General features: G+C 34.6%; 5 protein-coding genes across 6 annotated transcripts; 1 reads left to right on the top strand and 4 right to left on the bottom strand.

Annotated features, from left to right (window-relative positions):
* Positions 1-23: 23 nt before the first annotated feature.
* LOC104900618 (uncharacterized) lies at positions 24-13,629 on the bottom strand. The gene is made up of 14 exons (XM_010688091.3): positions 13,185-13,629; positions 10,089-10,250; positions 9,648-9,713; positions 9,325-9,468; positions 9,137-9,250; positions 8,750-8,851; positions 8,489-8,674; positions 7,172-7,261; positions 6,964-7,098; positions 5,541-5,663; positions 2,778-2,863; positions 2,081-2,693; positions 1,839-1,916; positions 24-1,526 (listed from the first exon to the last, which is right to left on the bottom strand). Exons 1-14 carry the CDS (start codon positions 13,476-13,478, stop codon positions 483-485), a joined length of 3,237 nt encoding a protein of 1,078 aa, XP_010686393.1. The 5' UTR covers positions 13,479-13,629; the 3' UTR covers positions 24-482.
* Positions 13,630-18,927: 5,298 nt separating this feature from the next.
* LOC104900688 (homeobox-leucine zipper protein ATHB-52) lies at positions 18,928-19,398 on the top strand. The gene has a single exon (XM_010688179.1). It carries the CDS (start codon positions 18,928-18,930, stop codon positions 19,396-19,398), a length of 471 nt encoding a protein of 156 aa, XP_010686481.1.
* A 14,214-nt stretch (positions 19,399-33,612) lies between these two features.
* On the bottom strand, positions 33,613-34,333 carry LOC104900617 (glutaredoxin-C9). The gene has a single exon (XM_010688090.4). The coding sequence runs from the start codon at positions 34,145-34,147 to the stop codon at positions 33,734-33,736; it is 414 nt and encodes a 137-aa protein (XP_010686392.1). The 5' UTR covers positions 34,148-34,333; the 3' UTR covers positions 33,613-33,733.
* Positions 34,334-42,559: 8,226 nt separating this feature from the next.
* LOC104900687 (prohibitin-6, mitochondrial-like) lies at positions 42,560-45,940 on the bottom strand. Its single transcript, XM_019251248.3, has 4 exons — positions 45,824-45,940; positions 44,723-44,893; positions 44,019-44,231; positions 42,560-42,754 (listed from the first exon to the last, which is right to left on the bottom strand). The coding sequence occupies exons 1-4, from the start codon at positions 45,914-45,916 to the stop codon at positions 42,560-42,562; spliced, it is 672 nt and encodes a 223-aa protein (XP_019106793.3). The 5' UTR covers positions 45,917-45,940.
* Positions 45,941-58,107: 12,167 nt separating this feature from the next.
* Positions 58,108-64,038, bottom strand: LOC104900616 (auxin response factor 3). Of its 2 annotated transcripts, none has more exons than XM_010688088.4 (10): positions 62,823-64,038; positions 62,306-62,362; positions 61,898-62,080; positions 61,690-61,774; positions 61,198-61,288; positions 60,950-61,111; positions 60,046-60,165; positions 59,891-59,966; positions 59,309-59,468; positions 58,108-59,219 (listed from the first exon to the last, which is right to left on the bottom strand). In XM_010688088.4, the coding sequence occupies exons 1-10, from the start codon at positions 63,183-63,185 to the stop codon at positions 58,441-58,443; spliced, it is 2,076 nt and encodes a 691-aa protein (XP_010686390.1). In that variant the 5' UTR covers positions 63,186-64,038; the 3' UTR covers positions 58,108-58,440. The 2 variants fall into 2 exon arrangements, with proteins under 2 accessions (XP_010686390.1, XP_010686391.1); XM_010688089.4 differs by having other exon boundaries at positions 61,898-62,077; positions 62,823-64,036.
* Positions 64,039-72,089: the final 8,051 nt, after the last annotated feature.

The raw sequence follows: 72,089 nt of genomic DNA, 5'->3' as shown, positions 1-72,089 counted from the left end.
ACACCAATACAATAAACTCATAATTAAACACGAAAAAATACAGCAATTTCACTATGTAAGAAAGTAATACAAATTTTGGTGCAAAACTACCGAACTGCCCGTAACAGAGAGTAACTAATCTCTCAAACCGTTAGACCTACACTACAAAGAAAACCCATAAAATAATGTCTTGTCAATACTCAGTTATCCAATGAAACTAAACGTCCCTAAGAATATACAATATGGGGACAATTGCCATTCTACCTACAGTAGTTACATCAAAGCAAACAAGGAAACTTCACAAACTCTCATCCAAGAAACATCTTTCTGTCTCTCCAGAAACCAAAATGAAACTGTAGATATCAGAAGTTCTAACAACATAAACATACAGCCCTTGTAGTCAGAGAATTACTAAGTTCCCCTCGACTCAGCTAAGTCAAAAAATAGCAACATAACTACAGCCGAATCTCCTGTCCAAACCTATTGACGTATTACTTGGGTCATCAGGACTTGTTCAGGATGCATTTTTCATACAAAGCAACAAAATCCTTCTTCTTGGCACCAGCCCTAAGCTTGAATACCTCATCACCGAAATTGTTTTCTGTGAGCTCTTGCTTTAGCCTCTGAATTGTAAACTTTCTATAGTCGTCTGTGTCAACTTGTTGACTGCTTTCATCATCACCAGCTGTGAAAACTGAATCATTGTCACCTGCTGAGGCTACTTGCTGTACTGGGCTGATGGTACTTTTTCTTCTTTTGTTTGCCCTCATCTTATCAGCATCCATATCCTCCATAGAATCCGCAGCCACATCATGGTCATCCACCCTGGAGCGCTTTCCATGTGAGGCAGTCTTAAGCTTTGCATCAAGGGCAGACTCATTTAAACGAACTGATGTCAGCTCTTGTTGGACCATATCAAGTTTCGCCTGCGTAGCCTGCAACTGATGAGATAGCGCCTCTGCCCGGCGATTTGCTTCTCCCCTAGCAACACGTTCAGTCTCAAGGAGACTCTCAAGCACTTGAACAGTACTAGCTCTCTGCTCATTGTTAGATTTCATAAGTACTTCAATTTCCTTCTGCCTTTCTTCTACCTGAGCCTCCAGCAATCTCACTTTAGCATTGGCATCATATTCAGATGCACGAAGTGTTTCTAGTTCATTGGCCAAGTCATTTTTCTCCCTCTGCAAGTGGTCAATCTGCCTCTCAGCACGCTCAATATGAGCCAATCTTTCCATTGCTGTCCGCTGGATTTCACTTCTTTCCTTCTGAGCAGCAGCAGCATCTGATCGTGCTTTATCAGCCACCTCAGTGGCTCGTTTAGCTTCTTTTTCAGCTGCTCTACATCTATCTTGCACCTCATCAAACCTCTTGAACTCAGATTCATATTTCTGCTCCACATGAACTTTTTCCTGCTCAAGTATTTGAGCTTCTCTCTCATAAGATTGTGCAGCAGCATTTGCAGCATCCAGCTTCTCATTTAACTCTTTTATGTCACTTCTACAGCCTGATATTTGCAACTCATAGCTAACTATCTTGGATTCAGCAGCCTGAGGGGAAACTCATCAAATAAATGAAATATGCCCAAAAGAATGACCAAACATATTATATGCTTGGATCAAGCCAATAAGTATTAGTCCAGAACGTGGGTAGTAAGGCAGAGGCACATAGCACCCAAAAAGTTTAAGATCAAAATTAGTTATGGAGTTTACCATTAACCCATCTTTGTCGCGGCTTAACTTTTAGTTAACCTCATCTCTATTATATTCAGCAATTTTTTTCCATCAGCTCAAAGTATGAAAACACTTACGATCATTCAAGGTACTATTTTTTTTTTTACTGAAGTATATAAAACAAGGTACCTTCAACTCATAACTCAAAGTTGCCAATCGCTGCTCCGCATGCTCTATTTTTGCTGCCTGGTCCTTTATTTCCTCTTCCTGAAAGTTAGAGAACATTAAAAAGATAATTTAGCGACTTTTTCTGCAAACCTAATAATTCCAAAAGTTGTGCGTAAAATGAAAGCTACATGTTCATCAGAAATATGCTAATATTTTAGAAAAAGATGAGCAGAGGATCTTGGAATAGAAGAATTAGTTAAAACCTTCTTTGCTAGATTACTCGCGAATTCATTTCGAAGGGTATCTTCGCGGGATTGTCTAGTATAATCTGCACGCTCCTGCACCACAGCTGCTTTTTCAAGGGCTGCTTTAGCTTCTCGAACAGCAATATCATACTTCCGTTTCCACTCATCTGCTTCTTCTTGAGCAGATTTAACTTGTTCACGAGCTGCGGCCAATCTTGCTTCTGCAGCACTGCTTTTGGACTTGAGAGCTGCTTTTTCAGCACTCGCTTGTTCTTCTTCAACTTTCTGTTTCGATAATCCATGCTCATATTTCCTTTTCCAATCAGTTGATTCCTGCCTCACAGACTCCAGAGATTTCAACAGGCTGGAAGATCTTTCCTCCAAGGAGCTGCATTTGCTCCGCAAAGACGTTATATGGCTCATATACTCATCAGCAACCTTCTTCTTTTCATTTATAGCATCCTCATAACGCTTTATGTAATCAGCTTTTGACTTCTCATTTGCTTCCAACTGTTTATTGAGTAAATTCATCCGATCTTCAATCGATCTACATTTTAAACTCAATGAACTCTTCTCGGATGTGACTTGGTCAATTCGCTTCCTGACAAGGTCAGCAATTGGACCTTCCAAACTGGAAAAGTTTAATGTTAATATAGCCCAATCAACAATAACATAGTCCCAAGACAAAAGACAAAAGACAAAAAAAAGCACTAACCTTTGCTGTAGAAAATTTGCCAGTTTAGGCCATTTTCCAGGACCAAAAGTTGACTTTTCATAATCCGAACAAAGATCATCAAGGATCTGCATATGAAAATATTCTCCAAATCAGAGTTCCAAATGCAAGCATGCACAAAATAAGTTGAATGCACACTGATTTCAGTTCCTAGACCACAATGTCTCATGAAATCAAATACCAAGAAAATTTAATATGTCGAGGCACAGAAGAAGCAAACGGAAAAAACAGCTCTAACAGATTTCCTTCAGTCTTCACCCGAGTTCTCTTCAAACAATAGGAGTCAGAGAAAGCATAAAAAGGTAATGTTGGAAACCCAGTCAAGTATACCCAGTATAACACCTCAAAGGAAAAGATGTCAGATATCTACAAATTGAATGATCAGTTTTCAAGTGGACAAAATTATTTGGAAATTAATCCAAATGACAATATACTTCCTCCGTTTCAAAATACTCGCTACACTTTCCATTATGGGAAGTTTCACATTACTTGCTACACTTCTTTTTTGGGCAATAAACTTTCTCTATCTCTCTCTTCCCACATGGGTCCCTTTTCTTTTTACTCTCTACCTCTCTCTTCTCCAAAAATTGCCTAGGAGTCCGTGAATTGAGAAGTGTAGCGAGTAAAATGAAACGGGGGAAGTAATTTACACGAAATAAGCACTAGGAAAATTGGATGTCGTGGATTTAAATTTCGGATTGAATTACCAAACTATAGGACTCAGAAAGAGCAGAAAAAGCAATGTTGGAAACCTAGTTTATAATACCAAGTCTAACACCATAAACGAAAAGATAGCCCAGATGTTAGTATAAATTTAATGATCAGTTTACAGGTGGACAAAGTTATTTGGAAAAGGATCCAAATGGCAATATAATTTACTCGAAGTAAGCACTAGGAAAATTGGATGTCAAATTATTGGGTTGGATTCAAACTTCGGAATGAGTTATCAAATTTAACATATTGGGTTTAATAGATATTACAGCAATCTCACAACCTAATCCGATCTTAAAACGAATTGGCATATGAGAGAAGGAGATGATACTCTTTGACGCATAGATTTTTCTTTTTATTTCAATCTCCCTACTATTAAGTATTAACCTAACTAAAACCTACGCTTACTTGAGAAGGGATCCATGAAAGTTTCATCAAAGTCATGTGGGATTGACAGAGAGATTTGATCTACTCTCTCAATTATTTACATGTTATTACATGCAACGTCAGTCAGATTTGGAGAGCAAAAATGAGAACACCAAAGCTTGAACCGCAGTACAAAGCAGAACATAATTAAATAAACTACAGGGAAAGTTTATAACGGATCAGCCGTAGTTACACATTACTTTCTGCATATACATATCTGTTTCAGCTGGGACTCAGATGCATTGCATCATCCTTCAATGGAGAAATTTAAGACTTCTGTTGCTAATTATTTCTACGTTTTGATTTGTTTTCTTCATCATGCTTTCTTCTGTCTCACCATACTTAAGACTAGTAACTCACCACACGGAAAGATCAATAGTGAATCAAGAAGAAAAAAATATTATGTTCAAGTTTAGGAACTGAATTACAAAAATTATATTCCAAAGGTTCTTGACTTTTCATAGCTACTTATTAGGGCACTGTGAAAGTTGAAGGCGACGTTATAAAGAAATTCGTACAAAAATGTTTCTATTCCATTTAAATTAATTTCCAAATTTCATATTCCAATTCCATCCTGTCATAATTGAATTAAGCAACCAATGGATAGTTCTCCTAGTTTACCATCTTCAAAAACTAAAAACATATCTACTGAGTTCAGCCTCCCCTCTAACTTCACCTCTTTCTCCCTTATCTACCCACTATTAATCTACTTGGTTACCTCGATACACTCATTTATTCCCATTTTCAATCCCTCTCAGCCCCCTTTGACATTTCACAACTGGAAGAAAATTCTATTTGGCAGAGGAAATAGATGGACTGGAACCCCACTGAAATAAAAAGCTAAATCACAACTCTTCTAAATGAAAAGTTTAGCCCCATACGAGGTTTGCAGCTTTCTCCAGACCTTAGGATAAGCATAAAAAAAGGGTAATATTTTCGAGTTCCTTCATCATGGTTCTCTCAAGCACCCATCTAAGTGAGATATATACCATTTATAGGAATTTTTGTTTCTTTCATCTTTCACAAAGCCACACCCATCACCTGAACGTTCTAATTTAGTTTCTAGATGCACCTAACAGAAACGACACTTTCCCACACTGAGATATGATTCTAAACTTCAAAACATGAGACCTATATGTGAATATGAAGCTTTGCATACCCTAACAAAGAGTGTAAAAAGAATGATAAGATACCCCAAGAAAACTTATCCTGGATTAGGCCTCTTGAAGCTTATAGGATTTCCGAACAAGGAAATTACATGATATTACAATATCCGAGATTCTAAGTACCTCAAAATTTAAATGAACCATATGCTAGCAAATGCAATCACATAGAACAGATAAAGATGTCACCTGAAGCACTTAGCCCAGCCAATTAAAGCTACAAACAGACATGTACACCTTTAAGGTAGGCTAACGTCTGTTGCCTCTCTCTATTAAACACAAAGAGAAGTAGCCACTAGAATTTTATTTGGTCGATTAACGAAGATGGTAGTAAACAGGATGAGCATAAAGATATACAGAATTAAGACAAAGAATATGTGCCGAATCTATTTCATCACAAACAAACACGAGATAGAGAAAGTAAGAGTTACTAAGACAAATTCACCTTGAGGACTTGCTCTAACTTTGCATCAACAGAATGACAAGCTGCTCGTAATTTCTTTTCCATGTTCTGAATAGTATTTGAGCATTGCATATCTGCCTCCATAAAAACATTTCTTTTGTAATCCTGGATAAACAGAAAAGATTAATTTAGTCTTTAAAACACTCCAGACACAGCCTAAGTGTATTAGCCACAAATCCAAAGACTAGTATGAAATTGATCCGGCCCAAATCCCTCCAGGACATAAGAGATGGTCAGAAGACTTCTTAGCATAGGTTAACAATTGCACTTCAAACCCAAAAATATGAGATTGAACGCCTAGATACAGACCCAAGTCATCCAACCTACTCAAAATAGTGTGAAAGAGAAAAAGACCAACAAAACAGCGTGATGAGCCCACTAAAAGCTAGTACCAAAATTATGCACTTTAGACCAGAAAAATTAGATTGAACCAGCCCAACTGACATCTCCACAAATTGGACCACTACAATTCATTATTTGACACCATACAGCAGAAACCCTTATATAGCATTCTACAGTAGCAATTGCATGATCTATTCACTTTAGGTTGTTGTGCAGTGCTGGCCAAACCAAATCATCTACATGTCCCTTTCACTGATAGTCAGGCTGCCATATTAAGCGGCCTTAAAAAAAATAGGATACACCAAAATTATCAGTTAGTTAGGCTATATGTTCCACAAGCAACAAGGTAATCAACTGCTAGACAATATGTTCGACAGGCGACAAGGTGATCATTTGCCACGACATTCCCGCACATGCTAAGGGACAGTTTACATCTACTGAACACTTGGTGTGTGTTTTGAGCCCCAGCAAAACAATAACTTCCTTTTTCGCTTTGTTTTCCAGCCATCAAGAGACTTGATGGCCCGCCCTCCTCTGTTCTTTATTCTTCTTACAGTCATGGGGCTGGGTTGGCTGGTTTGGGAAATAAAGTTATTCCGATTTCACGTTCGATTTCTTCTAACAGGTATCAAGTCATGCCCTCACAAAAATGATATAGGGGCAAGGCTGAGATGGTACAGAAGAAGTCTGCTTGCCACGGTCAGACTCTATTGTCTAATGCGTCAGCATCACAAAGATAAAAAGGAAGTAAAAGGAAGAGAAGAATGACTACTTCCAAAAGCAGTCTTTTACTGTTAGTAAGGCGAATCTTATAAAAGAATCTATTTTCATTTATCTTTTGAATTACTCATATATATCCAATGAATTTGATTTCGCATTGGAAACTATTCTAGGAGAAGTTCGAATCCGTTTCGTTCGGATATTGATCGGTCTTGGTTTGACATGGTTTACGCGCCAACTGCTGCAGATGCAGGCAGTAAAGAGTGCAGAAAAATACAAACAGCAAAAGCGGTATGAAGTATGAACTATGAAATACTCTATATGCAAGTACTTTATTAAGTACCTCAAAAGCCTTTCTAAAGAAAGTCTGGAGTAGCTTTTCATATTTCTGCCTTACTGAGCCAGCCCCCACAGCGCAAGCATTGAAGATGCCTAAGGCCTTCTGTACAGCCACTTCATGTGCTTCTCGTAGCGCTGCCTAAAACCAAAAGAATTTAAAATGTGAAGAAAAAGCAAATACCAACCAATATTATTTTACGGACTATACTTACTTCATCAGGTGGCTTAGAACGATCAAAGGAAGACATATACTCTTCAGTAGCTGAATCATATGCCCTTCTGCACTCTGATTCTTCAACACTCTACAGAGCAAAAAGTTTATGCTTTAGACAAAGCATTTGGCTAAATGTAATGTAAGACAGATTGTTGAAACAGCTCTCAACAAGCTGCTCCCAGAATTTATTGTAACACAGTGAGAATCAAGTCCTTCAATTCATTCTTATCAGTCAAGTATCAAAGATAATATGAGTTATATAAATCAGTTAATACCTTAAACAGATATAATTGTGAAATTATCCCAATTGATAACATCAGAAATTAAGAAAACCTATATGATAAAAAAAAAGACAAAAATAAGAGAAATAACAAAGCAAAAGAAAAGAAAAAATGCACTACCTCTATAACCAATAGAAGTTGATCACAGGGAGAGGACGAAGACAAACACTTTCTTCTGATTTGTTTTTTTGTTTTGAAAGAACTGATTGGATTTTAAGTCCAATAGGAAACAATTATCTGCATTACTTGTAAGCTAGACCGTCACTTGACCCCAAAGTTTGAAGTCAATAATTTTGATATGATACTCCCACTAACACCAACACGAGGAGGGATATGCTAGAGACAGATACAACTTAGCTATTCGGATCACCTCATCAGGTAAGCAACCCTGATCCCAGAATTTTGAGAAGGGAAAGAAACACAGAATGGAAGGGCCTAATTGCATAGGTAAAAGGAAAACGAGACAAATGAAGAGAATAGACATAACTGGTGCATGGTGGGGAGGTGGAGATGCAGCAGTACATCAAATAAAATGCAATCTACACCAGCACAGGAACAAATCAACACTTGCTTCAGAAAAAATACCTTAGATTAACCCTACATCTGAAAATTGAAGCATCAAATGATAGACAGGAACGAAAAAAGTTTAGGGATTTTAGTCAACAGACAAAATTCCTATCATCACGAGAGTGCTGGGCAAACTTCAATTTTGGCCTATTATGCAATTTGAGAACCCCTGCTAAATCTTCAATTAAAGGTCAATTTAACGGAACTTCTTGAAATCAATAGAGGGCTTTATCTAAAGGAAAGCTATACAGAGCTATCTACAGCAGTAGCATATTGGAATCAGCATAGGTATGGACACTCGAAGAAGCTCTGAACAAATAAGACCAATCAACAAAGCCGATGATTTACTCATACAGTTACAAGTGCTCATATCAAAGGTGATAATAACAAAAAAAATATAACATCAAGTAGCAAGATTCCAAATAATAACAGCACGAATGTATTGAACATGTTAACTGAATGCTGACCTGCCAAGAAGACGTGATGGTAGGGACAGCCCCATGATTCAATGCATCCAAAAATGATTGTGTGATACCCGCAAGCATAGGTCCATTCATTGTGGTAGCCCCAACTTGCTTTGGCCTAGTTCTCTCAAACACGAACCTGGTCAATGCATCCAAACCAGATCTAAACTCTGGTCTCAATTTGTCCAACTGCATGTGAAGAATATAATTTCAGTAGGATATTACAACAAAAAAAAAGAAACATAATAAGGAAAATATACTAACTGCGATTTGGTCCAGACGCTGGAGTTGACTTTCATTGTTGAGTGGCCGCACAAGGGTGAAGCATTCTCTATCTGGAAATAGAGCTCGAATTGACTCCCGAATCTAATCATCAAAATTTTATCCATCAGAAGTTGTAACTGTTTGTGTGATAAATTAACAGTTTCTGCACTCTCCACTCTGCAGAAATGATTTATCCACACATCGCACAAAACACAGCTTCCAAAGTAGCAATTATAAGCATTTTTTTCCTTTCAAAGTCCTTGTACACAATAAAACACAGCATACAACATCTGAATATTGGGAATCCTAACTAATAGCCGGAAAAAAAGAATCCCCAGACATGAGATATATTTCAGATATATATTCAAATTTCTGGCCAGATGATACCTCATTCTTGGCAGCAACATCTTTTGCACCTCCTTGAACTGGTCTCAAAGCAAGCTCCAGATAATCTCGGGGAGTTATTTTCCTGTTATCTTCCGTCAAGTCCAGGTAGAAGTCCTGTAGAGCACTGATTTGATAAGATCACTCCAGAAAACTATACAAAATTGGTCAGATGCTACTGAAGAAATTACCCTCAAAAGCCAAACGAAGATTGGTGAGAATTGTCCTAGCTCAGAAGCTGACGTCTTGCTGCCAGAAGCTCTCACTCGAATATGCTTGGTCATTTCCGTCACAAGAGAGAGACGATCAAGTGCGGCCTCATCAATTCCGCCCATCTGAATGAGATGATGGAAGAATTATATATACCATATCTCAATCTCAACTTATAGAATATTTGCATTTAGCAATGTATTAAACACCAGTACATCACAAACCTATAAGAGATCAAGATACGCAATAAATAAACTACACTCCACAAGGGATTTATTCAGAAGAAACAATGTAATGTTCTAACCTGGTTATAGATGAACATGCTGGACAGCATGACAGCCAAGGAAAAGATCTGGGTGCTGTATGTTCCCTGAAAAAGACTTCGATTACAACAGAAGATATGATATAAAACGGTTCAAGGCAAGACCTGAAGCAAATTACAAAATGAACAATGATACAGAACACTTGTTTTTGTGCAACGCACACAGTAACTAAAGCTCATTAGTTTAGAGCAATCATACTCATGATCCAGGTTTGAATCCTGAGTCTCGCTCCTCTTGTGCTATCAGAGGACAGAGATACAGAGAGAAATTAATTGGTTCATAAGAAGGTTGGATAACCTTCTCTTCTAATTCTCTCCCCCTTCCCCCGATCACGATCCAAAATTAGATTGTGAATAAGTCCCTTCACAATGAATAAGTTCACACAAAGATAACTTTGAACCTCAGGAAGTAGGGAAACTTACCGTCTGATCATAGGCATCAATCCCCTCACTGTCCAAGAGAATAAGGTTATACTCAGTTCCATCTAAAGCAGTCCTCTTTAGCGGAACGCTCCACAGCCAAAGCCCTTTAGTGCACGGCTTATGAGTAGATGCAACTTGAAATCCACTGCTCCTGCCTAGAAGCTAAGCAGCGTGTGGAAGACATAAAAACAATCAATTAAATAATGCTTTTAAATCTAAAATCAATGAGAGATAGGATGAAAGAAATGTAGTTTGTGTTACAATGATCCTATCTAGCAACTAGCAACATAAGAGCTGAAAATCCTATTTAAAAGAGACATGAACAAAGCAGGCAAAGTGTTGTAGAATTGGCATCCAGTACTTTAAATTCAGACACATAGCAATATAGCACAAGAAGGTGCCTATTTATATGGATATACTTAATTGCATAAATCACTGGACTTTGTCATCTCAATGTCTCAACGCCAAAAGAAATTGACAGACTACAAAGATTAGCTATGAATAGCTTACAGCTCAGTCACAATTAGCATAGTGCAGTTATGGAGGGAATATACACTTGAACAGGAAAAATCACATTGCATTACAAAGTTGTCAAACGCCCATAAGCGAGACTAGTCAGTGATCAACATGTCATATGCTCCTATGAGTGACTTCTTGGTAAGTAGTACTATTCCACACTATGATCGACTCAAGGTACTCAAATACAATCACTAATTGGCAAGTCTTTTCCATCCAACATTACCACATCTTCACTCAAGTCTTTTCCATCCAACGTTACCACATCTTCACTTGTCTCCCACTCGTTACTAAAATTACAATCCATGTATTTGACTTTGTTCCAACTTAGCTTGAACCTTGAGATCCAAATGTCTGCCTTCATCGTTCCAATTTTTCATAAAATCTTCTTTCTTCAACCACCAATATAATATCATCCACAAACAACATACAGTACGCTATCTCATCCTGGATAGGCAAGTTATTACATCTATTACAGCCTCCAAAAGAATTCAATGCCCAAGATCCCTAATGCAGTCCTATCTTCTAGTATTCAGGTTTTTCCCCGAATCTTGTGGAATAGTTCTATAACAAACCAATACCAATCTTTCCTAAGCATCTCCAAACCTCCACAGGAATACCATATAGGCTAGTTGCTTTCTTCAGTTTCACTCTCTTCAATGCCTTCTCTGCCTCTATTTTCTAGAATTATTAACATATACTCTTGATTATAGAACGAGATATAGGGTAAAAATGGAGACACACCTTAGAAATATACTTCACGGTCCAAGAAAAGAGAGATACAAACACCCAATGATGTGAGAAGGCAGTCATAGAATTTATAAGGACGGCAGTCAATAGGGTAACATGAAGATTTCACTTCCCTATTTAATACTAAATTTTAATCTACACAGTTTGATTTTCATGCTTGCCAACCTTAAACTTTGACTATTAATATCTTTAATTGTTTACAATTAAAAATTATAAAAAGTTGATATTTGGAAAATATATGTCAAACTAATCTAACAAGATCTTACATGACTATATATTTCCTTACGATGGTCAAAGTAACTACATGATTATTCACAAATCACAAATGAAGGTCTCAGTGTAATATGTAAATAGTGTCAAAATACAAAGTGTGTAGATTAAACAAAGACACATGTATTAGTTAATAAAGAATTAACTTAAAGGATTCAAAGGGGTGTCAAGCCCATAAAATAAGCTGGGTTGGAAACAATGAAGAGTGAAGCTCAATGACTTACCAGTCTCAGATACCAAAAAAAGTTAATAAAATAGTACACCGATCCTTAATCATATGTAGAACCGTGCACAACCTTATAGAAAAAACTGCACAACCTAATCTACAAAAGCAAGGATGGAAATATGATACTTATGTCGAAGCGTCTGTATCCAACAAAACATCCTCAATAAACGCTTCCAATTGTTAGTCCATCCCAACTAATTACACTCATACTCTCCTTTCAAGTACACCATCAAATATCAATGGAACTATCTTCCACAATCTACACTTCATGTATTCTTTAACCTCCTTTTGCAATCTACCAAAACACCTTTCACTTTACCGGGGTAGACTCGACAAAGAAAAACTTAATTGAACTATTATTTGTGACACTGTTCAAATCACTAAGATAAATTACCATTTTTCTCAAAATCCTACTAGCTCCTAAATTCCCCCAATTGAACTATTCTTAGGGTAAACCACTGTAATATTGTTTCTAGTAGCTACAAGCCTACATTCGCCAAATTCATATCAAACTGTACCATGAAAAGTTAGCATGAGTGTTACATTGTTCAACATGAGCTCATTTCACTTTGGTTTATATTTTCTCTTTCCTCCGAAATTCCCCAACTTTTGGGAGTAAAGAAAAGTGAAAATTTATTAAGGAGTCCTTCCTTTCAAATCCTTCCATTTCCTTTCATTCAAATTTATTTTTTGAGCCAAACATTCGAAACTAACAACTTTCCTTCCACTTCCTTTCAACCAAACAAGTTCCTAATCATTGTTCACTATGGCAATACTTGCCGCCTGTCTCATCCAGAGACAAAAATGTCATACTCAAAAGTCAAAACCCTAATTTCTGCAACTACATATTCTAATACAATCACCCCATAAAAAAAAGCCTATAACAGCAGGAACTGAGCCTCATTGCTTGGAGGGAGAAACTTCTAGCAACTAAACTGTCTCAAATTATAACTCCGATTCCGCCATGGTGCCATTGCATAAAGCAATTAAATGACTATCAAGAATCATTCAGAATGAGAACATAACCTCTCTACAAAGCAAACTTCACATTCCACAACAAACCCTAATTTCAGCAAACAGTAATCATAAAAAACTCGAGCAGCACAAAACCAACCTAAAAGTTACACATAACATCACCACTAATAATTCAACACTAAACACTCAATTCAAAAAAGTTGCTACATTCTCCACTCACTTCAATTCCATTCAATTTAAAACATCCAACAAAATCAGCACACCACTCAAAAACAGTTCAAACCAATCTAAAAACCCCTAATTTCAAAACCCTAACCCTAAAAATGCACACAAAAAAAGCATGAGGAGAGAGAAAACACCTGATTAAGAATAAAACTCTTGCCCTGTCGAGCGCGGCCGCAAACAGAGACAACTCCAATAGGATCTTTAACAAGTTGAAGAGTAGCTAGGGCTTCTGGATCTAACCTAAACTTGCCCTTTTCGTCGCAATACACGAATCTAATTGGTCGCGCAGTTCCCGAGACAGTCGCCGGAGAAGACGACGACGTCGGAGTTGTGAACGCCGGCGAACGCGACGGTGGTGATGGAGTTTCCGGCGAAGAGTTGCCGTTGTCTCGGGTGGTGCTCCCCCCTCGGAAGAGTCTTTGCATCATTTTGGGGGGAAGTGCAAGTGTGTTTTTTGGTTGTGTTGTGAGAAAGGTTTATATTTATTGGGGTTTGTGTGGGGGACTTTTTAGTTTTTGCAACTGCTGGAAATTAGTTGCTTTTGGGGGAGAATTTTGAATTGTTGAGGTGGATGGAGGTGTTAAAGTCTTTTGAGTGTTGGATATACATATAGGCTTATGTGTTTATGGATCTTTTTTTATGTGTTAAGGTTTTGTGGGCTTGGGTGTTTGGGTGTTTGGGTATTAGTGTTTGTTTTAAGGAGAAACTTGAGGCCTTATAAGAGTTGAATATATTTAGTAGCTAAGGTCAATGTAAAGGTGATTATGAGTCAGGTCGGATCGAACATTGGTCAAAAATAGTGGCTTGTTTATGGCCAAAGCTCAAGCTAAAATTTTCGCGCCAACCAAGTGGGATTCAGGTCTTTTTGGGTTCTAAATTGCAGGTCGAAAAAATTTGCTCAAAACCAGCTAATGTTCAACCCGAGCCTATGTTGATCACAAGTAGGTTAATGTAATGCTTCGCGTCCTCAATTTATCATCCTATTAGATATGGGAAAATATATTAAAAGAATATAGTAGAGGAGTATCGGTTGTTCTGATGACGGAGTAAAAGATAAAGATAGTTAGTAGAGTGACTTACATCATATGGATTTAATAGGTGGTGTGGGTAAGTTTCTATTTAAGGTAACAATCAATGGGACAATTATTCAATGAGTGACCAATATAGTATACAAGAATAATTATTTGAGATCAGACGGGATAATATCAATGATAATGTACTAAATTCCAATATTCTTTTTTTAAAAAAAGTATAGAATTCAAGTTTTGCAAATACTTAATTATCCATACGTCTAAACCCAACAAAAAAAGATAGTGGTGGAATTGCAAACGGCAAAATGACTCATTCTTGTAACTTAGAAGACTAGAGTTACAAGATTGGTGCTTGGATGTTCCAGACAGTTCCACTGTCGTGTAAAATCAAAATATTGTTCATGCCAAAAAAGAAACGAACTAAAAACATTGACACTAACCTCGCTAATGCAATTTAATACGTTAAGTTGTTAACACAAATTCGAGCAATTAAGTTAAATTGTTCAGTCATTTGATTTAAATTTCCAACTTAAGTTGTATTATTGTAATAAACAAATTAAAGTTGCCATTTCAAGATAATTTTATGATAAATAACTATCTCAAGTTAATTTTTGTTCTATCATTCTGTCAATAGATGTTTTTTCTCATATATTTTGTTATATGGATAATATGGAAAAAATTAAGATCATACTTAACTCTTACTTTTTAATATTATACTAAAATTCTAAGGTTTTCTATATGCTTGACTTGAATGAGTAAACGCATGTCAATTTCAAGTGAACTAGAGGTGATCATGGGCCGGGCCGCGGCCAAAAAAATTTTGCCCATTGGTCGGGCCGGGTCTAAATTCGGTCCGAATTTTTGTGTCCAAAGCCCGCTATTTCGGGCCTAAATTAGCGGGCTTTTGCGAACCAAAACGGGCCGGGCCAAAATATAGACTAAAAAGTCGTTTTTGGCTTGTCCAAAGCCCGCCTAAAGCCAAAAAAATACGGGTACGGGCCGAAAAATTCTCCCCAAAAGCGGGCCGGGCCAAAATGGTCACCTCTAAAGTGAACACTGAGCGAATCATTCATTAAGCAATTAAGCTTGTATTGATCTATATACATAAATGGATAAAAATATCTCAACACGAATCTACTCATATTATTATATCCCATTTCCACCGTGCTATGATGTCAGATGAAGCTATTTTCGCCAACTCCAAGCTCTATCCAACTTACCTTCCGTACGCCATAGCCTTGCTCTTTAGTCATTTTTCATTATCATAACTACGGAAGTATAGAGATCACTTTTGACTCATGAGTAAAGAAAATATAGTTATTCTTATTCCTTTGTTAAAGTTAGACTAGTATAGTTCCTCTTAATCCTCTATCAATGTTTTGGCCCATGTTTGACGCAAGAGACAGCCAGTTGCCAGTTGGTATGATGATTTGAGATGTTCATGATTTGTTAGAGGATATTGGACCGTAATCATAAATTATTCATTAAATAATATCTTAACGTAAGTATGATTATGGTCTGTTCTCTCCAGCTTATTTTCAGTTTAGTTCAGTTCAATTCAGTTCAGTTCAGTTCAGTTCAGACCAGTTCAGTTCAAACCAGTTCAGTTCAGTTTAGTTCAATTCAGCTCTTGACAATACTTTTACTCTCACATATCACTATTCATTTCAGTTCAGTTCAATTCAGTTCAATTCAGTTCAGTTCAGATCAGTTCAGTCCAGATCAGTTCAGCTGTTTTATGTCGAAGAGAAGAGTAACATGATTCATGCAGTTTAAGGGTGTGTTTTCTTCAACTTATAAAATAAGTTTTAGGTCCAATAAATTCAGTTCAGGTGTAATTAGATTTGATCAGGTTTAACACAACACTCAAAATAAGTTTCAATAAAGATAAATCATGTTTAATAAATTCAATTCAGGTTTTTTCAACTGAACAGAACACACCCTAAGTTGATAATTTATGAAGGCTAAGTAGCTAACCCGAGAATGGTGGACCGTGGACAGGTGAGAAAAGAAGTGAGTTGCATCACAATTTACACATACAGACAAACCAAGATTTTGACAAGATTAGGGATTAGTCATAAAATCGACTTGCGCCCCTCCGAACGATATTGTTTGTAATTTTGTTTTCATGCAAACGTCTCAAATAGTGCTATATGCGTGGGGTTGTTTCCTACAATAGTATAATACAAGATTAATTAATTGTCAAGTTCGACATAGCTCATAGCAGTCGTATTAATTAATTGATTTATTTAGTGAGGTGGAAGAAAATGTTACGAGCCTTCTCTCGAGAACCCACATATATTTAGAAATCTATCTACTATGTCTATGTTCAATTCACCTTATTTTTGCTTATTTCAGATCTAATCAGATCAGAGCAGATCAGAAAAAATAAGTTCAGATCAGAGCAGTTCAGATCATGCTTATATTTTAAAATCATTATATCTTTCATTACATATTAGTAAAAAATATAATAATTGAATATTAATAAAGTACTCATTGAGACGAATCAAACAAGACCCCACATGACTATATTTTTTTCTTATATATTGAGAAAAAACTAAAAGATAAGATTTTGTAATCAGATCAGTTCAGATCAGATCAGATCAGAAAAATAAGTTCAGATCAGAAAAGTTCAGGTGAACTAAACATAGCCTATGTCTATACTAATCTATACTAAAAGGTGTTCCTAACACCTAAGCAAGGAACGATGACATGGAGTGTCTTTGATTTGAGTGTTTTATGTCATGTAATTCACATACATTAAAAAAAGAAAATACATTAGGTAAGATTCGATCTCATGATAACACGCATAAATATATTAATGTATTAACCACTAAACCAAGTGATACTTGATGTTATTACTAGTTTTTCTTTCATTAAAAATAATCTTCTTTTTGTACCAAAATAATATAAGTCTTTATGCACTTATTTTTCTCGTTTTCATTAATAATAATCCTCTTTTCTATCTATTGGAGAGTTTGTTTACCCCATTTTTGGGTTCTTATTGTCTCCTCTAGCAGAAGTTTAGAGTTCGATTTATCAGTCTCCCCTTGTGGGAATTAAAAGTAATTTTTATGGTTTGTTGCTAAGATGAAGGTCATGTTTGGCAAATAGAGTTTATTAGAGTTTGTTGTTAGAGTTTTAACTTTTTGTTCAGCATATTTAACTGTTGATTTGACAACTTTTCTTTATAAATGTGTTTGGTAACAATCAACTGATTGCTAACAGCTTATTGCCATTTGTTTGAGTAAAATGACATTTATAGACATTTTAATACAATGTGTAGTAGTAGTATAGCTTTTTCATTTGAGAGTTTTCATTCCAAAACTCTTTTCTAAAACTCTATTTTACCAAACACCCCTTTTAGAGTTTTTGACTAGTCAAAACTCTAAAAGTGGTTCAAAACTCTCTTGTTACTCCAAAACTCTAACTGCCAAACACCCCCGAAGTTTCTTGATGATTTGTTTTACAAATTTGCAATAAGTATTGGGTTTTTGTACTCATTCTACACGATCCAATAAAGAGATATGTTCTCAAAAGAGTCAAAACTATGTCAGGATGATAGACGCTCTTATAAGGCTGCATGATTCAACGAACAATCAGGGGCTCTGTTATATTGTCATATATGGGTCACTATTATTATAGTTGTATTGTAGAGAAATTTTCTATTTGATCAAGTTAGGTTGTGTTTCTTTCTTTAATGTTGATTGTGGATGTCGTCTAGCTTTTTACTAATAAATTTTTTCTTTCCTTTTTCCAAACAAAAAAATATAAATAATGTCAAAAAATAAAGTTAGTCTTGTATGGACTTGGACCTGGTCTACACCAATATTCATGGGGACCTGGTTTACACTAATGTTAGTGTGAACCAAAACCATCCATGTGATGTAGTGACCTCTTTTTTTCTCATACAGTATAAAGTTACATTAGCCTACCATTAGTAACCGTTTTTTTTTATTATTAAGTCAACATTTTCTTATATTGGTGTATTACTTACACCTTATAATATAGTAACCTTTTCTCTGACATAGTTATCATTTACAATCTATAACTGATCTTCTTTTACATCTATTCAACTAGAGCTAATCAAAAAAAGCCCAGCCCGCGGGCCCAAATTTGAGGCGGGTTTGGGCATAACTTTTTGGCCCGCGGTCGGACCCGATTCGATTTTTTTTTGCTTTGCGACAGGTTTTAGGTAAAATGACTTTCTAGTTTATTTGTTGACTTAGAGAAAAGCTTGCCCTTTTTGGCCTGAAGTAGCGGGCTTTGGGCACAAAATTTTGGCCCGATCCTACCAATGGGTAATTTTTTTAAAGATTGGCCCGACCCGATCCATAATCACCTCTAATTTCTTAATATAGTGATTTTTTTTCGTATAAATCACATGTACAAACATTAAGTCCACACTTAATTTAGTGTAAATTAGGTCTATATAAGTTTTTAACTAAAATGGAGATAATTTTTTTTTTCAAAAGATCACAACTTCAGAATATGAGATAAGCTCTAATATATCTTGTCAAACATCGGCCACCAAGATTTGGGTCCTTTCTTATATTGTCAATAGTGGGCCAAAATCCCACGTGAAAACGTAGACACTGTTCGTTGAAAATGAAACTGCACTAACCCTCAAGAATTGAACAATAGATCAATTAATTAATCAATACATGATTCACAAATCTAAATCTACTACCATAACATGCACTCATACACACACATATCTAACATACCATTCCACATGCTATAAAAATGTATAACCAACTTTATCAAAAGAACTCAGACCACAAATGCTCTACACAACTACACAAGTACACATTATATAAAGCCTAATACATTGGTGGCAAAAAACATGTATTCCCCTAAAACTACACATAACAAAAAACACGAACCACACCCAAAATGCACCAACAAGAGGCTAACCAAGGAACAAGTTCGGCTCTTAGAGGCCAGTTTCAAGCTAGATCGAAAACTCGACATGGACCGGAAGTTCCACTTGGCTCAAGAATTAGGCATTCCGACTCGACAAGTGGCTATATGGTACCAGAACAAGCGGGCTAGGTGGAAGAGCCAAAGCCTAGAAATGGGCTATAAGACCCTTCAACAAAGACTTGAGAGTGCCTTGGTTGAGAATAAAAGGCTTGAGAAGGAAGTCCAACGGCTTAGCAATGAGTTAGAAAATATGAACCAAATGTTGGTGGCTTCAACTTCAACTGCATCACCAAATTCATATGTTTGTAATGAGGAAGATGCGTCAGGTTTGATGATTGGTGATCAGCCTAATAGTTTCTTTCCAAGAGATCTTTATGCTTGTTTAATTTGATTGGTAATGCTCTAAGGGGAGCTCTATATCTATAAGCACAAGCTAATACTTTCTCTGTTATTACAAAATAAATGACACATTTCTTTCTTTTATGTAAGAGTTTTTTGGGAAAAGTGTATCGCCTATTTTGTGATAGAGAAAGTGTATAGTAATAGTATCTATGCTATTACAAGTCATACAAAAACTTTAATTTGTACATTGTTATAAACATGTCTGTTTTTTTTACAAGATCTGGATTGGTTATAATTTTATATCTATATGTAATAAATTAATACATACAATATACTTTGTTAGGAATATAAACAATAGGCCCTATCAAAATAATTCAATTGAAGTATAATATGGTGAAATCAACAAACAAAAATTAAGAAACTCAGCAATGATTTTTTTTACACAAGATTTACCTAAGATTTGGGATAAAACTCACAAAATGAACTAGGTTTTTGAATGTGAGATGATGATATAAGGAGAATATTCAATCTCCCAAACCTCTCTTTAGGGCTTTATAGTCTCTCCCAATGAATCACTTTCTTAATATGTGAATCTATTCAATAACAAATAAAAAAGGCCTTAAACATATACTCTCTCCATCCCTTGATATATTTCTCATATCTCCAGTGCACATTTGCCAGACGTTTATCGTCAATATCTTCAATTACATATTAGTACAAATTATAAAAGTTTATTTTTCAAATGTACATAATTAGACGAATCAAACAAGAACTCACATGATATGTTTTATCTTATATATTAGAAATTGTTTTGAAGATTTTTCTTAACCTAAGATTAGTGCCCAAATTATAAATGGAAAATCTATTAAGAGGGACAGAGGGAGTATATACTAATAGAATAAATAAGGGGAGTAAACAGACTCTCTACATATGAAAAATCCTTCAAAATTAGGGATGGTAATTCCAAATACAACCTTATAACACGAAATTAATCCGACCTGAATTTACTGAAAGAAACATGAACCTGCACGAACACGAATGACACGAAATCAACCGATTAGTTATATTTATTATATTATGCAACTATTCTACTTTTTATATCATTTTTGATACATTTGAGAGCCAACTCGAAACCGACACGAATACGACCCGTTGACAAGAATTGCCAAGCCGTATTCAAAATGCACTTCCCACGGCCACTAACATGTGGAAGAGGCTGGAAATATAAGAGTAAGAATATACTTGCTAGTTGGGCAAAAAGACAAAGGCTTGTTTGGTAAATAGAGGTTTGAGGTAAAGATAGAGGTTTGAGGTAAAGAAAGAGGTTTGAGGTCGTATTAGATGAGTTGACTAGTCAATTCTCTAATTTGGGTGTTTGGTAAAGAGAGGTTTGAAATAACCTTTTGGGATCAAAAAACTCTTTTTGAAAAAGGAGGGGGAAGAGCTTTTTGATATTAGAGGTTTGAGAATTAAAGAAGAAAATTACATTTATGTCCTTAAGTTCTCTAAAATTAGTACCCTTACCTAGGTATCATAAATCTAGATAACATATGAATCCAATGTCCTTATTGATCATTTTACACAATCGATTAACAATCAGTTATCTACCAAACACCTTTTTACAAACAAGTAATACAATACGCTAGTTGAATAAGCTAATACAATCAACTAATAGCTATCCGCTAATTGCCAAACCGGGCCAAAGGCCTTGTTTGGTAAAGAGAGGTTTGGGGCAAAATTAGAGGTTTGAGCTCATATTAGAGGATTTGACTAGTCAATCCCCTAATTTGAGTGTTTGGTAAAAAGAGGTTTAAATCAGCTTGTTGAGCCCAAAAAGCTCTTTTTAAAAAAGTTTGGGGAGGAGCTTTTTGACATTAGAGGTTTGAAAATGAGTGTACCAATTACATTTATATCCTAAAGTTGTTAAAAACTACATTAATAAATAATAAAAGGTACGTACAAAAACAGATTATGCACATGTACTTATTAGTATCATTTTGCATAATAATGTAGCAATTAGTTATCAGTTACTTACTTAACATTTTTATGCAATCAGCTTATACAATCAGCTTATCCAATCAGTTAACAACTATCGATCAACTAATATAATCAGCTAACAGTTAACAACTATCCACTAATTTCCAAACAGGGCCAAAAAAAACTACCAATCATCTTCTTGGACCTTGTAACATTTCAAAGCACACAGTTGATCCTTAACTATGGGAATAAGATCAGAAAATCCAGTTAGCACATACATTAAAGAATCAAGATTCGATCAAGAACTTCTTAAATCTCTTCCAGAAAAAGAGGAAATGAAAGGAACACACTTATGATTGACTTCATATCTATTCTTGGGGGAATATGGTTTCATAAAAACGAGATCATCGTCAAAGAGAGCAAGTACAAATGTGCAATTCTGTCAGAATTATCACAATAATTGAAAATCAAGGAAAAGAGCTCAAAGAATTCAAGAGGATTACGAGGCTGAAAACAAGTTCAGGACAAAGTGCAATGCTTATACTTGGAATTCAAGCACTCAACAACAGACGAGTACAACAATCCTACAAGTAGATGGCGCTTGGAAAGGGAAAACATCAAGAGAATGGAAAACAGCAATTGTTGGGTTAAAGAAGATACGAATCCAGTTCAATTCAAGCGGAAGCATATGTAGTACTAACAAGGAATTTCAACTTCAAGACTGTTAGATTGTGTAAAACCCCGCAAGCCCCCTAGTGTTTCCGTTAAACAATATTAGTCTCCTATGTACGCGATGTGTATGACAACATATTAGTATTAGTATTAATATTCAGAATTGTAAAAAAAATTAATATTAGTGCGAAAAATAAACATGTATTTCATACTTACAATTTATTTGTACAAAATATAGGATCGAAAAAGAAGATAAGAGAAGTTGGTTTATGCTTATCTTTTCTTATCAGGTTTAACTATTTCGCTTGAATAACATCATCTTGACACTTGACTACGACAATTATGAAATCGAAAAATACAAAGATGAGTTATACTCTTTTTTTACGGTAATTTTATGAAAATTTAATCCATGTTCTTTGTAATTGTTGTTGAATCTTTAGGTTAAAGAAATCTTTGTATTTTTGGCTTTACAATTGTTCAAAATTTTCTTTGTTATATTAGTTTCCTCATCATAATAATATTTTAATAGCACTCTTAATTATTTTTATGTTAGTTTTCTCTTTCTATAATTGTAATTCAGGAAATGAATGAGAAATTTTGAATTAGTTTTTTTCATGTTTCAAATTAGGGGTATATAAGTCTTTTTTATAGGAGAATACCATAACTCCCCTCTTGACGACTTATATAATAGAGAAATCAGGGTTGTTCAGAGTGCGATCTGAACCACACCAAACAACAACCAAATCGTATTTTTCCGCTTTCGATTGGTTTGTGGTTTCAAAATTGTGGATTGGGTTTAAATTTTTGAAAACCGCAATCGCACAATAAACCGTAAATTAATATGTTTTTTTAAAAATAAAGTTTATCTATTTTGATTTTTTTAAAACATTGACAAACTAACAGACATACGAGTATACAGATAATACGACTATAGAAGTTATTACAAGTATTAGTTTAGGTCTTTGCACTCATCATTCATTTGCTCCTCTTTGCAATCCCCTTGCCTCCCTCACTTATCTGCTCCTGCTCCTGCTCCTCTTACCTCCACTCATCTGCTCAGTATTTATTATATAGTTTAAGAGAATTATGTATTGGTTTATCAACAATTTTTGTACCAATTTTTTTTTAATTATTAGAATAACAATCATATTGTAGAGGAAAATATGGTCAAACTGTACAGCACCAAACCGGTTAGACTTCTTTAAAAGGTACGGTCTGAGGAGAGGTAGGTCTTACCACAAGTTTACCCCAAGCTTATAAGCTCTCACGAGTTTCGGTGGTCTTAGGAATATTTTGTGACAACCAATATCGTCTTATATTACTGAGCTAACGGATACCGCAATTGAGATCGCGAAAATGCGATTTCTTCTGCTTTTTTACTCTACTTTTTGAAAACAAACATACAAGATAGACCCGGAAGAAGAGATTGTACTAAAGGATACTCGTTTTACCGATCTTTTCAAATGGCTCATCAGATACCAATTGTGAACTAGTGAATTAGGCCACCTTCTTAGGGGACTGTGCTGCATTGCATTTTAATAGGAAGTTAATAATTGACAAAAGAGGGGGACGTACAAGGATAATCAGACTGCTTGATTCGGTTTGTCAAAGGTATGGGCATAGAGAATCCTACTATGGGGAGGGAAGATTTTTCATCTCAATCTCTAGAGAAGGAGCATCATCATATGGGGAAAGGAAAGAGTATGAACGAATTGCTTGTTGAATCACATTCCTCTTTGACCAATGAACCTTACTAATGCAAGACTCCCTCTAGCTAAAGATCTCTTTAGCTTGAAGGTGGTTTTGCGTGGTTCGTTTTGGGTTGGAAAAATGTTAAATCGTATATTTTCAGTTTGGTTTGGGTTACATATCAAACCGCACCAACCTACCCCACGAACAAGTGTAATACAAATAATAATGCTAACCATGTTACTAATCCAAAGTATATAAGGATAAATCTATACAAATATATCATAAACTAATGAGAAAATATTATCCTAAATATATTCTCTATCACAAAGGAGGATGCTCGCACTTAATTATCAAAACAGATTCAACGGAGATTGTAAAAGCACTTACCAAAGTGTAAAAAGGAAATAAGACCCATCATAAATTCTAGGAAATTTTGTCAAAAAATACCATACTTTAGACTCTTTTTTGAAATAAATACCTAGGTTGTCTGAAATTTTATATAAGTACCAAGGCTGACTAAGTATATTGGAATCACTACCAATTAATGGAATCTTGTAAAAAAATGTTAGTTTTGCTCCAATAATGGCATGTGAAATTATGATTTTACCCTTTTCCTAGGAAAACAATCTCCCTTACCACATGTCCACATGCAACAATCATGTTTGCCACTGTTGCCGCCACCACCACCCACCCACCCATCCGAAAATCTGTTCAATTGCAATCAGTTCAGTTCAATTCATTTCAATTCATTTGTTTTATGCCAAATAAAACATGCCCTAAGAGTATGAGCTACATATAGGAAAGGAAAACTTATCACAAACAACCTATTAAATACAAGTTTTACAAGAAACAACCTTTTTAAAAAAAAAAAACTGGCAAAAAAAAGACTTTAAAAATTTTTTTTTTTTCGAGTAACAACCTTGACCCATTTTTCGGGCATTGACTAAGTATTTTGCGGCTTCGACTCACTAGAACCAAACATGGCAAGGCACGTAACCCACATTTCTTATGTTTCAACTCGATTTCCCTTCCTATACTGATAAAGTCAACATCGAAAAATACTTGGTCAATGCCGAAATATGGAGAAAACAGGGTTGAAATATAAGAGATGTTCACGTGCAGTTTACATGTTTATTTGGTTTTAACGAGTCAATGCTGAAAAATGCTTGGTCAATGCCGGAAAATTGGTCGAAATTGTTCCTCGCAAAATATTTTCTTCTTAAGGTGTCTTTTTGCCATGTTCTTTTTAAAGGTTAGTTTCTCGAAAAAATTATATTTAAAAGATTGTTTATGATAAATTTTTCTTTAGGAAATGATTTATCTTATTTTATTTCATTGTCTTAGCAAGGTTGGTTTGAATAGGAATGGTGAAGAAAATTGACTGGAAGTAAAGTGATCAAGTGTCATTCTGATGGCAATCAACCCATTGAGATAGATTTCACTCCACCATTCAAGTTGTTTATATCTACTTAACTGGTTTTTATATCAATGCATATCACAGATACGACATACACTCATCCCTTAATTACTATTTCAGGAAAATTGAGTTGATAGAAGAATCGGAGAAACTCGCAGGTCTCTACATTCCGAAGGATTTGTATGGTGATGAAGCATATAAGTAAAGGATTTGTATTCCTAATACTAATCATATACTTATTTGATATAGTCCTAAGATAATATTTCCGTAAGATAGTAATATATGCTAGGGATATTATCATATTTTGTTATCCGTAATATTCCTAATTGTTGTGCATGTACATGTTATGTTTTGATGATGAAAATTAATATAATATGTTATAGTATGAAAGTGTGTAACAGTTGCAACAGATGCATGAAGAAATGAATTAATAAATGAAGACTTTGAGGAAAAGAAGAATCAAGAATGAAGTCCAAGTTTATATGTTCCTTAGTATAGTTACTTTGTGTACAAATGTAATATGCTTGAACTAGGTGATATGCTATGTGCTAAATATAGAAATATAAAATTAGTATAATTATTATTTTCTTAGAGTTAAGGAAATAAATAATTGTATTAATATTATATGTCTATTATAAAAAGGAAATTAGTTTTCGAAATAAGATAAAAGAGTTTATAAAAAACGTGTTTCAGAAAAGAATTTTATAAAAACGTGTTTTAGAAAAGAATTTTATAAAAACGTGTTTTAGATAAAAAAAAAGTTTTCATAAAAACGTGTTTTAAGAAAACAAGTAAAACCGTTTTCTAAAAGATTTTGGAAAATACTTTTTGATAAAAACAAAAGTTGAGTTGAAAAGAAAATCTAATATGGAAAACTTATCTTTTTGAGATTAAAGATAAAGATGGAAAAAGATAAAGTTTGTTTTTCTAAAAAGAGGAAAACTTATCTTTTTGAGATTAAAGATAAAGATGGAAACAGGTAAAGTTTGTTTTTCTAAAAAGAGAGTTATATCCCTTAAATTAAGGACTTAAAGATAAAGATAATTGTGAAGGATGGTCGTACACACCATGTCCTTTAAAAGGGTTTTATAATTCACTTTTAGATTGAACGTTTTCAGAGAGAAAAACCGGAAATATTAAGAGCTGAAAACAGTTTTCTAAGGCACAGAGCATAGCACTGTTCGAGTCAGTTTTAGTAACTATTCAACGATTGTAATTGTCCTCGAAATTGCTTGACTAAGAAGCACACAATTGAGGATCGTTTTCTTTCTGTAATTTCACCATTATAGAGAGTGTCAACACTTAGAGTTAAGTGTTGGGGGTCACTACTAGAGTTAGTAGTGAGAGAAATCTTATTGTATCAAGAGGTTGATATTTTAGGATTTAAAGAAATAAAAGAGTTTTTGTTTCTTGTGGACGTAGATCTCAGAGGTGAGATTGAACCACGTTATATCTTGAGTTTAAGTATTGATTTAATATAGTTTTAGTTTTAATTTTCGCAAAAACTCAAAACAGAAATTTACGAGCGTTTCACACAGTGTCTAGCACTGTGCAATAACAGAGATTTTGCGAAAATCGAACAGATTTCGTCACTCAATTCAACCCCCCCCCCCTTCTTGAGTGTCACCTTGTGTTCCAACAAGTGGTATCAGAGCAGGCTATTCTCGTAAGACTAACATCTAGAGAATTGAAATCATGAATATGCAAGATGACTCTCGAGACAGACACTCCAAGTGTCCAATTTTCAATGGAGAAGATTACGGATGGTGGAAAGCAAGAATGAGGATCTACATTCAAGGCTCAGACTATGAGTGTTGGAGAATCATAAGAACAGGACCTATACTAATCCAAGTCAAGAATGCTGAAGGAAACTTGATTGACAAGGACGAAGATGATTACAACTCAGTTGACTATGCAAAAGCCGAAAAAAACTTCAAAGCTATGAGTATTCTCCAATATGAAATTGGACCTAATGAATACTCAAGGATCTCGGCTTGTACTACAGCAAAAGAAATATGGGACACGCTGGAATTGGCCCACGAAGGTACGAATGAGGTAAAACAATCTAGAATAGATTTGCTTGTCCAACAATATGAATTGTTTGCTATGAATAAGGACGAATCTATTAAAGAGATGTTCACTAGATTTACACTAATCACTAATGAATTACGTTCTCTAGAAAAAACATATACTTCTGAAGATTTAGTGAGAAAGGTGTTAAGAAGTTTAACAAATTGATGGCTCCCAAAAATAACCGCTATTCAAGAAGCTAAAGATTTGACTAAACTTTCACTAGAACAACATATTGGATCATTAATGACTCATGAACTTGTCTTAGATTATAAAACTAATGAACCAAAAAGTAAAGGTATAGCCTTGAGAACTGAATTGGAAATTGAAAATAGTGATAGTGATGATGATATTGATTTTCTTATAAGGAGATTTAAAAAATTTCTCAAAAAGAACAAAAACAACAATCCTAGAAAAGATGAAAATTTCAAAGGTAAGAGCACTACCTCTAACTTTAAGAAAAGTGCTACTAATTCTGGTTGTTTCAAGTGTGGTGAGTACGATCACAGGATAAAGGAGTGTCCCTTATGGCATGATGAGAAGCCTAAAGAAAGAAGGGAGCAATCCAAGAAAGAATTAAAAAAGGCTATGATAGCTGCCGTTTGGGGAGATTCGGATTCTGACGAAGATCAGAGCGTGGCACAGTGCCACGAGGCCAAACTATGTCTGAATGTTGTACAGACAACACTAAAGACGGCACTGTGCAAGGTCGACGCACATCTATGCTTGATGGATAAAAGTTCGAACCCTCTCGAAGAGGTAGAAGACAGTGAGGTAAGCCTAACTTCCTTAAAACCTTCAATTCATCTTCTTTCAAAAGGTCAACTTGTCACTCTACTTGGAAACGTAATTGATGATTGTCAAAACATGAATGATAATTTTGATATCATGAAAAAGGAAATAAAAAATTTGACCAAGCTAAAGATTGGATTAGAATTAGAGTATAAGGATTTATTGAAAGAAAATAAAGCACTGATGAAAAGAATTGATTAGAAAAATATTGAGATAGACACACTAAAACACGAAAAAACAACTCTTGCTGATGACATCATAAATCGCACAGTGCCATCCACTATTTTTGAAACTGAAAAATCGTGTCTTGAAAAACATATTGAAACACTAAATCACGAGTTGGCTGAACTTAAAAATTCAAGACAGAAATCTAGGATTTTTCCACTAATGCTGCCTAGTGATGCTAAGTTAAGAGAATATCTTGACAAAGTTAAAAGAGACTTAGAGATTTCCAGAAAAAGAAGTAGTGATCTAAATACCTCAGTCGAATTCTTAGAATCAAAACTTTCCATTGCTCATAAGATGCATGGAAAATGGACTAATGGAATGAATGCTCTAAATTACTTAACTAGCACCACAAACAACATGAACAAAACTGGATTAGGATACACTAATCAGCCGCACAGTGCCAGGCTCTGTGCCAGGACCTACGAGAGAGACTTTCGAAAGAGAAAATACGTGGGCCTTCCTGAATATCTAATTTGCAACTTTTGTGGAAATAATGGTCACCTAATTGACGACTGCAACAAAAAGAAAAAACGAATTGCAAAGAATGTTAAACATGTACTCAAATATGGGTTAGGAAAGATATACTAGATGTTCAACGAAAGAAAAAGGGACCCAAGCAAATTTGGGTTCCTAAAACTAACAAGTGATTATTTTGCAGGCAAACGTGAGAGGAAGCATCCTATGGTATCTTGACTATGGCTGCTCAAGGCATATGACTAGTGATAAATCTCAATTCCTCTCATTAGTAGCCTACCATGGAGGGTGTGTTATATTTGGCAATAACAAAAAGCGATAAATTGGTATTTGAAACGTTGGCAAATCTTTAACACACTCCATAGAGAATGTGATGTTGGTAAGTGGTTTGAAAAGTAATTATGTGATCAAGGTAAATATGTTGAATGTCATGCATGAACCTTTTACAAGATAATTCGTGGCTTTGGGATTAATTTATGGAAATTAGTTGCGTATTATGCCTATTGTCCTCCTTTAAATATTTAATTAGAGTGTTATTGATGCATGTCTTGGTGAATCTTTGTGAGTAAAGGTCCACTTGATATAAAAGGACTCGTAATGGTCTAATGATGCTGCCCTAATGTCATGATCTTAAGTTGCCGAACTAATAAGCTATATGATCCTAAGTTGCCGAATTTTTGAGCTATGAAATGCAAATTCTTTCTCCTATAGCAAGCTTGATCTTTAGCCCAATATTCTGATTTTCTATTCATGAAATTGACATTTGTGCCTCATTATTTTTTTCTTTCATATGTCCCACCTTATCTTTATTTCCCTATTATTATCCTTCTTTTCTTCACATATTCATCCAAAGTTCAACAAGTGCTTTTAATCTTGATTCATGGTATATGGAGCATATATATATTAATAAGATAGTGAAAGAAGAAAACGCATTAGTTAAGGGGGAACATGAAAAGGTTGGAAGAGACACTAATGCTTGAAAGAATGAAAGTACTGTATCACACTATGCAGGGCACAGTGCGTGCCATGAGATATATCTCTGGAAGAAAATGAGTTTCAAATTAACTTATTTCGCCTTTGCTATCTTATTGATTGACTCTAGTAATATTGTATGGTCTGACTCTCTTTAAAAAAAAAAAAAAAGAAGAGAAGAGAAGAGAAGAAAAGAAGAGTAAGACACTTGTGTTAGATAAATCTTAGAGTTCAATTCATAGATGGAAAAAGTATTATCAAAGGTTTGAAGATCATCATTTTGGATTCCAGTATATCCGAAGATTAGTTATATTTGAAAGGTAATAGATTGTTCAGTGGCGCAGTGGCACACACACAGTGCCACAGTGAAGAAAATCTTATGATGTTTATTTGCGGAAGTTGAAAATATGAAAAAGGGTTTAAGCACTTGTTGAGCCAATTGCCATTTCAAATCTTTAAGCTTGCATTACCTATCGCTTCATCTTACATTCTTAGCTATTAACCATGATCCTTCATGATTATTTCTTGCTTCATAAATTCGGATTGTGAGTTGGATTACATTTTTGCTTAATGACTTCAGATTGTGAGTTGGATTATGACATAGCACCAGCATCCTTAGTATTTATTGCTTGAGCTACTTGAATTATTTTACTGACTATATCTCACTTTGACTTGCTAAATATGTTGATGCTCTCCTTTTTGATAATGTCAAAAGGGGGAAGATGGGTATAATACTTAGACTATTGAATGAAATGATCTTGGTTACCAAGTTACTTGTATGTGAATGATATTATGTTATTTTCCCTAATGTGATTATTGATGCATACTTTGAGGGGGAACAAGTGATTATTTAACAACATTATATTTATGATTTGTCATCATCAAAAAGGGGAAATAATATTGTGTTCCAACACTAATAATATCGATTTGTCTCCTTCTTGAGTGTCACCTTGTGTTCCAACACTAATAATATGCTTCTATTCTCAGCTCATCAACGCATACACTGAGCTAATGATCATGTAGTTCAGCGGGAGCGTTTTGCCGAACTATTGGAGGTATAATTGTGCTGTATGAAACTCTCTGTTTGTGTGAAAACTTTGGCCTACTTAGGTTTACCTTCTATTGATCTGAGTTTCGTAAGTTTAAATTTTGTGCTATCGATTTTCATGATCTTTAGCAAAATGACCATGTAGCTATGCTGGATGACACTTTTTTGTGAGTCTCTGGAATATGGGTTGCCTCGACCTATGTTACTTCGACACCTTCATTTACCTAAAAAATCGGGTGTCGTATCGTGTCCGACACGACAGTTCACTTGGATACTTCATTTTAAACTAAAAACTTGTCTTTTTCTATAAAATAGCCGAGTCAGGCACTTGGACGCCCGTATTCCAATAGATACCCAATCCTTGTCTGAGTGACATAGCCTCCGACTACTGATTGGGGGAAGGAATTGACCGCTTGGTCATAATGTTAATTACTGATTCTCATATAACATTAGGTAGTGTTTGGGAATGAACATTTCATTTGAAATTTGTATTCTCAAATCATGGAATTTAAAATCAAATTTATTGTTTGGTAAACTTAAGAATTTCAAATTTAGGATTTTCAAATCCATCTTCATTGTTTGACTTATCATAGAATTTACAGAGAGGAGATTGAATAGTTAGAACCTAGAGATTCATTAATGGAGGAAAAGAAAGCTAAGAGATTCGTTAATGGAGGAGAGAAAGCTAAGATTTATATTGAGGAGAGAGAAAGTTAGAAATATGTTGAACAGATAAAGAAAAAAGTAGAAAATAGTTAGGGTTTAGAATTTGCAAATGACACCCTTGCACAAGGAATTTGAGAATTCTTAAAATTGGGCTATTATTATAAAGGTGGGAATTGGGCCAATTCCAACTCCAAATTTTTGGATTTTACCAAACATGTCATTTGGCCCAATTTCATATTTAGAAATGAAATGTTCATTCCCAAACATAACATTAAGCCATTAAGGTACTTTATTTATTTGTTGTTGTATGTGAGTAATTGAGTGGGTGTATACAAACTTTCAATCATAATGTATGCTTAATTGTTTATCTTCTTGTAGGAAGTTTTGCTGTTACCACGATCCATCAAAAAGAGGAAGGCGGAAAATGATGGGAAAATTTTGGATTGGAAAAAATGTGATCCAAATCTGATCCGAAAAATTTCAGATCGGATATTTGAGAACAAAAAAATTGAAATTTTCAAAGGAGAAGTTCATAAAATAAGTTTTAGATCGGATCGGATATCCGAAAAGTCCATGTTTCGGATATACAAAAATGAAAATTTCTATCCATATTCGTCCCGAAAATTTTCGGTTATTCGAAACTAAAAAAGCGAATTGGATATCCGAAAAACCGGATCGGATATTTATGAACACCACTAGAAGTCTAAGTCTAAGTCTCAGTCTCCACTTGGTTCATCATCTTTTTCTTCATTGCTATGTAGTTTCTTAAACTTTTTGATGTGGTTAGAATTTCTTTTAGCCATTCAAATTAGGTAATTTTACTATGGACGTGGTTAAACTTTTCTGTCACAGTTCATACATAGTCTGGCTTATATGTTGATGTACAGCTTATGAGTTGTGATATACAATAATGATTAATGGTTGTTGTCTAATATGGAGCCTCCTCTCAATTTCATGGATTGTTATAATTTTTCTGTATCTTTGGGAATTAGATATTTTCTCCCTCTATCGTTGGTTTCAAATTCTTACTGTTAGGACATCTCAGTATGGTGATTCTTTATTACATGACTATATACACCAAGATTGTTATCAAAACCAAAATAATGAGGTAAAGTCATCTTATACCCTTACGTGTTTGGTAGTTTGTTATAAGTGTTGGTAATGAAAATGAATTTGTACGTAAATTTGTGAAGAATATCAATCTTGATTCTCATGGTAATGATACTTTATATTAACGTGTCTATTTTTCTTCTTACATTTTCATTCTCGTCCAATACCACATCGAAATTGGTAGTAATGAAAATTGCTTCCTTTTGGAGAAAAAAAACACAACCTTAAAGATGATGGTTGCTTCCCTATGGAGAAAAAAAAGACAAACTTTGTACTCAAAATCGCCTCCCAATAGAGATTTTAAAAGTGCTTTTCATATAACATTACAATTAGAATTCACACATTATCGTCATTTATTAACGACTACTAAACAGATTAGAGTCGAAGTCTATTTAGAATCCATCCCTACTTACCATTAACAAATAAAAGGTATTAAACAAAGAGGCCATATAATTCCCACGAGATCAAACATCAATAATTTGTCTAGGATGGACCTCGTCAACGGTTACCAACCTAATCCTGAAAACTTGCCACGTAGACAGCGACGTGAAATCTGCCAATAAGATTTTATTTCATGATATCATCTCAATCTATTGATGATGAAATGACTAAGCTACACAGACGACATCCACATGATAATAAAAAGGAATTTACAAACAACAAAAACAAAATCATCCTTTCATTTTTTTCCACGTAATGACTAAATCAAACAATTTAATTAAGTACCATCATATCCTAATTGTCTACGTATATGAAACATGAGTAATTTACAAGAAAAAATCTTCATTCATTCTATTATAAACTCATAAAAGTCACCGGCTGTAACAGTGATGTTACTCTAGAACTTGTACAATTTCTGAGAAGATTCAAATATTTGTCCTCTAAGTTAAACAATCTAATTAGTTTACTTTTTCTAAAATTATCAATCCACTTTTAGATTAATTATAATAATCTCAAATTTGAAGTTGTATTCTTGTAATAATAATCTCGAGGGACGATGAAAATGTATTTTTATTCTGTATCAGGAAATTTAATTGCTTTTTTACGTAGAGGAAAAACACTCGGAATTATTAGAGAATACAACACGTCAACACTCAACACCCACAAATTTGAATTATTTCTAATCAATCTAAAGGCGAAATTAATTCCATGAAAATAGTAAAAATTAGATTGTTTATCTAAATTTTCCAATAAAAAAACTCCAAAAGAAGACAAACATTTAGGGAGGAGCAATATGTAAATCTATCTACATACTACATAACTAATTTAAAGCCATAAAGCGCCAGCTTGTTTGAGTATAGGCACCAATTCACCAGAAAGATGTGTAGCCATAACTTTTTCTAGGCCACCAAAAAGCTCTCCACCAACAAAAACCACAGGAAGTTGCAAGTTATTATTATTTTCACCAATATTTGAGAAAGAACTAACCATAAGAGATTCATTAACATGACCATCAATCTCAAAAATAGGTGGATTAACTCCTAATCCAAGTAACAATTTCCTTACCACATGACACATACAACAACCTTTCTTTCCGAAAACGATCACCGGGTTCTCCTTCACTAAATTCTCCATCTTTATAATGGTATCGCTTCCTATTTCATTACCAATATGGGAGGCACTCGCCATGGGTGTCGCGGTGAGTGTCTCCCATCTCTTGAATGGCAATGCCTCTTGCATTAAGTTACTATATGACCTTTTATATATGTAGGTATGTATATATGGAATGTGTATAATATATGTGTTGTAAATATTGGTGTGTTTATATTTATGTGATGATTCAAACTTTGGAATAAAATGTAAAGGATATTAAGAGGAAAATAAGGGGGAGTTTGGTTGGTGGGAAATCAAAGGAATTTATATTAGAAGAGGAAGAGAAGAAGGGTTATGAGTTGTACGTCAACTAATAACTAGGCGTATGATGGTGGGGTAAATATGACGAGATATGTTGCGTCACGTACACTGTGAGTGGGTCGAGAATTTCGTCATTGATTGCTGGAATATTATGCATTGACGTATGCATTGACGATGACCTCCTCCATATCCAAAAATAAAAGGCAAATTCTATCATGTAGTAATGTAATGGCCTAGATTTTAGCTGTATATTGTAATTAATAACTATTATATATAATGCTACTTGATTGGATAATAATATATATTCTCTGTTTTGTTCTAAATGAAACATTTGTTTTTTGACGTAACCTAATGCGCTTCTGTAATCGTTAATATCTTTAACACTCACCTGATCACATATTTCCCGCTAGAGAATATTTATAGTACACCTGGGTGTACCATGCTCATGGTACACCCAAAACTATTTTCTCCAAATGAGCAAAATAAGCGAGTGAGCAATTGAGAAAAATGAACTAACTAAGCGAATGGGCAAACATTTCTACTCATGTAAGAAAATGAGCAAACACTTTTATTACAAAATGAGTAAAATGACCAAATGAGTAATGAGCAAAATGCCCATATGAACAAATTTGGTGTCAAACGAGCACCTAAAGCTCTAATTTACAAAAATACTCCTGGGTGTACTATGCTCATGGTACACCCAGTTGTACCATGAGTGAACTCTTCCCGCTACTCTCTATTTTCCTACCGATTCAATTTGATAAAAACTATTTGTGATAATAAACTGAAATTGAAAGAAGTATGTTAGTGAAATAATTAAATCAAACAATTTTTGTGTTGACAAATTTGACACCACATTACCACTAACTTGATAGTTGCTTTAAAATCACAATAGGATTGGATACAAAGTGGAATAAAAAGTTTGACGAAGTATGATTCATTAAACTCATTTAAATATATACCCCTAAAAGCAATTAATAAAATAATAATATGTTAATTATGGAAGTTTATTGGACATACGCGTAGCATTAAAGATCCACCTATTTTAATTTCTAAAGTTCAAACTTCAAAAAAATGACACGTAAAATATGGTTCACTAAACCATATTTACAATGAAAATTGGTAAGTTTATGAATGACATAATATTTTTTTTGCTTAGCTTGAGTGGGAGATATCGATGACGATCCAACGCGGCACACATGTGATTCCGCCGACCATTCTCACTAGCGAAGAGCTAACATTATATTTCGGCTACATTACACCACAAAAACAAGTCATTTTCGGCATTATTTTTCCACTAAGTTTCACAAGAATAATATGGTAACCAAAGTAAAGATGTTTGCCCTTTTGTGGATCATCGACCCCACTTTACGCAAGCATCAATTATTTTTATAATAAGGTGGAGGCCAACTTTCGACGGTATTGGACATTTTGTAGACTGTGTACTTATTCCATTGGTTCCTCATATCTTGACCAATTACATTAGCCATTAGGGGTTGACTCATTTGATATAGTTGTTGTTAGTCTTGTTACATTAGATTATGTTAGTTTTGGGTTTTGAATCTTGCTAAGTTAGAGTGTCTTAGAGTTTAGATTTTTTTTGTTTTCCCTATATTCTTTTTTTTTTTTACAACGGGGAAATTGTACATTAATTAAAAAACGTAAGTATAGCCTAATGCTAATACAACCGAACAAACACAAAGAAAACTAAATTGAGTATCACTTGCTCTTACATAACAATTACAAATACAGAAATAACATTAGTTAGGATAAAATTGCTCGATTTGGACGTTTGAGTTGATAGAGAACTGTAGTAAAACACTTCTTTTAGTGGATGACGATTGCCAGAACCCTAACGAAAGGAATGGGAGGAAATGACTGATTTCACAAGCGGGGGTAACAATAGGACTAATCTTAGTGACCTTTTGTCATGTGGGATTCCACGACCAGGTTTCCTGGAAGAGTTACATTCCTTTGTGACTCGATACCCTTTTGGAAGGGTATTTCCAGGCTTCTCCTTTGATGAGAAGTTCAAGAGAATAGACGCGCTATAAACCCAATTGACAAATTGGGAAATCGTCTTCAGATATCATTTTGTCAACCAGGCAATGATTGTGAAAATCATTACCAAGCGAGATTGATAGATCTCGAAGAACCATCCGATTTTCAAAAATCGGATAAAACATACCCCGCTCATGAAATCTTTTGCCACTCAAACCCTAACCATTCACATAACCCAAATCCAATATCTTGAAGACAAATACAACCTCCACCAGTTAGCAAAATATCAAGCGGGTTAAGATAATAACAAACAACAAGACCACACTAATACAACCAAGAACTAACAACGAAGTGCGCACAACAACCGAAAATCGAAAGCGAGACACACCAATAACTAGGGGGGGGAAGGATACGCCCAAAAGTAAACTACCCGACACAACACTTAAAGGGTGGAGGGGGGATGCCCTACAACGTAACCGGCAGATCTGGGGGAAGGGGAAGCCCAAATTGACAACCAGAGGGAGGGGGGAGGGGAAGCCCAAACAGAGACCACGTGGGGGAAGGGGAAAAGGGACGCCCAAAATCCCGTAAACCAACAAACATACCACGAAATCGGGGAGGGGGAGACGAAACTAGGCGACTAACTCGCCGACGACCTCAAACACTAGGGAAAGGGGGAACAACCGACAACGGAGCGATGGTGCGACGCTACTAGAGGTGGGGAATGGGAAAGGAAGACCGAAGATTGGCGAGGAGAGTAAGGAGAAGAAAGAACCGAAAAGGAACAAACCTACTGATTTGTCGGCGCGCCGTGACTGGGGAGGGGAACGATATCCCTTGCCGGCGACGAGAACAGTTTCACTAAAGAAAACGAATGTTCGGCGAAGGAAAACTCAACCGGACCAATACAGGGACGACGAAGGAACAAAAAAGAAGCCGAAGCACGCTCACTGGCAACCCCTGCAACCACCAGCAAGCCTACGACGAAAGGCTTGTGTTTTTGTAGGGTTTTAGTTTGGGAGGGAGGCGAGAGAAAAATTCTATTAGATCCATAAATTGTAAGATTTGAGTTTCGATACGAGTTATTCTTCATACCAATATTTCGAACCTATCATGCTTATGGGAGGCATCTATTTTATACCTAAAGGTATAGTGCTCCAATGAGTAACTATACATTCTTAGTTACTTATTCGGTGCCTCCAATGAGCGAAAATATAGATTTAGATGTAATAATTTGGCATCTATTCTAACTATCTACAATTTTTTTTTGTAATGATAACTTTTTGCTTGAACAATGGGGGATTGTATTTGTGGATTGTCTACACTCTTTCACAAACATTACAAAATAAAGGAAAATTTCTTCATGACTCTATTCGTGTATAGATTATGTAAGATGAAAATATTTTTCTTCTACTTTTAATTGACACTATTGTTCTTTTTTTGAAATTAAAATTAATTCATTGATTCAAAGTCATACGAAATCTACAATAAAAGTCAAAACTAAACAAATACATATCAAATGAAACAAATACAATTCTAATATATAAAACCACGATCGTTGAGTAGATCTAACACTTATGAAAACCCTTGTCTTTCACATCGCTGTCTGATGCAGCCTTCTGCAAGAGGGTATGTCGATTTTTTGTAGTTTTGAAGTAGAACCAGATTCAATTTAAGTGATTGTAAACGAAGTCTTGACATCTGTTGCAACTCCGCACAAATTTCGATCAACAAATCAACATCTTGAAATACACAAAAACCCAAACAAATTCTCTAAACTCTCACATGGAGAGAGATGAAACCCAATATATGGGTAGACATAACCCAATATATGGGTAGAAAAACTCTCCATTTGAGAGAGACTGAGATTAATTGGAAACATAATCATAAAAAGCTAGTAATAAAACGAGAAAAGGGGCTTACCATCGCCCAAAAGGGTGGTGGTAGCCCCTAGTTTGAAAATTAGGGTTTTGTGAGAGAGGAGAAAAAAGAGAGAAAACGGAGAGTTGACACTATTGTTCTGTTTATATTAGATTTGTTGCGAAATTTTTTACATTAATTTATCATGTCTAGAAATGAATAAACTTAGGGCCTGTTCTCCCCAACTTATTTTCAGTTCAGTTCAGTTCAGTTCAATTCAGTCCAGTTCAGTTCAAATCAGTTCAATTCAGATCAATCAGTTCAGTTCAATTCAGTTCTTGCAATACTTTTACTCTCACATATCACTATTCATTTAAGTTCAGTTCAATTCAGTTCAGTTCAGTTCAGTTCAAATCAGTTCAGATCAGTTCAGTTCAGTCCAGCTGTTTTATGCCGAAGAGAACATGCCCTTAATTTATTGATATTTTTATTTTTTAAACGTGACCATCGGTAATAGTGGGGAACTTGGTTTTGTGAATATCTCTCATTTTGTGGCCAAGTTATTACTATCATCAAAGCTTGAGTTTTTTTTTTATTGACGCCTTGTTTTCAATCAAACTGATACGGAAAGGTTTGCAAAGCCAATTAATTTTGCCCTTGATAATTGAGATGGAAGCCACTTTGATCCAAATTCTTAGCGAAAGGTGGAGAAACTAGCCATTATACCCTAGAAAAGGCCAGAGGAATGTAGTTGATTTGAAGGTGTGTCGGTATTGTGGACATGTTTTGTCTACACAGGCTGAGCGTGTATTTGGTACGCCACGAGAGTTGAAATTCAATATATAAATCCATCAACAAGTCTTTCAGAAGGATAGGAGCTAGCTCAAATGGGTAGAACGCTCCTCCTTGGCCCTTGAGGTCAGGGATTCGATCCTTACCCCCCATTATGCTGGGGTATTTCCTTAGCATGCTATGCATGTCTTACCGGCCAATGTGTTGGTAGTTCCTACAGGCTAGTAGCCTGGTAGGGGTTAGCTCTTGGGCTAACTTAATTTCCTAATAAAAAAAAAAAATCAACAAGTCTTTCTGTGAAGACTTATAAATTATTTCAACAAAAAAATAAAGAAGACTTATAAATCATGTTTGATTGATTTGATATGAATTAGATGGATTACTAACATAGAGACAAATAAAAAAATGGTTTTCGCTTCATAACTCCATTGACAAGATATATGTTTTACTTCCTCCATTCTTTGGTAGTTGCAACATTTTGACTTTCACGCTTGTCAATACATTACTTTGACTATTACTTCTCTAAATAGTTCATCAGTAAAGTTTATAAAAAGTTAATATTATGAAAATATATAATCCAACAACATATTAGAGTACATAATAACGTATAATTTATATATGTTATTAATAAATATGGTCAAAGTTAGGTATATAAATAACGTAAAAGTCAAAACGTTACAATTATTAAAGAACGTAGGAAGTATGTGGCATATTTGACCCATGTTTATCATTTTTTTCTCCATATTTATGATCATTGTAGAGCTATTAATCTTGGGTTCAGTATTGCCCTCCCCACGTTTTCTTTTCTTTGTTAGGTAGGAGATTAAGTTGCAAGAATTGCGGCTCTGGCAAGGCTACTATGATGGTGCTTGGTACATGTGTAAGGCAATGAATGTGAAGGGTATGTGTTTTAGTGATGCAATGCACCTCATGTTTTTTTTTTTTAATGAGAAATTTCATTAATTGAAGGCCAAACGACATCTATAATAGATATTAAGGAAAAATAAGATACAATCAAACAAGTTAAATCAAATTTATTTTCGAAAAAATACAATGAACGATCGAGCAATACAGCGCAACCCCTTGTATTTGCTGATAAACAGCTATTGATGAGGAGTCTATCATTCTGACATAGTTTGGGAAGAACATTCTTGATCGAGCCATGTTTACGCATCCGAGATTCCAATATATACCTTCATGTTGAGTCTCGAACTTCAATCAATGAGAACAAATTCTATACCTAAAAACAAAAAAAATCCTACTCACAACTCCATAGGGGAGAAAGAGATCTCCAAAAAGAGACTAAAAATACCCCATATACAGATATTAATTTATTTAACAAAACTAAAACTTAAATAAAAGGAGGAGAGGGGTTACCATGGATGAAAACATCCATGGCATCCCCTAACTGATGAAAAAGAGATAGGGGAAGCTAGGGTTTAGAGAGAGAAAAAAGAGAGAAGGGGAGGGGGCGGCTATGTTTTTATGCACCTCATGTCTTAGTCGTGGTTCAGAAGGCCACCCCTATCTTTGGCTTGCCTGTGGCCACAGGGGTAGATGATGGTGTGCAATGAGCCCAACAGCACAAGATCTTCAAAATTATAAAGGCTCCAAAATATATTATTTTGAAAATTTTACTTCATATTTAAAGAAATCACCCTTGTTTCCCACCCTTATAAACTTGTTAATGATTTTTTTTTTAATAAATTTAGGAGCCCAATTTTCATGTTAGAACCGGGCCCCAAAATCTTCAAGACAGTCCTGTTGTAGCTAAGCGCTAAAAGGGTAATTTCAAGGGCTTTATAGTAGATTTTTCCTAGGCTTTTTAGTAGATTTTTCCAAGGTTTTAAGAGTTTAAAACCTTCCTAAAATCTTATGTTTAAATATGCTTTAATCAAGAGAGTTTTAGGAGGTTTGACTATATTATTTTGACACCAAAATATTGGAGAACAGGATGTATCTATATTATACAAACTACAAAGAACATTTTCTAAACTTTTTTTATAGTTAATAAGTTTTTCAATAATAATAGTCAATATTAAGTTATAATCCACACAAACGCCTTTATCTATGCATATTTTTCTCTATTGCTCCTACTAACCAAACTTAATGTACCAAACAATTAATAAATACCATGGTTAAATTAGATAAAATTGAAAGTTATTTGATCAACACACCGATATAGTGTGCGTTCTATTCAACTTATTGGCCCTGAACTTATTGGACCTTATCTGAACTGAACTTATTGAACATGAACTGAACTTATTGGAACTTATTAAACTGATTGGACCTGATTCAACTTATTGGACTGATTGAACCTGCTTGGACCTTATTGGACTTATTGGCTTATTGGAACTTATTGAATTTTAGACCTTATTGGCCTGATTGAAACTTATTAGACTTATTGACCTGATTAACTTATTAGACCTTATTGACCTGATTGAAACTTATTTGACCTTATTAGACAAAATATTGACCATGAATAACATAAATATTACCATCGTAAATAATACCCTCAAAATTTTTTATGGAGTAATAATTATTATAATTCGTCCTTTAAAAATAATGATTATTAATTATCTCTTATGATAATTATTTAACAAAAAGATTTACTATTTATATGTTTGCCTATACATATTTCATCACTAATATATCTAATAGTCTTGTTTTAATTTTATAAAACACTAGTAGAAAATCAAAAATTGATTTAACATTTATTGTTAACAAGTTAACATTAGCACATATAAAAAATTCTCACTTCACTTTCATTAATGTGAAGGTAAGTAGATAGCATTAACATTTATTGCTAACAACTCCTTCCTTCATTTCTTCTCCTTTCATTTATTTGAATGTACTAGAAGAAAACATGTTATCTCTAGTTATTTAAAGACGAATTGCAAAATATTGTAATTATAATTATTATTATTATTATTATTGTTAACATTAATTATTTGACAATGATTATAATATTATTTAATAGCAATATGAATAATCAAATAATAGACAATTATACAAGTATAATACTATACATTGCGGTACTTTAATAAAAAATTCTAATAATAAATAATCAGCTAATAGTAATATGAATAATAACATAATAAACATAATAGAAATAAATAATAAATAATAGACATAATACAATAATAATAAAATAATAGACGCTAATACAAGTATAATACTATAATCATTGTGGTACTTTAATTAAAATTCTAATAATAACATAATCAGCTAATGTGATATAAATTATGAATAACAAAATAATGGACAATAATACAAATGTTTATTAAACATTGACTATTTGGACCTTAGTGGACCTTATTAGACCTGATTGGAATTTATTGGACCTTATTAGACCTTATTGGAATTTATTACACTTATTAGACCTTATTGCAACTTATCTGAACTTATTGGACCTGAAACTTAATTTTTTAAGTTGAACAGAACGCACCCTTATTAATATCAAGATTTTGTGAGTATACCTTGCGATTTGCGAACAAACAAAAAAATGCCCATTACCAAGTTCTTATATAGAACTATAGAAGAATATTATAATTTCTCCATACTATCTCCATGGCAAATATTTTCTCACTTCTTTTTGGCTACTCCTACATCTAAACTCTTAAGGTCGATTAAGAGATTATCCGAAGATAAATACACATGGTTCTCCGCATTAGACATTGATTGCGCTGTCTCTTTTGATGCTTCAATGTGCCTCAGTGCTATGAATGCTTGATTATTAGAAACCGCCTCACCAATCAGTTGGGCACTTTTTGCTTCACCCTGTAGGAAATTTCAACAAGTCAAATTCACTATTCATTTTACAAAAATACAAATATTAATTTCATATTTTTTCGGTTGCGTAGAGGATAGGAGAGTCAATGTTGCAAGTCAAGTTCGATTTAGGGTAGCTCTAACTCAACTCGTTAGCATTTCGAGTTGAACTCACTTAAGTGACCCGGTCAAGTTTTGACCTATCTTATACAATCAGAGCTCCAAAAGTAGACAATATATTGAATTTAGGCATTTTACTTCTGAAAGTAGATAATTGGATAATCGAGTTTTTACTAAGTTTTGAAGTCGACTTTCGAGTTTGAACTAAATCCAAATCCCCCCTAGTAAAAGTTGGAAACTGAGGGGGTCTACTGCCGTTCTCCATCTCACCAACATTTCACATTTCCTCCCTCCCCAAATACAAGTTTTCATCACCCATCTCGTTTTCCACCTATAAAACACCCCATTAGTTTTTTAAAATTAAATATCAACCACATTTATCAACGATATTTTATCATTTTTCTTATATCAATTTCTACATATTATTGTTCTTCCCTATCTCTTTTATATAAGTATAAGATTTCTCTGTTATTTTTTAATTGCAACGTTTGCTTATTTGAAGTTTTATATTAATTGCAACGTTTTCTTATTTATTAATATTTACTTTTTATTTCTCTCCTATCACATGGGTCAAACTTTATATCTATTTTCATTTCTCTCCCCTACGCACCTGAGTTTGTTAAAAAATATACCGATAGGTTCTTGTTGCAATAATAATAGAATGGAAAAACTATAACTTAAAATTTAGCCATCAAAAGCTTTTCTCCGCAAAGCAGGCCAGTCAAAACTCAATTACCCAACGACATCCTAATTACCCAATTAGCCCCATGCTTCATAATTCTCCTAGTGAGTAGTTATAACTAGACATGGTAGTTGGACAAGGAAATCCAATGACTAAAGGATTAGGGTCAATTGTATAAGTTTTTTAAATTAGACAGGACTTCGATGAGCAGAGTCATTATAAGATCAATAAAATATTTCAATAGTTTTATAAATTGACATATTATTATCTATTTCTGTTCACTGTTTATCTTGCTCATTTATCGATCTGCCCATCATTTGTTCACTATCGACCCACAACCTTTTACGACTTGAACAACTTTTGACTCGAAACCGACCTTTAACACAACCTGTCCAATAACTAGGTCGAGTTATAACAAAAAGGGACGAGACATTGCATAAAGAAGGACTTAAGTGTAGATGAATTATGAACCTGAGCTTTGATAATAGCACTTTGTTTGTCTTGCTCAGCTTTCTCTACAATAAACTTACTCCTCTCGGCATCCTGTTGAGCAATTTGTTTTCCTTCGATTGAGTCTGTAAACTCTTTTCCAAAAGTCAGGCCTGTTATCGACACATCATCAACCTCTATGAAGAAATTTGATGCTCTCTCAGTTAATATCTTCCGTATTTCCCTACTTACACTCTGCAACAAATGAGTCAAATACCCACGTTTTAATCCAACACCTTGTTATAACACAACTTATTCAATTTTTTTTTTTTATTAGAAAAGATAATTGGACCGAAAACCAACCCCTACTAGGCTACTAACTTGCAGGGCACACCAGCTCAGAGGCTGGGTACAAGGCTAAACAACCCAGAATTAAATGCCCAACATATTGTTGGGATAAGAATTCGAACCCTGAACAATGCCCTGAAATTCGGGGTAGTACTCCACTGAGTTACCACCTCTCCCTCATCACTTATTCAATATATATATATATATATATATATATATATATATATATATATATATATATATATATATATATATATATATTACTAGTGGAAAAAAATTAAAAAGGCTGCATTTTTGGCCAGCAACCCTTGCTGTATCAGCCCCTTCACAACGAAAGGTTGCGGTTTTGGTCCTAAAACACAGCCCTTCTTTGTACAAAGGGCTGCGGTACTACAAACCTCTCTTTGAGTGATGAGCTGACTTGCATTGTACTGAGCAATCACTGCTTTAAGAGTTTCATGAATAATGGAAGGCAACACTCTTTCCTCATAATCCTTTCCAAGATGCCTGTGAATTCTTGGCAATTCATCAGCTACTGGACGGAAAAGGACCCGAAGTCCTATGTTAACCTGTTAAGTGTTATGATGCCTTCATCAGATAAAGTCACTGAATTGCAAAGAAAAATCATAAAAAATAAAAAGCATGATTGACAGATTTTATTGATGAAACTATTAACACTTATCTTAAAACATAAGAGCATCACTAATCTTACATGTTTTTTTTTTTTCTATTTGTAACGTTTGTAACATATGCTCTTGAGTTCATCTACATCTTATAAGTTTTTTTTTCCCATTCATATGAGCCACGAAAGTAGTACAAAGAAAGGGAGGGGATTCGAATATTCACAGCACCTCAATCTTAATCACTAGGCTAAGACATCCTTGGTAGTTGGTATACCTTTATGTGAAATTCTTTTTTAGAAAAGCGTTTCATTTATTTCAAAACGGAGGAAGTATGTAATGATGTATTACTACTACCACCCAACATTTTTACCTATTGAACTAATTTGCCGTGCGCATCATCTAAGTTTCCGTCTTTTCACCGAAAAATCATCACCTAAAATTTCAGTCTTCACATAAACTTAGTTGTTAAATTGAAGTGATGAATTGAGTTTGGGTCTCCTTAATATTACATCAATTACGTTATTCACAACCTCTAATGCACTTTTGACATTTTAAAATTACACATTTGGATACATCGCATCTCCATTTCGTAGATAGAATCGTCTTAGCGTTCAATGTGTTTTCTCGAATAATCTCATTTTCAGATCAACAATTATACAAATATTTTGCATATATGAGTTTTTCCGCTATGTAACAAGTTCCCAATTAACTAAATTATATACGGTTATAATTCTTTTTTGGACATTGACCTAAAAAAAAAAGTATTGTAATTTTTTATATAAAACAGCTACGCAGGTGAAAAGAGCACCGTAGTTGCTTTATGGTACAGGTACTTCATTCTTAGCTAAGAATGAAATTAGAAGTATACAGACATACCATTTGAAGATCATAACTTCCCGAGGTACTATCAATAAAATGGGGGCGTGAACGGATGTCATAAACAATATGCCTTTCTAACCAAGGAATCATTATATGTGTCCCTTCGGGATAAACCTGCACATAAATCTTAGTGAGTCAAAGAAGCTAACTGGAGTAATGGATAACATAGATATAATTCATCTTCTAGCTTTTAGATAGTTGCTTGCATATAATGGGCATGTTCGGCAGCAGTAGCTAAAGTAGTATCTTTTAGCTGTGAGTAGTTGTTATTAGTTGTGCTGGCAGGCGGCAGCTGCTAATGGTTGGTGTGTAACTATTAGCTGTTAGCTAAGATATTGATGTTTGGTAAAATAAGATGTGAAAATAGATATTTACAAATAACTCGTTAAAAACTCAAATAAAACTTTAATATATAAGTTATACAACACTAAGGGTCTGTTCGGCAAAAGTAGTTGTTGGATAGCTGTTGGTTGTTGGAGTGGCTGTCAGCGGTTAGCTGTCGACTAGTAGCTGGTAGCTCTTAGCTGTAAAAGTAGCTGTTTACAATATAAATGTTCGGTAAAAGTAGTTGTTATGCTTATATATGATAAAAATAACATATTTTTTAATTATAATATTAATTATAATTATATGATTAATTACTATATGATTCATACTAGGATGACAGTGTCCTCATCAGTCCACTTAAATACCTCTTTCGTCCCTTCTTTGTTATTAGATGAAGCCATCTACGTATCTAACATAATTATGAAGAATATAAAATCTTAATGAATCACCAAGCATCTACGTCAAGCCAGCCTATTGTATACTAATCAACAATGGAAAATATAAGCAGAACGAAAATAAGACAGTTAGTTGATAAAAAAAAATTATCTTTGATAAAAATGAGAAAGTAGTATTTTTTATCCTTAAAAAGTGAGATTTTTTTCTGTTAATCCTAAATTTTTATCCTGAATATATATTCTGTTAATCCCAAATTTTTATCCTTAAAAAGTGGGATCTTTTTCCTTTGAAACAAAAAAAATAAAAAAGGTAGAACGCTACATATCACAGAAACTGAACGCTATAAAGGGCCTGTTCGGCAACAACTTTTGCACTAGCTTTTAGAGGAGTCAAAACACTAATTAATTAATGTTTGGCATAGTAGAGGTTGGAGTAGCTGTTGGAGTTTCAAATAGCTTTTGGATAGCTTTTCCCAAACGTTATATTTTATAGCGTTCAATTTCTGTAAGTAGCGTTCTACTTTTTTTTATTTTTTTTAAAGGAAAATAATCCCACTTTTTAAGGATAAAAATTTGGGATTAACATAATATCATATATTCAGGATAACAATTTGAGATTAACAGGAAAAAAAAAATCTCACTTTTTAAGGATAAAAAATCTCACTTTTTAAGGATAAAAAATCCTACGTTCTCATTTTTATCATTTTTTATCAACTAACTCTCTTGTTTTCGCTTTGTTTATATTTTTCAATGTTGATTAGTATACTAATATGGCTGCTAGATACATAGATGGGTTGGTGCATTATATTCTCATTAAGATTTTATATATTCTTCATGGTTATGTTAGATTCGTAGATGGTTTCATCTAATAACAAAGAAGGGACGAAAGAGGTATTTAAGTGGACTGATGAGGACACTATCATCCTAGTATGAACCATATTGTAATTAATCATATAATTATAATTAAAAAATATGTTATTTTTATCATATATAAGCATAACAACTACTTTTACCGAACACTTATATTGTAAACAATTACTTTCGCAGCTACTAGCCGACAGCTAACAACAGCTACCTGACAGCTACTCCTACTCCAACAGTTACTTTTGCCGAACAAGCCCAAAATATAACGTTTAGGAAAAACTATCCAAAAGCTATTTGAAATTCCAACAGCTACTCCAACCTCTACTATGCCAAACACTTAATTAGTGTTTTGACTTAGTCAAAACAAGTCAAAACACTAAAAGCTAGTGCAAAAGTTGTTGCCGAACAGACCCTAAATGCTACCTCAAAGCTACAAATTATAGCTTTTGACAAACACTACTAAAATATTACTTATAGTTACACCACTAAAAACTACTAGCACCATTACGAACTACCTCACCAAACACTACTATTTTTTCAATTAGCGTTTGAGCGAGTCAAGACACTAAAAACTAGTTAAAAAAGCTTGTACCGAACAGGCTCAGAGTCTCCATCTCTACTCTAATTTTTTGTTTTATTTGCTCTTTTTTTGTGGTTTTCAATATACAGATATGACCAATAATATCTTCGCTAGCACAATACTTCTTATTTTGAAAATATATATATATATATATATATATATATATATATTATAACGAAATTCCACGTTATAACTTACTAAAGTTTTATAAAACACATGATATATACTAGTTTTACTTAAAAAGTAATTCACGGTCATGTTAACAAACTTTGACACTGAAGAAAATGGAGCGAAAATTAGGGCAAGGGTTGAAATATGTTTAAAAGACTTCTAGATGGTGCATGTCCATGAAAACCAATATCGCATGTGTATAACTAATCACCTATAGACACTTTGCTTATTTGGTCCAACATTATTAGAGGTAACAAATTATGAGTGTTTCCATATTGAAAGACGCTATATATATCCTATACATACATGGCTCAAGTTGGTTTAAAAACATGAAAAGCATAGAATATTATATCTCACACGACTTAACACTATATAAAGTGTAACCCCGTTAATTTTATGTTTTTCTTACCTCCAGATATTACTACTCTATATATGATCTCATATTTATGTACCCAATTCATATTGTAGGGTTCGAAACATTATTCAAAGTCAATAATTTATCTTCTTCTTATTCAATAATTCAATAATTGAAATTCAAGTCACTATCTATCTCAATCACATTGATTAACCTTTTGCATGAGAAAAGAAAATTGATCTCTAAAAAAAAACATGTAAAGTGTGTTACCTTGTTTTTGATGCCATCAATGCGGCTAAACACAATAGCACGGCACCCGGGTGGTACACTATATAGGCTGCTATAAACTGAGTAAGCGGTAAGTGCTCCAAATGCGCCTACTCCAACAAAAGCTGAAGTTGCACGCCCAATCTTCCGTAGTGTTTCATTCCACTTATTCATAATACTCGTGTGAACAATATCTGATCTGCCCTCATGTATTCATTGTTATCATACATTCAAATTAAAAATGATGATAATTTCCAACTTAAGGCCTAACTTATTTTCACTTCAGTTCAGTTTGATTCAATTACAATCAGTTCAGTTCAATTCAGTTGCAATCAGTTCAGCTCCAATTATCATATCTATTAGTTATAATTTAATTCATTTCGATTCAATTTAACAATTCAGTTACAATCAGTTAAGTTGCAATCAGATCAGTTCAATTCAGTTGTTGTATGTTGAAGAGCAGGGTCGTCTTGAAGATTTTGGGGACCCGGTTCTAACATGAAAATTGGGCCCCTGAATCTATAAAAAATAAAGATGAAAGGTTAGAGTTTTAAAGATGGAAAGTTGAAAATCTAAAGATAAACCATTGACAAATTTATTAAGGTTAGAAAACAATGGTGATTTCTTCAAATATAAAGTAAAAATTTTCAAAATTTTGGGGACCCTGTGCTGTTGGGCTCCTTGCACACCCTCATCTACCCCTCTGTCGAAGAGAACAAATCCTTATTCTCAAAGTCTAGATTTTAAATGGAGTGTGTTTAAAAGTGAGAGAGAAAACCTGGAAAGAGTGTGAGAGAGAATCTGAAAAGGTAGAGAGAAGAAACTATAAAATGGGTTATTATATAAAAAAGTGAACCACAACGGTGGAAAAAATAAATTGATGAGACATGTTAACAAAAACAGAAAAAGCAATAGTGTGTAAATTAAAAAAGAAACTGATCAAAAATAAAAGTTAAAGACATGAATGGAGTATTTATTAGTTAACCAAAAACACGAATAATCAATAGTGTGTAAATTTTTGTATGAAGTAGTGAGCAATTGAGCATGCATGCGCTTATCAAACCCTAATGCCTGATTTATTTGTTTTTAAGTTCACAATATTAATGACTCCCTCTATTTCAAACTATAAGGCATTCATGTTTTATGAAAATTTGGTTTGACCATAAATATCTCTCGAATACGACAAATAAAAATTATAAAAATTACACCCTTAAATTCATCTGGAAGAATACTATAATAACATTATTTTTTCAAATTTTCTATCAACATAAATTGAGAATAATTAACGGCCAAAATTCGACCTCAAACATGGTACATGCCATATATTTTGAAACCGAGGAGTACATCATCTTCTTAAACACCTTTACATAAGTAACAACAAAAATAACAACATAACAAGAATAATCAATAATAAGAACATACTAAAACTATATACTTTTACGAGGTTAAAACCTTTAAAAATATTAATGATTGTAAAAAATAGTTAACCAAAAACAAGCAAAGTATAAAAATTTGATAACCTCAAAGTATTAATAAGAAGATAGAAAATCAGAAAATACCTCAATAGAACGTTTTGCTGCCAAAGAAGATACAGCAAAATTAAATTTTTTTTGAGGGGTTTAAGGAAGCTAAAACTTTCTCCAATTTCTTTTTCGTCAAGTTACATGCAATTATTAGTTTTTATCTTTTCTGTTGAAGGACCCTCAAATAGTTAAATATCCTAGTTAAAGAAAGTTTTAATCTTTGTTAAATTAATATTTAACAAATAAGATAGAATTGTTTCAACTGGCAGATTGCCATTGATTTCATTCTCATTCACTTCTTGCGGCTGTGCCTCTTTACAGTGTGTATTTTTCTCTCTTGCCCTACATTACTCCATTCCTATCTATATATATCACTAAGAGAAAGCACTATAGACAAAACAAAAACAACCCTACAAAAACTACCAGACAAAATAGTGCCACCTATACAAGGCAGTCACATGATCCCATGAAAATACATGTGACAGAATATAAATACTGTGAGGTAAGGACCATTGGTCTAACTGTGGGTATTTACTAAACCATACATCATATTCTCTTTACCCCCCCTTCAAGTTGGACTTGGGAGGAAAAAGGAACAAGGCCTAACTTGACAGACAGAAAATGATGTTGTTCGGAACATAAGGATTTTGTCATGATATCAGCAATCTGAGAGGCTGATCTAATGAAAGCTGTAGAAATAAAACCTTCTTCCAAATGATCTCGAACATAATGACAGTCAACCTTGAGATGCTTAGTCCTTTCATAAAAACCGGATTGTGAGCAAGGTAGTGAGCTGCTTGATTGTCACAATAGAGTGTGATAGGTTTGGGAATAGAACATAGAAGATCAGTGAGCACACCATCTACCCAAACAAGCTCTGAGGTGGTTTGAGACATGCATCTGTACTCGGATTCAGTGGAAGATTTTGAAACAGTTTTCTGTTTCTTTGTCTTCCATGATACCAAACTATCACCAAAATAGATACACCAACCTGTTAAAGATCTTGCAGTAAAGGAACAAGCACCCCAGTCTGCATCACAGAAGCTAGTGATGGTAAGGTCACCATTAGAAGGATAGAAGAGACCCCAGTCCTCTGTCCCTTTCAAATATCTCACAACGTGGAGGGCTGCATGCCAATGAGGCATCCTAGGACAGCTCATAAATTGACTGAGCTGTTGAACTGAGTAGGAAATATCAGGCCTACTCAGATTTAAATATAAGAGCCTACCAATCAATCTTCTGTACAGCTCTGCATCAGGCATAATGTCCCCTTCATCAGTGGACAATTTAATGTGCTGAGGGAATGGGGATTTGCATTCTTTACAGAATTCCAATCCAACATCTCTCACTATTTCCTTGATGTACTTCCTTTGACTAAGCATGCTTCCTGATGGAGTTCTACAAACTTCCAAGCCCAAGAAAAATCTCATTTCTCCAAGGTCTTTACTTGTAAATTCTTTGTTTAAATCAGTCTTCAGTTGATCAATACTATCAAGATCATCACCAGTGATCAAAATATCATCAACATAAACAAGAATAGCACACATTTTCCCATTCTCTTCCTTACAGAAAAGAGAATAATCCTTCTTGGACTGAATAAACTTTCTGTATTTCAAAAATTTTGTGAGCTCTATGTTCCACTGTCTTGAAGCTTGCTTCAATCCATACAAACTCTTGTTCAACTTGCATACCTTCCCTGGTGGAACATTCCTACATCCTTGAGGAGCCTTCATGTAAACATCCTCATCTAGATATCCATGCAAAAATGCATTGTTGATGTCTAGTTGATGTAGTTTCCATGCTTTCATGGTGGCTAGGGCAATAAGCATCCTCACAGTAGCAAATTTTGCTACTGGGGAGAAGGTATGCTTATAGTCCTTCCCCTTAAGTTGTTTATCTCCTCTGGCAACAAGTCTTGCCTTCAATCTCTCAACTCCACCATCCTTGTTCATCTTCACCTTATAAACCCATTTACTATCTATTGCCTTCTTATCTGCTGGAAGATCAGTCCATTCCCAAGTCAGATTCTTTTCTAGTGCATCCAACTCTTCATCCATGGCCTGTCTCCATTCTTCTTCTTGACAAGCTTGCTTGTAACAGCTAGGCTCTCTCACCTTCATTGCATTGTTTAGACTACATATGTAATCTACTGAATATTGTTCATGATTGGCATCCCCTGGCTCACAGCTTCACTTATGTTAGTGACATTGCTCACAACACCTTTGCCAGGTATATGACAATCATAATCCTTCAATTTCACAGGAATCTGCCTTTCTCTCCTGGGTCTGCTCACCTCCTGCTCAACTACGGTACTTGTGTCAACAGCAACCTCTTCATCAGCAGGCCTAATTCTTCTGTCTCACATCCTTCAATTAATGCCATCTCTTGCTGATTATCTTCACTTTCTGACTCTTCATCAATTTCCATCCTTACTGCAGTTTCATTAGTGTCTACTAAAGGTATCTCATTCATTATTACCTTTAATTTGGCTTCTTCAATTGGCTTCATCAAGAAAGGAAATATATTTTCTTTAAATACCACATCTCTGCTCACAAAAAGCTTTTTATTCTCCAAATCATACAGCTTATATCCTTTCTGAGCATATGGGTATCCTATTAGAACGCTTCTTATCCCTTTACCTTCAAATTTATCTCCTTTCTTCTCACTACTGCTGGCATAACATAAACATCCTATGATTCTCAAATGATCATAATGTGGCTCCCTTTGCATGAGCCTTTCAAAAGGTGTCTTCCATCCAATCACACTGCTTGGCAGGAGATTAATCAAGTGAGTTGCTGCAAGAATGCACTCTCCCATAAGAATTTGGGAATCCCTGCATGAATCCTTATAGCTCTTGCTGTCTCCAAAAGGAACCTATGTTTCCTTTCTACTCTCCCATTCTGCTGAGGCACTCCTGGTATGCTCTTTTGATGAACAATCCCTTGTTTACCAAAAAGCAAATCACATTCCTTTCTCACTATTTCTGTTCCATTATCGCTTCTCACTATTTTAACCTTGCTTTGAAACTGATTTTCAGCAATAGCTAGGAATCTAGCAATAAGATGTTGAACTTCATCCTTGGTTTTCAGAAGATGAGTCCAAGTTACTCTACTATAGTCATCAACTATAGTAAGAAAGTATCTTGCACCTGATATATTTGGCACCTTGTAGGGCCCCCACAAATCAACATGAATAAGTTCAAAAATCTTGCTAGCTATATTAATACTAAGAGGCAAAGGCAGCCTGTGATGTTTAGCCACACAACATGTATCACAATCAAAACCTTGAACATTCTTACAATCACAAAAACTTAAGTGCTTAAGCTTAGACAATGAGCCATGCCCTAGTCTAGCATGAATTGTTTTCAAACTAAGTTTTCTTTTAACAGTCATTGAATTACAACTAACTCCTATCTCTTTGACTTCATCCTCCTTGCCTTCTCTTTCCATCCTTTCTTCACATCCATGCACAACTTGTAAAGACCATTCACCTTTCTTCCATAGGCTATTGTTTTCTTCTCAGTAGGGTCCTGAAAAACACAACCATGAGCATCAAAAACTATCTTGCACTTGCTGTACTTTATCAACTTGCTAAGAGATAACAAGTGTGTTGAAATTCTGGTAAGTACAGCACATTCATGAGTATTAACTTAGGTGACAGCTTCACCATTCCCATCTTGTTCACCACCTTCATACTCCCATCTGGGAGTCCTACTTGGATGGGTTGTTTTAGATCACAAACATCAGTGAGAAGGTTTATATTTCCCACCATGTGATCTGATGCTCCAGAATCTATTATCCAAGATTCTGAATCAAAAACATCATTGTGAGATGCAACATTTGAGGCTGAAATAATACCTGCAAAGTTGCTTGATTGACTGCTAGATGCTTGTTGTTTTTCAGACATCACCTTCATTACTTGCTGAACAATTGCTGAAATGTATCCCTCATCTTGTTTCATGCTTCCATCCCCTGCATTCTCATCAAAAGGTGTCTCCAGATATGCTTCTTCTTCTTGCTTACCAACATTTGCTGCATACCTCATTCCTCCTCTTGGCTTCCCTCTCTCTTGAAACTTTGATGGATATCCAATGATCTTGTAGCATCCTTCCTTAACATGCCCTCTCATCCCACAATGATCACATTTCAACTTGGCCTTCTCCAAGATCTTCTGCTTATAATCCTTCCTCTGGAAGTGCTCAAGGGGTCCAAGGGACACACTGTGCTTGTGTACATTTAATGCACTCATATCACTCACATGATAAACTCCTTCTGTCATTTGTTTTTGAGCTTCTATCTGCTGCACTAAGTGATAAGCTCTGTTTACACTAGGCAGCGATCCATCCCTAGGATATTCCCTCTCATATTCTCATATTTTCCATTCAATCCCATCAAAAAATCATTCAGCCTAGCTCTCTCTTGCATCTCCATGATTTTCTTCTCAATGTTGCAACTGCACTTCACCATTGCACCACAACTACATTCCGGTATAGCCTCCAAGTCACTAAGCTGATCCCAATATTCTCTTAGTTTGCAGTAGTAATCACACACACTCATATCATTCTGCTCTAAATCACTTAATTTCTTCTTTAACTGATAGATTTGTGGAGCATTGCTCTGAGCATATCTCTCTGCAATTTCTTCCCACAAATCCTTAGCAGACTTAACATTCATGAGACTAGCAGCTATACTCTCTTTAAGTGATTTCAAAATCCAACATCTAATCATATTGTCATTTCTATCCCATTTAAAATAATCTGGTGAATCTGTGCTAGGCTTGGACAATTTTCCATTAATGAAACCCATTTTGTTTTTAGATGCTAAACCCATTTTAGCACTTCTACTCCAGTTTAAATAATTACCTCCTGTGAACATCAAGTTCCAACTTGCATTGTGTGGTTGTCCGCAGAGGATAGATAGTAAGGGTCATGATATCCTGCTATCTCCTTTTCTTCTTTGTTCTCCTTTGCTCCTTTTGCTGCCATCAGTGCTGATGATGCTTGGCAAAGAAAGATTAAATTTTTGAATGTATTTTTGAGTTGTTTCAAGATCCTTATTGACCTTGTTGCTCTGATACCATAAAGAAAGTTTTAATCTTTGTTAAATTAATATTTAACAAATAAGATAGAATTGTTTCAACTGGCAGATTGCCATTGATTTCATTCTCATTCACTTCTTGCGGCTGTGCCTCTTTACAGTGTGTATTTTCTCTCTTGCCCTACATTACTCCATTCTATCTATATATATCACTAAGAGAAAGCACTATAGACAAAACAAAAACAACCCTACAAAAACTACCAGACAAAATAGTGTCCACCTATACAAGGCAGTCACATGATCCCATGAAAATACATGTGACAGAATATAAATACTGTGAGGTAAGGACCATTGGTCTAACTGTGGGTATTTACTAAACCATACATCATATTCTCTTTACTAGTACATCATATTGGGCCTATGTTAGATCCAATATTGGGCCTATTTGTCTTGGAAATAAATCCATTACATGAAATCCAAACCAGGGGAGGTGCTTGATCCAATCTCTATTCACCAAGCCCAATTCCCCAAGCCCTCAGATAGTTAATCTCCAACTTCTTTTTTTTCTTGTACAAGGAAAGAAAATCTAGAACTAGTTCGCGTAAGAGGACAGCCTAAAACATCCTTACAGATGAAGTTAGTCTCCTACTACATAATATTGTTTATATGTTTTTTTTATCTTTTTACCGGTTCCACCTTGTTCTTTATGATGATTTGTTGTAAATGGTGAGAAAAAGAGAATGGTATGGGCTACTTCTCAATCTCAAGGTAACATCCCAACATATGCTGAACACCTCTATACCTTTAACTTTTATCATTCTTATACTTCTTTCGTTCTGTTTTAAATAAAATATTGAGATTTATATATCAGTTTTGACTCCAATTTATCGTTATTATATAAAGAAAATCATAGTCAAGTGGGATCTTGTTAGATTCGTCTCAACGCATATTATCAAATTACAACTTTTTTATATTTTTTACGTGTGCACAACTAAAGATTTTAATGATGAAAGAAGTGCGTTGGGTTGCGTGAAAAAGCAAACGTTTCATTTACAACAAAACAGAGGAAGTATTTCATTTAAAAATTAAAACTCAATTGTAGTTTAGTTTTCTTTTGTTTGACTCAATGATGGTTGGAGAGAAAAGAAATAACTAAAACGGATAGAGAAAGATCGTCAATACAAATAGCCGTTTAGATATTAGCTTTATAGAACACATGATAATAGTGGTTTAAACAGATATTTCGAATTAGTAAGGTTTCCTATTAAGCTGCTAAATCAGTTTGTGATTTATCCTACCAAAAAAACTCCGTCTTACTTACCAATCTGTTAAGATTAAATTGAGGCTAAAAGCTTGAATATTATTGATGACTTATAGTACATATGCATCCTAACTTTTTTTTTTTTTTTTTTTTTTTGAGGAGACATATACCTCCTAACTCATGTGGAACTAGTAAATAATATTCTAAACAAAATATCTTATCTAAAGGATAAGATCCTATATATTATTATCTTTATCTCTACTCTACACAATCTTAAGAGCAATGTCATTGGTGATGAGTCTGTTTACTAAATTTTCTTACTTATTCATGTTTTGTTCATTTTATGAACAAATGTATCACCTCCATTCCAATCATGAACAAAAAAAAACCATCAAAATCCACTTTATCTCTCCTACTTTTCACTATCCCACCTCAACTTTCTCTCTCTTATTTCTCTTTGTTACTTCAATTAATAATATAATTTACATATTAAAAATAAAAATGGATCATCTTGTGATTACTTAAAATTATAATAATTAATTACCAAAAATTAATTATCATTATTGGGCAATTAGAGAGAAAGATTGAAGAAGTGTTTTTTTTGTTCAGAAATATGTCAATATACGTATCATTTTATTGAGGGAAAAAAAATATGAATTTTGGTTTTTTTTTCAAAATAGGGATAAATTCTGTGGAAATTTTCACGAAATTTCCCAAAAATACACCGCAGCAGTCACGTGGCAACGTGCCCTTGGCTGGCTGTGTGTCATGCTTCCAGCTTTTTGCCAAAAAATAATTTAAAAACTCCTCCTTTTCTCTCAATGCAACGTGAACAAATTGTTCACATGCTGAAAAATTGCCACATTTGGTCATTTGGTGAAAACTTTTTTATCACCAATGAGATCCAACTTTTTTTTTGTTCAATTCAAAATTTCAGATTTTCATAACCAAACTCATCACCAATGACATTGCTTTAAGAGATATGTGTCTTTTGACAAGTAGAATGTTTATATTCCACCATTAGAAGACTGTTACCTAACTAGAAAATGAGAGAATTGACTACAGTAAAAATGTTTTCAGCCTTCCTACGTTATACTACTATCTCTATAGACAAAACAACCATCGGTTCCCAAATTTCTCTCATAATAACTTCCCTCCTGCTATGCTAATCTTGCTTCTCCTTTCAACCCTAGTGCATGTTGCAAGACTATAACCAAAACTGAACACGCCGCACCTCATACTATCTCCAGTTCACCCAAGCCACCCTCCGACAAATGCTGTAGGAAGGCGACGCGAGTCTATCATCATTGCTTATCCCGCGCCACCAGGTGCATTGTATGACCTTATTTGCACAGGTGACTAAATCGTTAGGGAGCTCTATAAAAGCTTTTAAAGTATAGTATTATGATATGAATGTGCACTCTACTATCTTTGATGTGTAATGCAGCATATTATGCTCATCTATTTTCACTCTACTATCTTTAGGGTGCTGCCGCACAATATTCTGGCAATAAACACACATTACAGACTTATCTGGGTAACAACATGTGAATTGTGGTTGATATTACAATCCAATCTTCAAAGAAAAGAATTCATACATGCATAATTAGATTTTGTCTACACTAAAAAGCAAGTTAGACAATTACAAATCCTTTTCTTTTAATACAACTTAAATAACTTGAGTAAATTATCCTGAGGCTTTTTTTCATCTGACTTAAAAGACCAATATTGCACCAAAGCGTTTTGCAGATTTCACTTGGAAACTGTCACTGGGTTCATCGAACGACTGGAAGCCCCAACGTGGTCTGAATTTTGCAAAAGAGCAGTTCTTACTATCACAGAGCGATATCAAGAAGCATATCTCTTACAGCATATAGATCATTTACTCCAGGACAGCTGCTTACAACTTTGGTTGCTGATGAAGACTTGTAGCAAGGCTGCCCTTCAACAAGAGGCCAAAATGAAGTTTCGGGAGGTGGAAACGAGCTATGTTTTCTCTCTTTATCCACCCGGTGTTCTCCCTCAGTGAGAGAAAAACCGAACAGCCTACAGCTAGCTTTACCTGCAGGAGCCAACTCATCACTGCCTTTGGAGAGCGAAGAGTATGCGGCAGGAACGGTAGAATAATTCATATGTTCCATGTTCATTAACCTGGGTTGCCCAACAGGAGATCTGAAGCATCGAGCTTGTTGAATGCTTGTATGTGGGAACATTAATACGGAGGATGGTGAAGATACTTGTGCCTTTAGCCATCTGTTTCCACAGTTAGGAACTTGGACACCCTCGAAAATTTCGAGGGGCCCACCACCATCATGTCTCCGGTTGGCTGATGATGTGAAACCATCTATATGAGCCGGGCTTAGATGATGTATTTCTTGACCTTGCAAGACCCTCTGGAATCGGAATGATTCCCTGAAGCCTATGCCTTTGGCAGTCCTGCCAAAATCACCACCTGAGGGAATGGAGCTGGGAAAGCATCTTCCTGGTTCAGATGGGGAGAGATGAGGGTTGTTGTCATTACCATCACAGGCAGAACGAGAACCCAATTTTTCTTGACCTTGCAAGACCTTCCGGAATCCCAATGAATCCCCAAAGTCCGGCATTCCGACTCCACCTGCACAGTTCGTATCAATGGATAAATTAAGAAGACAAAAGAAGAATCGATATGTGCGCTAAAAGATTGCTCCTGATGACTAGACTTACTTGGAACCGGAAAATCTGGTTTTGTTAATGGCAAACCAATTCTGCTCCTCTTTAGACCAGATGCCATCATGCTGCTGGGACTCGGAAATGAACCAGTTGGTTCAATCTCCCATGGAGAAACTCTGCCATGGCGGTTCACCTCTACATCATCCCACCTTACCTGTAACATTATGAGTGTAAAAGATTTACCACCTGATTTTGCGATCAAGAAGTCCAAAGAAGACACTGGTTTTGACAATGCATGTCAAATTAATTTTTGTTTCTTCACAAGATAAATAAACAAAGATTACTAACTCAAATATTAGAAGTATGCTTCACAATTCACATCCTTGAAGGAAGAATCACCAGTTGTTGAGTGTAGTTGCCTCTACACATTTTTATTAATTCTTTTTTCAAATCTTTACACATTTTTGTTTCTTTTGGTTTCTTACGGATGAAGAAAAAATTATGTTGTAAAATGTTGGTTCATGGGAGGGAGGAGCTGTCAGGGTGTATATTCATCTCCATATAAGTTCTCGTCCAAAAAGCACAAAAAAATATGACTTCCGGTAACAATAAGACGAGGTTTTTACAAATGCATACCATTAAGCATCTCCATTTTGAACCAGGCCATCTAATAGGATCCAACTCAGCCATTCCAGTGACAACTCCAGTGTACCTATTGCAGGAGCACATATAAGATGACACCACAAATATAAACTTAATAAAAGCTGTTACAGTGAGAAGGCGTTCCAAACCTTCTTTCACCAGCATCTTCAGCCTCAAAGCGCATTTTGAATCTCATTCCCACGTTGAAAGAATTATCCATACTCCTCAAGAACCTCCGCAATGGTACAACGAACTCAGAGGAGCTTGCCCTACAAAATGAAAAGGATATTGAAAATAAACTAACATTAGCCAAGAACTAACATTGAAATATACACTCTCCGTCTTGGTAATCATGTGTTCTCACACTTGAAGATAACAGAGTTTCTCTTCTTTTGCTATGATTTGAAGGACTAGATGGAGAGAGTTGAAAAAAAGATGAGCAGATGGCTGAGCGTTATCGCGAGCTAATGTCGTAACTGGAATGTCCAAATTTCGTTCTGCCTAGTTGTTACATGTCACAGATCCCATACAGAGGCGTACGTAGAACATGTAAGTACAAGATGAAGCCATCAAAGTCAAGTGTAGAGCCAATGAGCTCATATAAGTCAAGTTCCAAGGCTAAAAAGTTCAGATAAGTGAAATCTGTGAAGAGAATGCACCCTGAAAGAGTGGGTTGCCGAAATTTCAAAAAGATCCAATAACCTGCATTCTTAATGAATTGCTAAGCTGATGTTTTCTAGTCATCGTCTAGACTCTAGAGAATACAATTGGTTTGATAGCAGCTATAATATCCACGACAAATGAAAAACTTTAAGCAAATGGTCAACATTGGTGGTTGATGTTGACCTGTGATCAAACAAATCAGCAATGTGTAGCAAGACAAACCCAAAGCTTTTACATTAACTAGGATATGAGCTACTCAGCTAGACTGAGAGAGGAAGAAAACATACTACCATGTTGAATTACTATACGAAATGAAGAATTTAATAGATATTAGAAAGCATAGAGAATTTAGCAATTTTCAGCTCAGCTAAATGGCAACTCTCAAAATACCTTGGGTTGTAGCAGACATTAAACACACGTCGAGAAGATATGGCGTCAAATGCAGCTGTCACACCGTTATTGACAGGTCTAGAGGCAAGAGCAGGAAAAGCGGCAGGCCCTTTCAATTGAACTGCTCTTCGGATTCCTAACCGTAACTCTCCATCAGCACCTCTACCATTGCAAAACATAACATGATAAGAACACCTTTATAAGTTAAAATCAACATAAAAAAAAATTACTTGATAATCTTTCTGCACCTGAGGAAGAGCACTGCATCTCCAGAAACTAACTTTTTCTTGTTTACAAAAGCACTCCACCCTGTCGTTAGCAAATGCCTCCTCGGCTGGCCTGCTCCGAACACATTGGTGAATACAAAATAAATAAATGACAGCATTTATCAAAAACCACCAATTAAAGAAGGGTATTTCATGAAAAGAACCAACAAATCCTTGAAATTAATGTGTAGACCCAAAAAGAAAAATCATCTTAGCAAATAGCCTAATCTAACCCTTCCAACAACACCTCATACTAACAAAGTTACCAAAAAATTACCAAAGAGTTGAACATTTCATCTGATAATGATATTCTCAAACACGAGCTAGGAATACAGATAGAAAATGTCACTAGTTTTTCTTAGCAAAAGTTGACCTCAAACAATAAAATTTTCAGATAAAGCCTCAAGTATACATACAGATACAAGGGCCTAGGTTCTAGAAAACTGAACTCAATGCCCCTAACCTCCAATGTACCTCTGTAAATGTGCCTAAACCTCCACTCTAGTCCATGCAAATCTTTTGCAACAAGCTCCTGAGATGGCCTCTGCTGCTTGTAATCCTACACCATATTTTTCACCAATAAAAATCCATTATGAGAACTTAAAACACCATTTCAGAAATCAACAAGTAAAATGTGCTCCCCTACGAAGCGAAATTCCCCACGAAGATGAGCTGCATTTACCAGGGGAGGGAAGCAGTCCTCGGCAGCACGACGAGGGACAGAGAATCCCCCATGAGTGCTGGTATCAGAAGCAGTGAGTGTCTTGCAGAACATGTGTGGTGTTGTAGACTTAACAACATCCTCAAAATCCTCTTCATCCCCCTCAACATCAGTCTCACTTTCTCTCATTTTCTCCTCAATCTGCTTCAATTTAAAAACAGCATTGTCAGAACATTGTTTAATTAAAAGCACAAAACTTTAGGAGCATAACAAACATGGGTTTGATTAAGAAACTTAAAATGTGATTTAATTACCATATTTTAACATTTAAGAGAACAAGTACTACTTTCATGCATTTGAATACTAGCACTTAATATAGTATAGTAGTTAAGTACAATTTCACAAGAAAGTGATTATTTTACACTCTACCTGGCTCTCTGGGATTAGAGAAACTTGAGCATAAACCTCATCTGTTGCAACTTCCGCCTACCACAAATGAGCACACATTTCAAAATGATTTAATTATGATTCTCCCTCAAAATTGCAAAAGAAAAAACACCCAATTTTGAAGGAACAAAAGATTAATCAACTTGCTAATTCCCAGAATAATAAATGGAGTAATCCCCAAAATCAAACCAACATTCACAAGATTTAAGAAAAAACATACCAAAACCCAATAATACCCAAAAAAAGCAATCTTTCTCAAAAAGCCAAAAACAACTAATCAATTGCTTAAAACCCAACAAAAAAAATTTACCCAATTAACTAATTACAACCAAACAAATATCAGAAACAGCATATACCAAGAATTAAACCCTATGTTACCCAAAATTGAAACATTGAACCTAAAAAAAATTGAATTAACCAAAAATCATGAACACACCAAAAAAAGACCATCAAACTTTATAAAAAAAAAAAAAGTGGCATTAAAAAAAAGGGAACTTACATGAAGTTTAACATCAAGAACACGACAGAACACGTGAGGAGGAATATTGTTATGGTGGGAATCAAAAGTATTATGATTATGAATATTATTACTACTATTAACCCCACAAGAAAAATCAAATTCAGGCATATTATTATGCTGCTGTTCTTCAAGGTGACCTTGAGGTAAGTAAACTACCAAACTACCCTTTTTGGGTAAAGAGATTAGTGGACCAGCACAAGCATGCCATAACTCCATACAAACAGAAGATGAAGGATTTTGAGGAGAGAGATTAAAGTTTTGGTCTTGAAAATTTTGGGTATTTTGGTAATTGTCTTCTTCATCTTCATTCACAGTGTTTAAGTCAATTAAGACACCCATCATATACAATACAACCCAGAAAATTATTACAGGAAAATGAAGAAGAAGATGATGAAGAAGAAGAAGAGTAAAATAAGAGGAGAGAGAAAGAAGAGGTGAAGGGTAAAATAGGAGATTGTGAAAATTGCTACAAGGAGACTAAACTTAGGTAAGACAGGTACTTAACCTGCAAACACACTGCATTGCTAAAAGAAGAAGAAATAAAGAAAGAAACACACTTTCTCTCTCTAAAATGAAGTTGCTGGGTGTTTTATTTTTTGAGATTTAAGGTGTCAAATCAAAATCAGAATGATGATTTTTTATGGGTTTTTGATTTTATGAAATGGGTATACACTAGAATTTCAAAACAAAGTAGAAAAATTCAATCTTTTTACTTTTTAGAGAGTTTTTGTGTTTTAGAGTTAGAGCAACAAAAAAAATAAAAAAAGTTGAAGAATTTAGTAGTTTTTTTGGGTTTTTATGTTTGGATTGAGGTGTTGGTGATGTAATTAGGTTTCTTTTTTCTCATTGTTTTGATCTGCAAAAAAAGAGTGTTGCTTTGGCAGTGCAGACTGTAGCTGCTATTGATACTGAAGAGAGGAGAGAGAAAGAAAGAAAGGGAGCAGCAGCTGGTGTGAGCCTGTGATATGTGGCAGAGAGACACAGTATTGAGAAAGAGGAGAGAGAAAAATGATAAAAATTGAAAAAATTTAGTAAAGAAAAAAAAAAAGATTTTTGATTGAGTTGAATTGAGTTGAGTGGTGTAATGAGTAAAATGGTTGGATAAAATTAAGATGAGGTGAGTTGAGTGTTGAGTGGGGGGGAAAAATAACAAAAGTAGAAGTGAATAAAATTCGCTTTTTTGTGCACAACCCCCTATATTTCCGGGCGCCTTTGTCTATTTTATCCTCCTCCTGCTTCGCCACTCTCTTTCACATGTCCCCCTACCTCTACCCTTCTTGTCCGTAGATGTAATATACATACTTACATCATACATGAGTCATGACATGGATAACATCATACACCCTAATGTATGTCCACTTGTTACTTTTTTTTTTTTTCTTTATCAAGGTTCAAGCTCAATACCATAGTGAGCCATAGTAGTAGCTCCCTTCGATATTTATTAATTTATCTGTTTTTTTTTAACATAAAGTTTTAAAAGAAACAATAATGTGAGATATATAAGGAAAGAGAAATTATTATTTTATGTTAAAGTTGAATGTATGTATGATGAAAATTTAGTTGTCGAGTTTCAAAAATAGAAACAAAAGAAATGGGTAAACTAATAAGGGACATTCCAAAAATGAATACGGGTAAAATAATAAAGACTGAAGGTATTATATTGCTTTGGCCCCCTTCTTTTAAGCCTTGTTTGAGACTGGCGTTTTAGATAACAGGTAGAGGTTGGACAAGTCAAAAAGCTACTTAAGGAAAAATTAGGAGTGTTTGACAAGGTAGCGATTATGGTAGCGGGTACCTTTCTAAAATAAAAATCTAAATATCGAATGATCAAAAAACTGCCAACTTATTCAGAAAGGTAATGTACATGTGACATGTTTAAGTTTCAACATTCAAAGCTGGAATTTTCAGGTCGAAATGAGTTGGGCTTGGCCCAATATTATAACCTAACCGACTAAGGACTAACCTAACATAATATAAATTATTTTTAAATCAGGTCGTTTTAGGTTATTTTCAGGTTCAAAAGGTCAACCCAAACCGAATTCATTATACTTTCAGGTCGGGTTGGGTCGACCCGTTTTTTTCCAGGTCAAAAATCTCAACACAAACCCGGAATTTTCAAGTCAGTTTCAAGTTGGGTCAATTTTTGGCAGCCCTAATTGAGTTTTATTATTAAACTAATTAATCAAATTTTTATATTTAATTCTATAAGTAAGTGTATGTCCTTTTTTGTTGTTTGCAATTTTGACAGCTACTTTTGTCAAACACTTATATTTTAAACAACTATTTCGAACGCTAATCGCTAACAACTACTAGTAACAACTACTAGTTGACCGCTGATAGCTACCTCAACAGTTAAACGCTACTGCAATAGCTAACAGTTATACTTATTTTTAGTTCAGTTTAAGGCTCAATTCTTTTGAACATATATTCAATTCAGTTCAATTAACTTTAGTTAAGTTTAGTTTAGTTAGTTTCCTCTCATAGTTTTCATTCAGTTCAGAGCAGTTCTATTTAGTTCAGTCCAACGTAGTTTAGTCCAAAAGAACAGGGCTTTAGTCCTCATTTTAGTTCAGTTTCTCATTACAGTTCACTTCAAATTCTCTCAATTCAAAGGAACGAGTCTTTCCTTTTTTTTTTCAAGATGACTCGTTCTGAATTTTAACATTGTTCATGTGCACGATTTTGACTATATATTGTGATTTATACTTGCGGTAAAAATATAATCATGTGAGATCTTATTAGATTCTTCTTATATATTTTTTCAAAATATTAAATTTTTGTATTTTTTTTTCTTATCAATAAAGATATAAAGGTTTAAAATAGTGTGTCGACAAGTGTGCCTAAAGAAAATGGGTCAACTAAAAAAAAAAGGCAGGAAGTAGGTTGGTAGGAGTATACTACTAATTTTTAATTTCATTGTTTGAATTTTTTTTCAAGGTAAGATGAAAAGGACTCACTTGAAGGGGGGATAAAGTAAATCCTCAAATTAGTCCCATGAAGTTTGATCCATAAATCTCAGGAATATTAGGTGTGAATCAATATCACTACTCCACCACCTCAACTTCAATTTTATTATTTGAATATTGTAACGATGATCTTCATGTTTTTTTTAAGACTAGGTTGCACTTGTACGGATATGTATCTTGATATAGTGCTTGTATCTTTTATTGTTCTATGAATTTTATTAGTTTCACCCACTTTTTTAAGCACAAAGTTTTAGGAAACATGGATTTATAGGTTATAGATTGGAAGATAAAATATTAATTTATTATAAATAATGTATGTGGGTCATAAAATGAAAAACTTTATTGTAAAAGTAATAATATAAAATTCATAGGATCATTCTAAAAACAGGAAAAAAAAAATGAAGTGGGAAAGTAATAAATGATTAACCCAAAAGGAAATGTGGACAAACTAATAACAGTCGGATGGAGTATTATTCTCCTAACATGGTCCATAAACTTAGTATGAGTATGAGCATGACTGCATGAGTACAAACTAATAATGTTCATAGAGAGGCGGGAGACAAATAGTGCGTGGCGAGTGAGAAGGGAGGGCACGCAACTGTTTAGGCTCTAATTAGCTCAAATTGAATCAGTTTCAATTCAGATCGATTTTTTTTGATGTATTTTGCATCTATAGCTATTGTGGGTCGGGTTCGGGTCGATTAGGGTCATATAGGATTTTGGGTTAACTTTAGGTTTTTGCTTTTGCATTCGAATCAAGTTTAAAATCCGGAAGTTGGATCAGCTTTGTTAGGTGTAATAATCTCTAGCTAATGTGCTAGACATTTGTATGTGTTATAATCAGCCTTCCAAGTAACCATCCTTTTGTGGTTGGTCCACAGTTCAGCACAGTCCCAAACCCCCTCCCCCCTCCATCTTTGCTGAAACCTTAATATTCGTATTATTGGGGCCACAAGCCAATGATAGCATTAACTTTATTTACATGATTAATAGGATCTTCTCTTTATGGTTTAATAATTTTAATATCTATACATTAAAGAAATGGTTTGCTCTTTTCAAGTATTTTACTCTTTTTGCTAATTATGTCTAATGTCTAGTTATTTGTAAGTTAAATAATTATGAGATTTTAATTTGATTGCATTTCATACATATGCATGCTATTAAGATTTGTTCTCTACACTTACAAATTAGATTAATGTGAATTTATTTAAAGTTTCTTTTTACTTACTTAGAATGAAATTTTCAATTCTATGGTGAAAAGAAGTGATAGAGAAGTATATAATGTAAACAATTTCACTTTGAGATGTGATGCATAATCCATGATTTTTGTGGCGTAGTTATATCATAGCAATGCAATTAGGTTTTATTCGAGTATGGATTAATTTAACCTACAATTTTTATATGAAAATTTTTTCTGGGCGTTGCTTATAAGATATAAGAGTATGTTTTCTTCAACTCATTTGGACTATTTTCTTACTTATTTAATCAAAATCAGAAGTCAAAAGTATAACATATCATAATATAACACTAAACAATAAAATAAAACAAATTCAAATTAAAACACATAAAAGAAGATAAAGATAATAATAAACTAGGCCGGAAACCTTAGATCGAACAAAGGCTAATAATAAAGTTAAAAATTCGCAGTTGTTGTTGTTGTTAGTATTTTATAATAAAACTAATAATAAAATAAATTGAAAAACAAGAATAATAACTCCCACTAATCCACTATATGATCAAACGGAAATCCAAAACCAAACCATGACAAACTAGGCCAGAGATACTCAAGCTAGACAGAGCCAAATGATACTTCATCCGTTTCTTTTTATTTTGCTCCACTTTGATGGAAAACTAAGGAGTACGTCCAAAAATATGAGAGAAAAACTAAATACTGCTTTTTAAAATACTTCCTCCGTTTTTTATTAGATGTTACACTTTCCTAAAACGGCATGTTTCAAATTAGATGTTACACTTTTTTTTCCCTAAGTTAGTAAGTTTTGCCTTGTAAAATGACCAACTTACCCTTACTTATAATAATTAATCAAAATTAAACCAATTTAATTTAACTAAATTTAACCTAAATTAACAATTAACCACCCTCCCTCTTCCACCCACCATAGCAATCCAACCCCCTCCCCACAACTGCAACAACCCCCTTCCCCACCACTGCAGCAGCCCCTCTCCCCACTACCGCACCCCACCCAACCCCACTACACCCGCCAGAAACCCCAATACACCCGCTGGAGACCCCACCCACCCACCGAAAACCTCATCGTACCCCACGCACCAAAAACCCCACCCCAGCCTCGAAAACACCACCCCTACCGCAAAAAACCCCACACCACCCACCTCAAACCCAGTCGCGCCACTGCAAGGGAAGAAGAAGGGGAGGGGGTTGCGCGTTCAGGGGAAAGGGAGGGAGAGGGTGTCGGTGGTCGATTTGGTGGTGTCGGTGGTAGATTTGGTGGTCTGGCGTCGGTGGTCGTGGCGGTGGCACACTGCTGTGGCCCACTGGTGGTGGTTTTTCATTGGTGTTCCCCACTCCCTTTAATCCCCACCCTTATTTTCTCTTAATCCCTTATTGAAAATTTGTCTAGATAATCGAAGTTTTCAAAAGTGTGACATCTAAAAAAAAAAGGAGGAAGTATTAAAAGCAAGGGGATGACATTGATGGAAAAGGAGAAGAAATTCGATGAGACATGTTAATAAGAATAAAAAAACAACAGGGTATAGATCAAAAAGAATTGACCAAAAAAAAGCTCGTAGATTAAAAATAAACGGATAAAGTATAAAAGAGATCCATACCACTTTTATAACAAATCTTATGAAATTTTATAGCCCTGAACACCTTATATAATTAAGTTACGATATAACTCAACCTAAGTCATTTGTTCAGCTTCTGCTCCTTTTCCACCTCTTCTAATTAATGAATGATGCATGCGTTTTGCATAATTATAAAGTACTTCATATGGGTATCTTAACACTTCAATCTCATGCATTCATTCATTCATTCATTTATTCATTTATTCATTAGTATTGTCAGTGCTCTAAGAAGCAAAGCCATGAATGCAACGTTCATTATGTGCAGCAAGCTTTCATTATTCGTTTTCAAAACTTTGCTTCATTTCTTCAGACGTCTCTTTAATTTCTATCTTTTGACTGAATATATGCCATAAGTCGTTAATTAGTCCACTGCTAGCAAACTCTTTCACTTTAGATATTACTAAATGATTTTATCCACAAGATAAGGACTTGTTTCAATTAGTATCTGTCATCATCGGTTACTCGTACTCCCGTGTATAAAGGCAATCAGTATTCAAGGTTGTTATTAGTAAGTGGGCACTATCAACAAAAGGAAGATCATAATTGTAGTATTTGTAGATATGTAGCAGGCACTTGACCAACATGCAAAAAGAAAAAAAAAACTTTATGTATTTCCTTTTCATTGTAATTAATATACGTGAAACTTCATAGCTATGAACTACTGCATATGATCAGTACGTAAAAGAGTATAAGCAGAATCCAGAAGGCAACGTAGGAAGTTGCGAGTTTGCGACATTTGACGTTCTTTAGATATTATTTGTTACGTTCATTAAGTGTCATGTCATTAGGCGTGTAAATGATGCTAGTCAAGTTCGAGTTTAGTCAAGCTAGCTAGACTCGACTCGATAGCATTTAGAGTCGGACTCGAGTTGAGGCGAGCTCACTTAAGTCGAGTTCTGACCGAGTCTTGACCAAGCTTTGACCGAGTTGGGTTTTAAACGAGTAGTTTCAAGTAGCATGCAAATATCTTGTGTTAAAAGTAATCCTAAGATATAAGATAAGTCAAATTTAGGTATTTTAATTTGCTATAGATAATTAGGTATATATTAAGCTTCTCACGGGTTTTCGAGTCGAGTATCGAGTTGCTCAACTCGTCTCGTAACATCACGAGTAGAATTCGAATTCGGATCGAGCTTTGACCGAGTCGAGCTTGAGTAGCCGGCGAGCTGTCTCGTCTCATTTACACCCTTACATGTCATTGTATCTAAAATTAAATAGAGTTACAAGTTAATGAAAAGAAGAAATAGAGGCGAATCCAAAAGTCAGTGCACAAGTTTGCGACATTTGGCGACCTTATTAAGAGAAATCCAAAATATATAATTTTTTTTCAACAAATATATCACAATTAAAACCTATGTGTGATTAATTAGACATGATACATGTCAGTCTAATCATCACATGTTGAATTAATCAACTTTGAACTATGGACAACTATACAATGAAATCATTCATCAATAAATCAAATTTCGAATTATAATAATAAAAAAAAACACTCACCTTGAGAATTACAATATTAATTGCAATCCTATAAACAATGTTGAAAGCAATTTACTTTTAATTAAACCTGTATAGAAAGTGTGATTCTTAGTTAACAATTATGTACTTGATTCCAAAATCATCTTACAAAAGGCTAGGGCTGCGTTACCTTTTGTAAAGGCCGACCATATGATAAGAAGTCAAAATTCTCGCTCTTGAGATCTTGCGAGCAACACATAACACATGTGATTGTATGTGTTATTCCACATTGAAAATAAGGAGAGGAATTAACGACTAAAAAAGCTGGAAGAGTTTTTCCTCCTATTGTCAATTTGTTTTATGAGTGGATCCTCCTTTGAGCTTGTAAGTTGTAAACTCTCATCCATCAACAGATTCGACTCAGCCCATTTAATGTTTGACTACATCCGATATGGTATCAGAGCCTAGCTAGGTTGGTCCTGCATGTTCCGGGGTCCAAAGTTGTAAAGCAGTTACTCTTGGATTGCCAATTAATTTTATAGCGAAACCTGCTTTGAGCTTGTTAGTTTTCCAACTCCATCGGGTGCGACCCAGGCCCATTTAATGTTTGACTAAATTTAACACTATAATGGACAAAAATGAATAAAACAAATTAAATATTCACACATCGTAAGGAGTAAAACCGAAAAATAACCCCAAAAGGCCAAAAGCAATAAACCATACAATTCTAAAGAATATCCCTTTTACCACCTACAAGAAGAAGTGATATTTTGTTGGCTCACTTGGTTGCAACATAAGGGTCATGCTTTAATTTAATGAGGTTCGTATGATAATATACATGTTTATGTTGACGAAAATTGTCTTAAATAAACATTGATCTTGTGAGAGGAAATTTACACAAGTGAACTAAAAATTTAAAGTTAAGTCCAAAAGAACAAATAATTATAGTATTAGGAGCTAGACTTCTTTACATCCATTCAATTCTACAATAAAACTATACCAATGTATATTGTTTTAACCTGAAATAACCGGTCTTTGTATCTAAAGCAAATTAGTAAGATATACAGGAGATGCTTGCAATTCTATAGTTAGATAGAGGATAGGCAAATATGTATAGGCTTTCTCCCAAAAAAAATAAAATTTGGTTAGGGAATGTGAACCACTTAATGGGAACTTCCCTTTAAAAGAAAGGAAGCATTTGTTCCCTATATCAAGCATACCGTTACTAGCAGCCCTCCCGAATAAGCCCACCCGGACCCACTAGCCCGCCCGGGCCCTCTTTCGTCTTCTTTAAATCTATCTCGCTCCATCATGAAAACCCAACAACATTTACAATATATACATGGTCAAATTTGTGTATTGACATACGTATAATAAGTAAATTAGCAAATTGAAATGAAAAGCAATAGTAGTAGTAATTCTTTAGTTCGTTTACCCATTAATGGATAAGATTTCATCCTTAGTAAGGAACTATTAATAACATGGTTGAAATTCATCATTTCAGGATTGACTAAATTTTGCTTTGTTTGTACATGTGCTGGTTGATTCAATTTCAGAAAACAATGACCTTTTTTTTTACTTTTTGTTGAGACAAAGTATCATGAAATATATTGATGATGAAGATCTTCATCCTAAGCAAAGCATGCAAATTAGGTTAAAGTTTGCATGCACTAGTCTTCCTTTTAAATAGTGAGATCGTTAATGGAGATTCCAAACACGTGTATATATTAATTATGATGATGTCTCTAATAACTATATTGTGCTTTGCCTGACAAAAGTAATCTAGCTAGATTAGCAATCATGTTGCCGGAGCAAAGTAAATATGGTCGGTAACCTTTCACTTGATAATATTGCCATCTTTATTCAACTGATATTGTTAAACGGGTCAACAATCCTCAATCCTCTTTCGATATGTTTATCAACAAGTTATCCAATCTATTTATAAATCCGTTTACACATATCATACATGTTTTTGAATCAAACGAATGAATCCGATAACTTC

Source organism: Beta vulgaris, chromosome 8, assembly GCF_026745355.1.
Source record: "Beta vulgaris subsp. vulgaris cultivar EL10 chromosome 8, EL10.2, whole genome shotgun sequence".
Classification (NCBI taxonomy): Eukaryota; Viridiplantae; Streptophyta; class Magnoliopsida; order Caryophyllales; family Amaranthaceae; genus Beta; species Beta vulgaris.
The sequence above is the reverse complement of the archived record's forward strand: the minus strand, read 5'-3'. Positions and strand labels throughout refer to the sequence as shown.

Excerpts from the sequence above, each read along its gene's own strand:
- LOC104900618 (XM_010688091.3), bottom strand. The coding sequence starts at position 13,478 with ATGATGCAAAGACTCTTCCGAGGGGGGAGCACCACCCGAGACAACGGC. Across the intron at positions 9,469-9,647 it reads GCATGTTCATCTATAACCAG|ATGGGCGGAATTGATGAGGC; the intron begins GTTAGAACATTA and ends CATCTCATTCAG. Across the intron at positions 2,864-5,540 it reads AGTTAGAGCAAGTCCTCAAG|ATCCTTGATGATCTTTGTTC; the intron begins GTGAATTTGTCT and ends TTTCATATGCAG.
- LOC104900688 (XM_010688179.1), top strand. The coding sequence starts at position 18,928 with ATGTATTCCCCTAAAACTACACATAACAAAAAACACGAACCACACCCA.
- LOC104900617 (XM_010688090.4), bottom strand. The coding sequence starts at position 34,147 with ATGCAAGAGGCATTGCCATTCAAGAGATGGGAGACACTCACCGCGACA.
- LOC104900687 (XM_019251248.3), bottom strand. The coding sequence starts at position 45,916 with ATGATTCCTTGGTTAGAAAGGCATATTGTTTATGACATCCGTTCACGC. Across the intron at positions 44,232-44,722 it reads AGCTCATCACTCAAAGAGAG|AGTGTAAGTAGGGAAATACG; the intron begins GTTTGTAGTACC and ends CATTTGTTGCAG. Across the intron at positions 42,755-44,018 it reads GTGCTATTATCAAAGCTCAG|GGTGAAGCAAAAAGTGCCCA; the intron begins GTTCATAATTCA and ends AATTTCCTACAG.
- LOC104900616 (XM_010688088.4), bottom strand. The coding sequence starts at position 63,185 with ATGATGGGTGTCTTAATTGACTTAAACACTGTGAATGAAGATGAAGAA. Across the intron at positions 61,775-61,897 it reads AGGACTGCTTCCCTCCCCTG|GATTACAAGCAGCAGAGGCC; the intron begins GTAAATGCAGCT and ends AATATGGTGTAG. Across the intron at positions 61,289-61,689 it reads GTTTAGGCACATTTACAGAG|GCCAGCCGAGGAGGCATTTG; the intron begins GTACATTGGAGG and ends TGTTCGGAGCAG.